The 72,089-nt window shown below is 37.7% G+C and overlaps 2 protein-coding genes and 1 non-coding gene across 3 annotated transcripts; 2 read left to right on the top strand and 1 right to left on the bottom strand.

Moving 5' to 3' along the window:
• Positions 1 to 24,524: 24,524 nt before the first annotated feature.
• LOC113703196 (transcription factor TCP5-like) lies at positions 24,525 to 26,969 on the top strand. The gene is made up of 2 exons (XM_027224485.2): positions 24,525 to 24,701; positions 25,290 to 26,969. Exon 2 carries the CDS (start codon positions 25,314 to 25,316, stop codon positions 26,466 to 26,468), a length of 1,155 nt encoding a protein of 384 aa, XP_027080286.1. The 5' UTR covers positions 24,525 to 24,701; positions 25,290 to 25,313; the 3' UTR covers positions 26,469 to 26,969.
• A 10,197-nt stretch (positions 26,970 to 37,166) lies between these two features.
• LOC140005535 (uncharacterized) lies at positions 37,167 to 44,780 on the bottom strand. Its single transcript, XM_072046543.1, has 9 exons — positions 44,607 to 44,780; positions 43,762 to 43,811; positions 43,219 to 43,639; positions 42,735 to 43,128; positions 38,599 to 38,795; positions 38,449 to 38,479; positions 38,205 to 38,356; positions 37,948 to 38,099; positions 37,167 to 37,305 (listed from the first exon to the last, which is right to left on the bottom strand). Exons 1-9 carry the CDS (start codon positions 44,778 to 44,780, stop codon positions 37,167 to 37,169), a joined length of 1,710 nt encoding a protein of 569 aa, XP_071902644.1.
• Positions 44,781 to 44,868: 88 nt separating this feature from the next.
• LOC113705150 (small nucleolar RNA R71) lies at positions 44,869 to 44,975 on the top strand. The gene has a single exon (XR_003451797.1). It is a non-coding gene; the product is annotated as a small nucleolar RNA R71 (small nucleolar RNA).
• Positions 44,976 to 72,089: the final 27,114 nt, after the last annotated feature.

Genomic DNA, 72,089 nt, shown 5'->3' with positions numbered 1-72,089 from the left:
ACTACTACTGAACATGGGTTAGTCCCACCAGTGAGCATTTTATTTTCTTTGCCACTAAACATGGGTCAGTCCCATGATTTAAAGTTTGTTCGGGTCAGTCCCATGATTTAAATTTTGTTCGGGTCAGTCCCATGATTTAAAGTTTGTTCGGGTCAGTCCCATGATTTAAAAGTTTTTTCGGGTCAGTCCCATGATTTAAATTTTGTTCGGGTCAGTCCCATGATTTAAAGTTTGTTCGGGTCAGTCCCAAGATTTAAAGTTTGTTCGGGTCACCCATGATTTAAATTTTGTTCGGGTCAGTCCCATGATTTAAAGTTTGTTCGGGTCAGTCCCATGATTTAAAACTTGTTCGGGTCAGTCCCATGTTTAATTCCTAGTTCGGGTCAGTCCCATGATTAATTTCTCGTTCGGGCCAGTCCCATGATTAATTTCTTGTTTGGGTCAGTCCCCTTTTAAATTTTTGTTCGGGTCAGTCCCATGATTTTAAATTTCTTGTTTGGGTCAGTCCCATGATTTAAAACTTGTTCGGGTCAGTCCCATGTTTAATTCCTAATTCGGGTCAGTCCCATGATTAATTTCTCGTTCGGGCCAGTCCCACGATTAATGTCAGTCCCCTTTTAAATTTCTTATTCGGGTCAGTCCTGTTTTAAATTTCTCGTCTGGGTCAGTCCCATTTTTGAAAATTTTGTTAAAGAGGTCAGTCCTCATTTCAAAAGCTTCAGTCGTTCGAGTCGTTCGCAGCCGAATGACACAGGTAAGTATTTGGTGTCTACTTCTTTGTCTCAAGTTTTTCCAAAACTCAGACAAAGAGGGGCAAACTGTAGACACCAAATTTTTTATTTTATTTTATTTTATTTTTATTTATTTATTGATAATTGTCATGATTTTATTTTTCATTTTGGCATTCTAGATATTAATTTATTTATCTTTATTTGTTTTTATTTGATACTTTTTCTCGTTAGGCATTTTTAGCATTAAAAATTTTAAAAAAAAAAAGAGAAAGAGGTGCCAGACCAAGCTCACGCTTGTGTCAGCTTCATGTGATCCGAGCTCTATCTCCATATTTCGTTTTTTAGCAGAAACATGAAGCGAAAATACAAGGAAAGGCAACACAATCCTATTTTCTTTTTCCCACCAATTTTTTTTTCGCCATTGGATCACTTTCTCCCTAACCGCTTGGCTTTAATCCCTACACTAAGATCATCATGGACAAAACTCATCTAAGGGTTCATAAACCATCAAGGAAAGATGATTTCAGCAGCACCATTGGATGTAGGTTTAGAAGTTTTGGTAGCTATAAAGAGGGGATATAAAAGGAAAGCTAAGGGGACGGTCGAAAGGGAGAGGCTAGTGACGGCGGGGAGAATCTGGGAGAGAGAGGGAGAGAGGAAAGAACCAGAAACCGAGGGAGAGAGCAACGAAAAGGGAGCCGGGGGTAGAGTTGGCGGCTGGGCTAGGTAGAAAGAGAACAGAGGAAAGAAACCAGAGCGGAGGGGTTTCCATTGGAGAGTTTGAGAAAGCTAAAAGAGAGAGAGAAAAACTGAAACTGAGGGAGGAGGAATTAGAAAGTGAGCTTCGGGTGGCAGTGGAGACGAGGAAAGAAGAAGAAAACAGAAAAAGAGGAAAAAATGAAAGAGGAAGAGGACTTCAAATAAGGTTCTCAACTGACCGAAGGGAAAACAACAAGAGGAAAAGGAAGTTGAAATTTCATCACCACTGTCCTCGCCGCGAACTCAAAGCCACTGACGCAACTTCAGCAATCCGGCCGCTCCATTTGAGTTATTTTCCTGGGTTATCTCACGCTTTGTCCGTGAGTAAGGTGATGTTCTCAGCCCTTTCTAGTTAAATAGTGTGAGATTTAGATCAGAATATTGGAAATCATTGCTACTGTATTTTTTTGTGCGCTGCTTGTTGAATGTTTGGTTCATAGTGGATTCGTTCACTGCTCTTTACATCAGTATATATCGATTTCATGGGTTGGGTTGTTTAGATTTTGTATGCTTTGAACTTGAATCTTGACAAAACCCAGCTAAGAAAACGCATGTCATCCGAATCTGATGCATAAAAATTTTAGGAAATGGAAAAAGATTCGGGCTTGTTTGTGCTGATGCTTCGTTAATGGCTGATCCTTTTTCTCTTGCTGTTTGTATGTTCGGATGTTGAACTTTGTTTTTTTTCCTTACTTAACATTGCGGTTTGATGTTGGATTGGGATGTTGGGCTGTGTTCGGATGAAGGATACATCTGATGAACACAGCAAGGGTAGAGAACCATGGCTGGAAACTTGCAGAGATTTGTCTGTTCTTTTTTGTCTGATTTTCTGATGCATAGATAAGGATGTTACGATGAAGAATGGAAAGATTTGTTAGCTGATCTTGTTATCTTGATTCCAGTCTTTGTTGGTTAGGTCGTTAACTTGCATCAGAAACCATTAAAGTGGCAATAAATCTCGGACAAACTTATGATTCTGCGGTCTCTTTCTCCATGACAATCAGTGGTTTCATGACTTTGTTTCCTAGTTAATCTGAATTTTGAAAGAGGTAGTTGAATGATTGATAGTGAGCCCATTTGTTTGGTCTAAGCCACAGATGTTTTGATGGGAGCCACGCAATTTGAAGCTGCAAATTTTGTAGCAGAACAAAGACTTTTTGTTTGCATTCCTTTTGCTGTATTCCTTTCTGCAGCTGCTCACAAAAAAAAAATCCATTTGGCTGGTTGATTTTAAGATTGGAAAGAAGAATTGGATAAGAGGTGTTGGTTTTGCATGTTTGGGGTTGGAGATACTAGAAACATTTCGAATTCTTGCTGAAATAAGCAACCTAGTTGCCGGACCATTTTTGCATGTTTTTCCAGAATTTTTTGCATGACACTTTTCTAAGTTTTCTGCTTGTTTGAATGATGATAATTATGACGTTTGTTGCTTAGTCCGAATTTGTGATTGTTGGTTTGGAAATATCTAATCAAAGTTGTGCTTAAGAAATCTCCGTTTGGAGACGTAAGTGCAGCAAGTTTTGTTGCAGCAGTTTCATTCGTAAGCCTGCACGAAAGTTTCTAAAGAGTTTGCATGGTTTCTTTCTATGCTTTTCGCTTGTTTGGATTATGGTAGTTATGTAGTTGTTACTTAGTCCAAAGCTTTGATGTTTAGTTGAAAAATACCTAACTCATGCTCGGTTGCCGAAGCTTCATAGCGTAGGAAAGTAATTGCAGAAACTTGTTTCATCCGTGGTTTGCATGAAACATGCATGGAAAAGGTTTCAGAAATCTCATTTAAACCCCTTAATTTGTGTTTAACGCTACTATGGCCCGAAAAATGGAAAAATCAATCATTTTGGCCCCTTAAACTTCTTTACTCTTTCAATTGGGTCCTTGTTTGTCTTCATTTGGTTAAATAGGAGTAGTTTACTTTCCTTGGAATGCCGCAATATGATTCAATTGCGTGTTCATTTCCACTTCATGTGATTATTTGTTGATTAAAATGATGCCTTGACATTTTCTTTGTTTTTGGAGGGTAAATAAGTCATTTCACCCCATTAGCGCTCCAACTCAAGGGAGGTACACCTTATCCTTTATTTTTGACTTTATTTGACCCTGCGTGCGTATATGTGTCTTATGTGTGCAATTGCATGACTTTAAGTGTTTATTTCATTTTCACTTTATTTATTTCTTTAGTTGCTTAGTTTTACTTTAATTTTAGTTCAATTTTATCATTTGGGAGGCACTCGAATGCCAAAATTGTAATAGTTAGGGATTTAATTATTTTATTCCTTCTTATTTCCCCTTTTAGATTGTAGTAGGCTTCCCCCTCCTAATGTAATAGTTAGGGTTTCTTTGGTTTTTTCGTTGTGTGATTTGCATGCGTATGTGCTATGTGTTTAATTGCTTTCTTAGGGTTTGGCATCTACATATGCATGCTTATGTGTTATGTGTTATGTGTTATGTGAATTACGTGCTCACATGCCTACTCGCTTTAATTATGCACATTTACTTATGTATGTATGATGGATGCAAATGCACGAAACCGTGGCTAGTCCAACGCTAGTCATGGTCTTTCCCTCGAGCTCTTGCAAGTCCAATGCTTGTGAGAGAGCGTTAGTGAAGGACTAGTCCAATGCTAGATCCAATACGACCGTCCCTTGCTAGTACATTCGCATGCCTTCATCTCATGTTCATGCATTTTTTTTCTTTTTAGTATTTTTACATTTTTGCATGACCCTTCTCCCTTTTCCCACATTTGAAGTATGATCATAGGGTTTTTGCATTTCATTCTAGTTACTAAGCTCATTTGCGTGCATAGGTTAGGGAGTCACCCCTTGAATATGGGATATGGACGAGTTTGGCTTTCTAGCCTTAGCACGTTCGTATTCCCTCTATTAAAGGGAAAATTGAGTCACGAACATTAGTCCCCCGTACCCGACATGATGCACTCGTTTAAGACATGTATATTTGTATAATTATTTTATTTCTTTTCTTAGAGTCTCATATTTTTGCATTATTTGTGACTTCTTCGAAAAGTCCACATTGGGCATCACAATTAATGTGATTGGCATCAATTGAGCTTTGAAGAGAAATTTCGACCCCCGATACCCTCTTAAGTCTAGGGTTTGCATTCATATAGTGCATCCAAATGTGATAAATCTTAAGGATAAAATAAGAAAATCTTTGACTAAATCACGCAACTAGCCTTGGTTAGGTCGAAAGGGTGCCTCGAATTTTTATCCTTGCCTTCCCTTTCTTCAAATGTGACTCCCGAACCTTTTTCTTTGATTTACGTAGACTAGGAGTCGTTTAAAAAGGGTTTTCTACTTTTTCCTTGGAAGAATTCATTTTTAGGTGACTTGGTACATCTTAACTCTATACCAAGTGGCGACTCCAATTTTGTTTTAAAAACCCTTTTTAAACTATTGTTTTGGGTCAAATCGTCGCATTTTCAAGTCCCATTTAGACCCATGTTTTTTCATTTTCTTTTTAAATCAAAAATTCATTTTCCAACCAAAATTGAATCAAAAGCCATTTTTCTAAACTCGTCTTTTATTCTTCTTATTCAAAAATGGGGCGCGACACCGGCAGTCTCGTAACTATTCTTTGGTACAATCCCAGGTATGGCATCCACGGATTCCATTGAAAATCTCTTTCTTCATGATGCGTCTACTATTGGGGAGATTGCCACTAACTAGTGCTTTGTGGAGGGTGGGAGTACAACTGGCCTCAAAATGTTTGTACTGCCAAGAGGGATCGATTGAGGCCTTGGAGCATGTTTTCTTGGAGAGTAAGATTGCAAAGGAAGTATGGGATTATTTTGGTAGTTTGTGTGGGCTGGCACAGCTAGGCTCCTCACTACGGACACGGATAACGGGATGGTGGATGTCTGCGCCACGCATAGAGAAAAGACGGATCCTTTTCTTAGTTCTTCCAAGCTATATTTGCTGGTATATTTGGAAGGCTCGGAATCAAGCGTATTATGAGGGGATTCGGATGCGAATAGTGAGGATTTGTCATGACATTTTGTTGGACGTGAAAGCGGTGGTAGAAGTCCAATTCAATCAGAGGGTTGCGGTGCAAACCTTTCCTCAGCTATACGAGTGGACAGCGCAAACGCCAACTTGCTATGGCTACCAGCTAGTGGGATGGAAGGCGAAGGAGGCGGGGATTTTAACATTAAATATGGATGGATGCTCCAAGGGCAACCCAGGAGTGAGTAGTGGTGGAGGAATTCTACGTGATTCTTCTGGATTGCCATTATTTGCTTTTTTTGCGTATTTTGGAGAAACTACTAGTTTGCGGGTAGAGGCATTGGCCCTATTAACGGGTCTCCGCCTGTGCAAGCAAAAAGGGTTCACCAATATCAGTATACAAGTGGATTCACTTTCCCTGGTTGGGATTATTCAACGATGGTTGTAGTGCCCATAGGTGATATGAAGGGAGATATAACAGATTTGGGGCTTGGCTGAGGATGCGGCGGGGTTTGAGCATTGTTATCGAGAAGCTAATAGGGTGGTAGACAGACTAGCAAATGTGGGAGCTTCTGCTCGCAACCGCACTATGAGCATCTATGATCAGTTCAGTGCAATTCCTAGGTTGGCGCGCGGGAAAATTCGCATAGATAGGCTAGGCATGCCTTTGATCAGGAGGAGGAAAGTAGGATAACTTTGCAGGCTGATGGAGTCTAGAATGTTGGAAAATTGTGTAACCATGTTGATTTCCTCTTGAGTTTATAAAACAATAATTCATTAAAAAAAAATAGCCAACATTTAAGCACTTCACCAAATTTTTATCTTCACCACAAAAGTCAAATGGGAGGATGTTAGGCATATTGTCTCCTCTCTTTTTTTAATTTTTTTCTGGTAGAAGAGGAATAGAATTTAAGAAGAGCAGAAAGGGAAAAAGGATTTGGACCCATATCTGTAAATGCTAGACTCTCAATCTTGATCATTAAACTAAGGATGCACGTGAATATTGTTGAGAAACTCATCGAAAAGAGGAATGGAGTCATGTAGTCTGTTAGTGTGAAGAAAACAGAAAATAGAGTCAATTAGAATAAATTATCTCGCCCTAAAAATAATGAACATATTCACAATGTATATCCACAAAATCTTCTCTAAAGTTTGGCATGTTAATTTACCAAAATGTCTGTCGCGCCCCACTTTTTGATATGATGTGTATGGTGTGTGTAGTGTGATGTGAGATGTGAGTGTGTAGTGTGTGTGTGAACGTGTGCAAAATGAAAATAAAGGCCATGGGACTTGATAATGCGACGGTTTGGCCATATAAAGTTCAAAAAGGGTTTTTTGTATCAAAAATGGAGTCGCCACTTGGTATAGGGTTAGGGTGTACCAAGTCACCCAAAAATGATTTTTGTTTTTGAATAAAAAAAGTAAATAAACCCTTTTAGAGAACTTTTGGGTCTACGTAACCAAAAGAGGGATCGGGGGTCACATTTGACGAAGGGGAAGGCAAGGATAAAAATCCAAGGCACCCCTTCGACCTAGCCAAGGCTAGTTGCGTGACTTAAACCAATTTTTCCTAATTTTTCTACCCAAGGCATGTATCGCGTATTGGATATGTCTATATGAATGCAAAACCCTAGACCTAGGGGTATTGGGGGAAATTTCTCTTCAAAGGTTGAGTGGTGCCAATCACATTAATTGTGAAGCCCAACAATGATCCTTTTGGAGAGGTCACACCTAAACCTAAATGACGTAAAAAATGAGTGGAATGCATGCCATGTGAAAGTGTGAGTTTGTGTGAAGTGAGAAAAATGATAAAAGTAATAAGATATAAGTGAAGGTGTGCAAATGTAGATGAAAGTACTCGTGTGCGAGTGAAGATAAAAATGTTCGTGTGCAAGTGAAGATAAAAGGGTTCGTGTGCAAGTGGAGATAAAAAAGTGTTCGTGTGCAAGTGGAGATAAAAAAGTGTTCGTGTGCAAGTGAAAGTGATAAAAAGGTGCATGTGTGCAAATGAGACAAAAGTGAGAGCGTAATGATAGAGTGGATTGAGAATGCATGAGCCTAGGGAATTCATGCATATTGGGTACGGGGAGACCTAAATCGTGACTTGATTTTTCCTTTGATAGAGGGAATATAAGCGTGCTAAGGCTTAGAAAAAGCCACACTCGTCTATATCCCATATTTAAGGGGACTCTCACGCAAATGTACCCTATGACTAGTATGAGATGCAAAAATCCTAAAATGAGGGGAAAAGGGGCTCGAGGAGCATGCCAGATGATAAAACTAAGGAAAAATGCATGATATGTAGTGAACAAGCAAATGATGTGCTAACGAGGGGAAATCCCTAAGGGTCTAGCGTTGGACTAGCCCATTCTATGAATTCCGACTAGCGTTGGACTAGCGGAAACGTACATTCATCCATTCCATTCATTCATGGTTATGAAAGCAAGTAGACATGCCAAAACGCTCATAAACACATAGCACATAACATTTAGCATGCTCGACTAGATGCAAGAGCCTAATAAAGCAATTAAACATGTAGCAACAAAAGCAAGCAACCAGGGGGAAGGGGAAGTGGACCAGATGCTCTCCGAGCCCTATCTATTACAAGCCAAGAGGTGTACACATACCCCATAAAAACTTAAATAAAAGCAACCAAGGGGAAGGGGAAATGGACCAAATGCTCTCCGAGCCCTATCTATTACAAGCCAAGAGGTGTACACATACCCCATAATGAATAACTTAAACAAAAGCGAAAAGTAAACGAACTAATTGGAAGAAATTTAGACAAGGCAAGGAAAGCGAAGTAGACATGCATATCCACATAGCACATAGGAGCACATAAGGTCAAATGAGGTGCAAATAAAAGGGTAGAGTGTACCTCCCTTGAAATTGGGGCCCAATGAAGTGAAATCACTTATTTATCCTCCAAAATAAAAGAAATGGTCAAGGTACCAATTTATTTAAGAAAAATTAAAAGAAATGTGCAAAGTAAAGCTCACTTGATCATAAAGTCCCCAAAGTCATGATTGAAGTGAAATTGAAACAAAGTATAGTAATTAATCAAAACAAACAAGCCATGAAGTTGCAAAAGTTAAAGCTACCAAGGACCAAATTGAGAAATTATTCAAATGGTTGGGCCATAGTGAAACAAAAGGGAACTTGGGGGGTTAAGGGGTAATTTTTAGAAAATACTTTCATGCAGAACATGCAATCTTACGAAGGAAAATCTGCTTCTGCAACTCAAAGCAAACATTTCTGCAGCCAAGAAACCATCGCAATTTGCATTTCATTTCATTACCTCAAGTAACAACGCTTCTATCTCAAACAACTAAACACATCACTAAGCATTCATCTCACTTTCCATCATAAGACACTTATGTTTAAACATCAGAAATTCGGACAGGAGATCATGCAAAGCATCAAAATAACATTCTGCAATTTTTCCAGCCAACAGCTTTTCATTCCTTTTCATGGTGAAAGTGAATTTTGATGAATATCCAAATTTTTAAAAGCAAAACGGGCAAACACGGAAAGTTCTAAATCATCCACTCAGCCAAGCATCACATTTTTGTTTTGCCGCAAAATCAGAGCTGGGAGTCTGAGTTGCTTAGCAGCAAAAGGAACGGCAAGAGACGCAAGCTCTTATGGGCTTGTTGGTTCAGACACTTGAAATGCAGCAAGGATGGAAAGCAAGAAACTTAGGATAGACATGCATAACTGAACCCCAGATTACAGACCTTAATCAAACTAAAACTTAAGCAACAAAAACCAGAGAACTTTGACATCTGAACCAGCAACGAGCACTTCCAAATCAGGAAAGGAACATGCCATTTCCTTCAATGATTTCGCCTACAATTTTCTGGTGTTTACTGCAAGTTTTCCTTTGTTAACATGTCAAAACTCCGGGGTTATGATTTTAAACAACAAGCATCATAGAAAAATCCAATCAGCAATCCAATAAATCTTCACAAAAACAAACCATGCCCAAAATATACAAAACAGGAAAAAGGAAAGCAATGGCAAGAGAAACATCAAAGAGCAAACATGATGGAACTATGGAACGAACCATCAAACCAGCGGCAAAGAGGGTGACGATTCATGTATCTACTTGGCAGAATCATGGTTTTCTAGACTACAAATTCTGGGTTTGCTTGTAACAATCAGCCATAAACTTCAAGCAAGACTCATAGATTCACCGGATGAAATCATATAGAAAGCCTAAATCCCTACCTCAGAACCCAGTCCAAACCCACGAAATATTTCACCAAACAGAAACGTAAAACAGTGGCATCAACCTGAGCACATTCATAGCAAAGATTCACTCCTCAGAAAGTGTAGAAACGATATACTTACAGAGATAAAAACCTGAGAAATCGATGGAAGTTGCACAGATCTATGGAGGGAAAGTCCTCTCTTCAACAATTTCCAGGAGTGACGTGTTTGTCACTTCGAGCGTCGATTCCACATGCCTGGAGTTGTTTCCGCCCAGCTGAAACCCTCTTGTCCCTTTTCTCGTTCCTTTTCTTGTTCGTTTGTCTCCTTCCTCACTTCCTAACCTAGCCGCTGCACCCCACTATCTCCTCTAGCGTTTTCTGTTTCCCTCAGCCATCACCTCCCTAGTTTCAAAAACCTTTGCTCTCTCTTCTTTCCTTACTCCGCCGCAACTCTTATCTGCTGCTTCCCCTTCAAGCTCACCGAACACTCAGCCCTCAATCTCTCCTTGCGTTCCCCTGTCCGCTGCCCCCTCTAGTGTTTTTCCCTTTTTTGTTCACCGAACCTCCCCCAGTTTTCCTCTTAGCCCGTCAACTCTCCCTAGCTCTCTATCCCCCTTTTCTTTTTCCTCTTTCTGGTCTTTTCTTCCCGTTTGCAGCCGTTAACCTCTCTCGTTTTGTTTTGCCTTTTAAACCTCTCTCCCCTTTGCGGCTGCTCTTACCTTTGCTATTTATATCCATCTATCAACCCTAAAACCCTCAAACATCTTTCCTATATTTGCAGCCAAGGGCTGCCCGAACATTTCTTTGCAAGCTGCGAGAAACGCAGCTTGCTGCCGCGTATCACTTTTTTTTTTTTTTTTTTAACACTTAAGATTTAAGTAATAAAATTAAGCAATAAACAAAAGATAATTAAGTAAAACAAAAAATATAAACAACAAGATGATTAAGTAAAAATATCAAACAAAAACAAACGAACGAAGTTGCAATTTTTCTTTTTCCCATTTTTCATTTTTATTTTTCCTTTTTTTCCTTTCAATAATGAAATTAAATCCTAAACAACTAAAACATATTTTTTTGGAACACTTTTCTTTTTCCTTTGAGAAATTCTAGCTACAATGGATAAAATAACTAAAACTAAAAGTAAATACAAATAAAAATAGAACAAATAAAAACGAATAGTAAATAAATAAATAAATAATAAAACACCAAAATTTTGGTGTCTACAATGTCTATGCACAATCTAGGAAATACAAACTAGGAGAAGTTTTACAAAAAAAAAAAAAGAAAAAAAGAAAATCACAATGGCTTGCTAATATGATGTAAAGCGCTAAAAAATCAATGTCAATTGTGAACTTTCCATACGAAGTGATTGAAAATGTGCAATAAGAAGGTCCCGAGCATTTTACATTGGGATAATTGCTGTTTTGATCCCCATTGTTTAGCCTATGCATCAAATTAGTTCCCAATATTTTAGTTAAAACAAATCTAGTCCCCAAACTTTGTGATTTTAGGCATATTTAGAACAACATACTAAAATGGAACAATGACTAATGGTCAACATTAAATTGCCATTAATCAAAACTTCACACTTTTGGTCTCTAATGTTTTGATTTTGAATTGTTATATTTCTCTAAATTTTAAATAATGATATTTTAAGGGTTTTAGCATGACAAATTAGAATGAAATAGTTATATTTCTCTAATAGTTATATTTTTCTTCTTTTTTATTTTTATTTTATTTATTCATGACAATAATATATCATATATTTCTTTTGTTTTGCATAGTTAGTCACAAATTTGATATAATATATGTATATTATTGTTTCTCACTATTAATAATTAATTGATAATGAGTTTTATTATTTTTATTTCTAATGATAATTAAAAACTTAATTAAATGTTAGGCATTCTACTTATAAAAACTAGTGAAGGCAAGTACAAATGTAAAGTCATTTTGTTATCTTTCTTGCCAATTAAAATCTAAGGTTCCAATATTATAGTTTTAAAGCATTTATTTTAATACCTATGTACTTTGATAATCATTTAATGTTTCATATAATGTGTATAAAATGCCAAATTCATTTCAAATTCAATTGATAACCTATTAAAAAGAAAAAAAAGAATAATATAATTTACAAATAGTATATATTTATTATATTTTAAAGGGACATTTAATTAATTTTTTAACTATCATTAGATATAAAAATAAAAAAATCATTATCAATTAATTATTAATAGTGAGAAATAATAATATACATATATTATACCAAATTGGAGATTAACTATGCAAAAGATAACAAACATATAATATATTATTAGCATGAATAAGTAAAATAAAAAATAAGCAAAAAAAGTTTAATTATAATTCTTATTATCCATTTAATACTATTTCATTTTAATTTGCAGCTCAATTCATGCTAAAACATTTAATGTCGCTATTTAAAATTTAGAGAAATATAATGGTTCAAATTCAAAATATTGGGGATCAAAAGTGTAAAGACAAAGTTGTTGACTAACAGCAATTCAATGTCGACCGTTAATCATTGTTCCATTTCCTTTAGTTGTTTTAAATCTACCAAAAATCACAAACTTTGGGGACTAGAATTATTTTGATTGAAACATTGGGGACTAAAATTGCATTTCTTCCTTTTCCATTTTTGCTAATTGCGTGTGCATATGCTTTTTTTTTTCAGAGGAAACTCCAAACCTTACAGGAGAAGGAGAAAATAGTTGCATAAACTTGGCATTGAACATTTGGGGTGGTTGTGAGACTTGTAGTTCTTTCCAAGTTGATGTTCTTTATCTTTATCTTCTTTCTTTCTTTTTTTTCCAAGTTGAGCATTTTCACATTTTCGTAATTGTGTGTGTGGGCGTTTGTTTCTCAAGAGGGGAAGGAGAAAATGGTTACATAAACTTGGCGCTGAAGATTTGGGGTGGTTGCGAGTCTTTGCAGTTCTTTCCAAATCGATGCTCTTAATCTTTCTGTTTTCTTTCTTTCTTTCCGGTTCTTTTCTTTTTTAATATCTATAAAAAGCGCAAAACTTGACTTCTTAGACTTAAAATTTTCTAGGCAGGCCTCTTACAATTTAATTGTAGAAATATCTTCTCCTCCAATAGACGAAGTAATAAAACTAATTTTACATTCTTGTCTCTCTCCCTGATTCCATCACTATTTTGGGCGACGATGGCCAGTGTATGGAGGACAGAATATTAGCATGCAACCTATGTGAGGCACAGTAAAGTTCTATCCTGTCCTTTCTCATGAACATTAGCCATCAATTGAAAATCCATTTGCTTCATTTATGTAGGAGATTATGTATAATTGTCACGGTACAGCAAAATGAAGGAGGGGTCCTCTACCGTGTCAGTTTATCTGAAGATAATTAATGCATTGAAAATCACAAGACTTCCCAGTTGTGGTCATTATTGGTGACCAGGCTGCCCTGCTCTCTGAGCATGCGATATATTTCAGCAAACAACATGACAATATTAATCATAAAGTTGAGAAAGAGGTTGTAGAGGTATTATGATGAGTGACTAATTGAGGAAGAAAGCTGCTAACAAGTTTGTAAAGCATCTTTATCAACGCGACTCAATTCTTTTGAGACATAACTGAACATGGCATGCATACTCGAGACAAAAAAAATAAAAAAAGGAGAAAATATTCAACCCTACGTTTCCAATATGAAATCAAGCTATGAAACGAAAGACTAATCGTATCGAGTTGTAGGTATCGTCAATTTACTTTGGCGATAATTTCAAAAACCTACCTTGAGGTTCACAACAATTTTACTAACCTCTCTTGAAATTTGTAAAATTACACTAACCTCCCCTGAAGTTAATGATTTGGTAACAAAATGAGTTCAAATAAAAAAAAGTACCATTAAAAAAGTAGTTTGAGGGGAGAGATAAACTTTTATTCAATAAATGCCCTTTATGCTTGCATACAAGTTGTATTGTAAAGGAAAGTAAAACATATTAATAAAAGTGAGAGAAAGTAAATGCAAATAGAGAAAAACAAAAAATAAGTAGCAATTGACTTTCTCTACAAAGTTGAATCAACAGCTAGTGCATTAGATTACAACAGCTATTTTTCAGCTCTTTGCCATTTTGCATATAAAGGCAACAAGAATCATTAAGATGGATCTCATTTTCACTTGAAAAAGCACAATTTGAGGGGAAATATAGTGATTTTGTGTGGATTTTGCAAGTTCAAAGTGAAGTAGGTGCAGAAACTATGGCCATGTCAATCTACAAGGGGAAATCATGAAATTGACTTACATCCTTTAGCAACAAAAACAAATATTGTAAGTGTAATAGCAAGGCAACTGTAAAGTTTTTTAGAGTGAAAAAAATCCAGACAAATTACTGTTTAGTGTGTCAATTTGGTGTATTAATTTCTAAGGCTAAACAAATATTCGATACATCAATTGGCACCATTTTGTAATTGCAGGTTACTGTTTATCATTAGAAAAAATTCTCAACGGTTATTTTCATTAATTAGTTACTAATAGTTAATTAGTGCCCTAATTGCTTAATTATCATATATTAATTTTCAATAAGACACAATATCTTAGGGCATATGAGTAATTTTTCCCTAGGTGATATAAGAATTGGACCCACAATACTGTTAGGTGATGTTAGTGTTATTTTATAAATCTTAGGGGAGGTGAATGAAATTGTTAGAAACCTTAGGGGGATTCTGAAATTATCCCTTTACTTTGGATACTTGCATGCCTTGAAAGATTACTTGTTTTCATGCATAATCTTTATGCGTGCATGCACATTTTGTTATACAAATTATACGATAGAGAGATCCAGAATGTAGATTTCACCATAGATCTTTAATTTCTTTTCATCTGTTTTGGCTTTGTTAATGATTTCTAGTTGTTCTCGATATACCATCCGTTTCAGTTTTCACAGTTTGTGAATGATTAATGGAGAGAGAGTTTCTATATGCGAAACTCAATCACATGATTTGAATTTGAGGAAAAGCAGGAAGTCAAAAGAATTCAGAACTGCATGTGTAGCTGCGGATCAAGCTGTAGATTCAGAAATGAACTTCATCTTTTAAATTGACAACGAGTTAATCTTGGGAACAATGTGTTTGTGGCAGTCAACTGGCAGGAGGTTTGTTTCTAGAAGATGGAAATGGATAATGCAGATGCCTTTCTTATTCTTTTTGGAGTATTATTCTTCCTTTTGAATAGTTAGTCGGCTTGCATAGATTGGAGGAAAACAAGCAAATTGATTTGCAAAGAAACCACCTCAAAAAATGAAGTCAAAACTACACTTGATGTTGACATTTATGCACTAATAGTCTAGGAATAATCCCACTGCACACTTTTCCCTGGCTCACCATTAACTCTAGTCAAGTCATCAATTTAACAACTGATCCCGCGCTTCAAAGTTTATAGTCTTTTATTCATGGTCAAACTTGATTTCCCTGGTCCTTATGATTCTATAGGCAAAATAAATAAATAAATAAATCATGATATTTTCCTATTGAACATAAGATCCACCGGAAATATGTTGATAATTTGACTAAATTGATAAAGGCAATAAGGTTGGAAAACGAACTTCTTCAAACCCTTTCATTCTTCCCTCGCACAAGATTCGTATCTCTATTGTCTGCCAAACAAGACTGAAAGTTGAAACTGGGAAGTCCCTTAGGCTTTTCAACAAGTTGTTCACTCTATACCTCATATGAAATTGCTGCAAATTTGCTAACTTATGAACCAAAAGATTCATGCATACAAAATTTTAGGCTAAAATCTGCTAAAAAGAAGATAAAGAAAAAAAAAAGGGAGAAGCAAAATGCATGTTGATGTTTCTCTAAGGTAGGCTTGTGTGCTAGAAAACGAGACACCTGCAACGATTAGGACATAACAATAACATAGAGTTTACTTTTCAGCTACCTTTTGCATTATTGGTGGTACGCATTTATCATTGGCTTCCGCACGTCTGCTTTCTTGCTTCCTTCCTTTCTTAATCGCCAAAGGGTGTAGCACTGACAAAGCCAGCACGTAGCATGTAAGAGTGAAATAACTGTCTGAACAGATAGTGACACTACAAACGAGAGAAGAATTTTGGATTCTTCTATACTTCTTCTTGATCAGATCTTTATTTTAGGATACCAAAAAGATCATTCCCTTGTGTGATTTTGGTTTTTGTTCTTCTTTTTACAATACTATCCAGTCTCCACCTGATGATAAATTTTTCATCATTTTCCGTTATGTATTTGTTATTGACTAATAAGCCTGTCCGTCCCTCACATTTACTCCAATCTCTCTCTCTTGCTCTGAGTCCTATATGCTTCTCATATCCCACTGATCGTTCGAATCAGAGATGATTGAGATGATGATAGCCTGAAAATAATTTTGGTGATGGTGATGGTGATAGTATATAGCTAGCAGGACTGTTTGGGGCCACTTCAATTTTGTCAAATATGTTGTTCAGTGTCATTAATAGTTCCCACATTGAATAACCCTCCCCAATCAAGACAGTAACCTCACCCAGTCCCCTTCCCCTCCCCTCCCTCCCCCTCCCTTTTACCCCAACAAAAAAAAAACCCAAAAATGAAATAGTTCTTGCCTCAACCCTCTCCTTACATGCATTCTCACATTTATCACTTGCATCTTAGATAGATCAATATATACATTCACAGTTAAATAAGAGATGATGTAGTGGTGCCAATAGCAGCTAGAAGAGTTATAAACACAACAAATGTTTGACTTGTTAATTAAGCTTTAGCATAAGAAGTTAGACAACCAAGTGTTTAAAGAATAAGGGGTTGATATACCTAATAATTAGAACAAGGGAAATAGAATTACAGACTTTGTAACTCTCATAATTTTTAGAAGAGGTCAGAAAAGTCAGATATTAGTGTTGATTTTTTTGGCATAAGTTTCTATCCCACATTGGTGGGATAGGCCTCGGGGGGGTGTTTGAGAGTTATAAATTAACACTCTCCCCTCCCAATTGGTAGACACCAAAAAGTTTGTATTCTTTCTTCTCCCAAATTAATAAGAGCAGGTTGCTTAGGCGGTGCTCGGAGATTAGGCACTTTTGGCCGAACTCCGTTATCAATTTCGGGTGTGTTCTTTTCTTATCTCTTTTATTACGCATTTATTTGGTAGTTGTAATTTTTTGAGTGGAAAATTAACCGGTTTCCCGGACAAGTGGTATCAGAGCCGAAGGTTCATCCTTTGGCTTGTGTGTAATTTGTTATATTGAATACTACCATTTGAGTCTGAAATGGTGTTAGACGATTCACCGATAAACGAGTCCATGTAAAAATTACATCTGGGGCATTGGCTTCCTCATCCACATGGTCGAGGATTCCAATGTCAAGTTTAAAGCTAGTAGTGGAGATATTTGATGGTACTGGCCATTTCGGCATGTGGCAAGGCGAGGTCATACATTCTCTTTTTCAATAGGGTCTTGACATTGCCATTGAAGGAAAAAAACTAGATGACATAGAAGAGAAGGAGTGGAGTACCATAAATCGGTTGGCATGCGGAACTATTCGATCGTGTTTGTCCAGAGAGCAAAAGTATGCTTTCAAGAATGAGACTTCTGCGCAGAAATTGTGGAAGGCATTGGAGGAGAAGTTTCTGAAGAAAAGTGGTCAGAATAAACTCTTTATGAAGAAAAGGTTGTTCCAATTCGATTACCGACCAGATACTACTATGAATGAACACATCACTATGTTTAATTAGTTAGCAGTAGACCTATTAAGTTTAGACGTGAAATTTGAAGATGAAGATTTGGCTTTGATGTTGTTGTTATCCCTTCCTGATGAATTTGAACATTTGGAGATTACGGTACTTCATGGGAAGGAGAATGTGTCTTTAGATGTTGTACGTCCTACTTTGTACAGTCACGAATTGAGAAAGCAGGATAAAATGAAAAACAAAGTAGCTACAGCAGATAAAGCGTTAGTGGCAAGAGGTCGTCAACAAAGCCAATCAAAGAGGAGAAGAGGAAGATCCAAATCGAAAAACAAAGTTGCCAAAGATGAGTGTGCTTTCTGTCATGAGAAAGGGCACTGGAAGAAAGACTGTCCAAAGTTGAAGAAGAAAGGGAAAGCTCCTCAAGACGTAAATGTTGCAGAGTGCAAAAGTGATGCGGAATCAGCTTTCTCTTTGGCTGTATCACCTTCAACATCCCATCCAGATGAGTGTATTTTGGATTCAGGTTGTACCTACCATATGTCTCCCATGCGGGAGTGGTTCTTTGAATTTGAAGAATTTGATGGTGGAGTTGTTTACATAGAAAATGACAATCCATGTAAAACAGTTGGGATAGGTTCAATCAAGCAGCGTAATCATGATGGATCTACCAGAATCGTGAAGGATGTTCGGTACGTGCTAAATTTGAAGAAGAATCTCATTTCTTTGGGAGCCTTGGAGTCAAAAGGCCTGATTGTGATGATGCGAGATGGAATTTTTAAAGCAATTTCGGGAGCACTTGTGATGTTGAAAGGTGTGAGGAAGAATAATCTGTATTACTATCAAGGTAGTACAGTTGTTGGAACAGCAGCAGTGACAACATCTTCCAGTAGTAAGAAGGATGCGGAGACAACAAAGTTGTGGCACATGCGGTTGGGACATGCTAGTGAAAAATCCTTGCAAAATCTTGCCAAGCAAAGATTGTTGAAAGGTACGAAAACTTGCAAATTAGAATTTTGTGAGCATTGTGTTCTGGGAAAACAGAGAAGAGTGAAATTTGGCACTGGCATCTATAATATCAAGGGCATTTTGGATTATGTGCATTCAGATGTGTGGGGACCTACCAAGACTCCATCCCTTGGAGGCAGGTACTATTTTGTCAGTTTTGTTGATAATTTTTCCAGAAGAGTTTGGGTGTTTACTATGAAGAACAAGGATGATATGCTAGGGATTTTCCTTAAATGGAAAGCTCAGGTTGAAAACCAGACAGGAAGAAAGATCAAGATTCTCCGAACAGACAATGGTGGAGAATGTAAGAGTGATCCCTTCCAGGAGATATGCCAAGAGTGTGGCATAGTTCGACACTTTACAGTTAGAAGAACACCGCAACAGAATGGGGTGTCAGAGCATATGAACAAGACATTAGTGGAGAAAGTTTGTTGCATGTTGTCTAATGCTGGGTTAGGCAGAAAGTTTTGGACTGAAGGTGTGACATACGCTCAACATCTAGTCAATTGTTTGCCATCATCTGCAATAGGTGGCAAGACTTCGTTAGAGGTATGGTCTGGAAAACCTGCAGCAGACTATGATTCTTTGCATATCTTTGGTTCTACTGCATATTATCATGTAAATTAATCAAAGTTGGATCCACGTGCAAAGAAGTCTCTCTTTATGGGCTTTAATACATGATTTAAGGGATACCGTTTGTGGTGTCTAGAAGCAAAGAAGACCATTATCAGTAAGGATGTTACCTTTGATGAATCTGCCACGTTGAATAAGGTAGCACAAGATGGGACTAGTGGTACTCCGCAACAGGTGGAGTGTACGCCGAATCAGGTGGAGTTTGAGCAGATAATGGTGAGCCCAGCAAACAGTACCATTAGTGACTCTCTGATGGCAGAAGAGGAGTCAAATGAGGAAGAGTTTCAACCCGAGAACCTCAACAGCAGCAAGAGTCAATTGCCGTCAATAGGCCAAGACAAGAAATTCAAAAACCTGCTCGTTTTGCTGACATGGTGGCCTATGCACTTCCAGTTGTTAATGTTCCATCCACTTTTCCTGAAGCAGTTTGAAGTACAAAAAATGGTAGATGGAAAGATACTATGGAAGATGAGATGCAATCACTTCAGAAGAACAAGACGTGGAAGTTGACACAATTACCGAAGGGCAAGAAGGCAATTGGATGCAAATAGCTATTTGCAAAGAAAGAAGGATTTCCTGACAAGAATGATGTTCGCTACAAGACAAGATTTGTGGCTAAAATAAGGCTACACTCAGAAGGAGGGAGTTGATTATAATGAGGTATTTTCTCCAGTTGTTAAATATTCTTCTATTAGAATCCTGTTGGCCTTGGTGGCACAGTTGAATTTGGAGTTAGCTCAACTTGATGTGAAGACCGTGTTCCTTCACAGTGACTTGAAGGAAGAAATCTATATGTTTCAACCAGATGGATTCAAAGTTGCTGGTAAAGAGAATTGGGTTTGTAAACTAAGCAAATCGTTGTACGAATTGAAGCAATCACCGAGGCAATGGTACAAATGATTTGACCAGTTCATGATGGGTCAGAAGTACATAAGAAGCACATGCAATCAATGTGTGTATTTGCACAAGCTATGAGATGAGTCCTACATCTACTTAGTCTTGTATGTTGATGATATGTTGATAGTGTCAAAGAGCCAAGTTGAAATTGACAAATTGATGGCTCAGTTGAGTAAAGAGTTTGAGATGAAGGATTTGGGAGAAGCCAAGAAGATTCTCGGCATGGAGATAAGTAGGGATAGAATGAGAGGCAAGCTTTGTCTCACACAGAAGTAGTATTTGGAGAAGGTACTACAACGGTTTGGTATGAATGGAGATTCAAAACCTGTAAGCACTCCGTTTGCTCCTCATTTGAAACTTAGCAGCCTATTATCTCCAAAGACGGATGAAGAGTGAGCATACATGGCGAAAGTCCCGTATGCTAATGCAGTTGGTAGTTTGATGTATGCAATGATGTGTACGAGACCAACATTTCACAAGCAGTTAGTGTGGTAAGCAGGTCCATGCATGATCCGGGCAAGTGTCATTGGCAAGTTGTGAAATGGATTCTACGGTATATCCAAGATACTGTAGATGTTGGATTAGTATTTGAGCAGGATGAATCACTTGGTCAATGTGTAGTTGGATATTGTGATTTTGACTATGTAGGTGACTTGGATAAGCGACGTTCTACAACTGGCTACTTGTTCATGTTTGCCAAGGCGCCAGTTAGTTGGAAATCTACTTTGTAGTCAACAGTGACTTTATTTACAACAGAGGCAGAGTATATGACGATTACCGAAACTGTGAAGAAGGCAATTTGGCTTCAAGGGTTGCTTGAAAACTTGGGAGTTGGTCAAAAACACATTAACGTGTTTTGTGACAGTCAGAGTGCTATTCACTTAGCGAAGAACCAGGTCTTGCACGCAAGGACCAAGCATATTGATGTTCGCTATCATTTCGTGTGGGAAATTCTCGAAGAAGAGGAGATTTTTCTCCAAAAGATTCGGACAGTGGAGAATCCTGCAGATATGCTGACCAAAGTGGTTACAAGATCTAAGTTTGAACATTGTTTAGACTTGGTTAACATCCTGCACATTTGAGTTGGCGCCTGAGGGCGCAAATTTGAAAGTACCGCAAGGACCGTTTGTTATTTTGTTTGAGTGAGAAGGTTTGTATTTGTGGTGGGACTAGAAATTATGCCAAAGTGGAGATTTGTTGACTTTTTTGGCATAAGTTTTTGTCTCACATCAGTGGGATAGGTCTTGGGGGGAGTGTTTGAGAGATAAATTAACACTCTCGCCTCCCAATTGGTAGACACCAAAAAGTTTGTATTCTTTCTTCTCCCAAATTAATAAGAGCAGGTTGCTTAGGCAGTGCTTGGAGATTAGGCACTTTTGGCCGAACTTCGTTGTCAATTTCGGGTGTGTTCTTTTTTTTCTCTTTTATTACGTATTTATTTGGTAGTTGTAATTTTTTGAATGGGAAATTAATCGGTTTCCCCGACAATTAGAATGTGAGTTTTACTTCTTCACTAGTTAGTAGAAGGTGTCTGATCTTCCATCAACAATTAACAATTAGGACAAGAGATAGAGAATTGCAGACTATATGACTTCCATATTTTTCAACAGAAAATCCTAGTAAAGGCAAAAAAGTAGGATAGAAGAGTATGAGATTTTCTTATTTACTAGTCAGTACAAGATGTGTGATCTTCCATCAGCAACTAACATAGCAAAATTATCCTACTATTTTGTCAACCCTTGAGAAAGCCCACAGTCTATCTGAATTATTCAAACTCTCAATCTCCATCTGAACAAGGGATATGTGTAAGGTTTTTTCTTTTTCCTTTTTGTTTTCTCAACTTTCTTGAGGCTAACCAGCAGCATAATTTGCTACTTCATCTCTACCTCAAATCCTGAAAAAATTGCGGATATATGTTTATGTATATCCGAAAAAGAACAAAAGGACATTGGAGAATTGAAGAAAATAAACGTAATATCTTCTCTACGGGATTACAAACCTCAAGAAAGTGATAAAAAAGAAGTCTAGTGGGAGTAACATGTTGTAATTCCAGTTTTTTCTGATCGAGAACTGGACTTTCTATCTGATTGGATTTCGAACTTCGAACCAGAACCACTTCAATTGGCAGTTTAAAAGGAAAAAAAAAGTAAAAAAAAAAAAGAAAAGAAATCTAACTGCTTGTACCTAATTGGTATTTGCAAAACATCACATAATCTCGTTGGGGTATTTAAATCTTAATCTTGGAAATCGATATCTACAAATTCTATAACCCAATATAGCCTTGTTGTACTAGCTATTGGGATTTTTGTTTATCCGAAGCTAGTTTCCTAGAAATGCAGAGATTCTATCCGACTAGGTTTCTGATTTTCTCTTAGATAGTTTAAATAGTGGGGAAAACATTTAAAATACATAGTAGTAACGATACTCAGAATCTTTCCACTAAGAAATGAGAACCCCGATTGGATAAATGACTTCTATGTTTTTCTTATTACTTGTGTGAGAGTGAAAAGAAGTTTAAGTAAATGTTGCATGAGAATCTCTCAGCACTGTAAGAAATTTACATATAAATGGAATAAGCAGAGACTACATTTGTATCTGCAGAAAACAGAAGTCATGTCTCGGATATGGGGTCCCTTTACTGCTGCTGTGTCTATTTACTGTGGTACCCCACTAAAATGGTGATAGTTTGAATCTTCTCGTGATGTCCAGCAGAGACGTATGTGAAACCCAGAGGGTAGGGTTTCCAAGAACTAAAAAACAAGAAAAAGAAATTTCAACTTCTTTCCTGTGTATGTCAAATAATCCTTGGTTGTCATCTTATTCAATTAGCGAAAAGGGACTATCAAAATCTGCGTGGTAAGAGTGTCAAGGATTGTACATACTTAGGCCTTGTATATTCATGGATTAGCCTTTTGGAATAATGGAGTTGGACTTGTGAAGTACAATATATAGCGATTTAATTCCTATAAGATACTTTCTGCCGCCCACAATTGCTGTTAATTAGTGGTTAATCTTCAACTCTCTAGTTCTTTGGCAGTTAAGTCAAAGTAAGGGCCCTCCCTAGCCATCCCTCGCATGACGAAAATAAGATACAAAAACAAAAAACTTATTTACCTACTTATTTACCTTTTGGCTATCTGAACACTCATTTCATGTTTGTTTACTTGAATAGGACTATTCAAAAGAACCACGGACACTATACAGAAGATGATTTTGCATGGCACTGCTACTAAGCTACAATGGTTCTAAGTTCTGAGATATGATGTCTAAACGAAAGCAATTAAAGCTTCAAGCTCCTAAAGTTAGATTAAATATTGTTCTCATTTGTTCTGACTTAGACCAGCTGATCTTAAAGTGATTCATTGAATTTTTAGTAGAAACTTTATTACTCCCTCCTTCCCATAAAATTTGTTGTTTTTCGGAGAACTTGCAATTTATATAAAATGATATTAGTAAGAAGGAGAATTTTTACTTCCCTTTTATATCTTTAGTGATGGGACATCTTATATTTGAAGTATTGGTAGTTGTGGGAAATAAGTGGTAGGCCACATAAAAAGTAAAGACAAAATTTTATTGAAGAAAATGGGTTGACTTTTCTAAGATGACAATTAATTTGAAACAAAAAAATGTAACAAACATGACAAATTTGTGCGAGACGGAGGGAAACTATCTTTTGTAGCAAAATAGCAAACCCTTTAATTAAGAAAAGTTACTGGAATTTACTGCGATTATACACTTCTGATGATGGATTTCATGATGCTATTGAGGGGGAAAAATGAATGTTTAAGCTAGTAACTAAGATAAGATGGCTAGAGCAACAAAAAGAAGGGAAAAAAAATTGCTAACTGCTACATGCAATCTCAGTTCATACTGTACGTGGTCCTGTTTGTACTAAGTGTAAGCTTTTAAAGAACCTAAATAAACTGGTCCATCCTCTATGAGGTAGATGATACCAATAATCTTGTCCAGCTAATGAAGCTCTAACTCAAACTCCATCATAACCTTAGCAGCCTTTTGCTGGAATTTGTACCATTTATGAAGCTAAATTTTATCATTTCACATGGTAGGCTGAAATTGACATTCTATTTCAAAAAAGGCCTTAACATCAGAACTACTTGTAACAAATAAAAAGACATTATCCGAAGGAAGGGCTCACATTTTTTCCTCTCTCTTCATGGAGCTAGCTAGGGCATGCACTCTTCAGTTCATGCCAAAAGATCAGGCTCATAAAGCAGCCAGTGGTGAGCAATAAAGCATTAAATCTCCTTCCTGAGGCATAGATAGGATGGTCCCATTTGAAGGACACAGTCTACCTTATGCTTAGATACCATTTAAACTACGACAATCAAGAAACCAAATGTGAACTTCACAGATGACTAGATCAAGTGTCCATCTTGTCACTGGTATTCCAATATGTACTCTTTTATTCTTCTAATATGGAATTTTAAGAAAACGAATTATGAACATATAAATTGATTATTCCCAAAAGACGTAACTACGTGTCACTACTGATAGATGCCACATGGTTGCAATTGTGCCATACCTTTTCCTTTACCTTTACTGTGCAACATGGCATGGTAAGATTCTGGCACTCTTCTTTCCCTAAATAATAACAAATCTGTGATTGAGCTCATTCCCCGCACATAAATTAGGTTTTTTTGTACCTCGAACTGCTTCTACAGCTTATATTGATGGCAAAGTGATTTCCGGAGTTTTCAGTGCCCCCTACAGCTTATTTTGATGCAACAGTAAACTCCGGAGTTTTCAAGGTCATCGGGGTCCTTCTTTACAACCAATCAAGAGTCAAGTCGATCAGCTGCAACACCAGGTGAGTTCGTCTAATGATACCTCTTTTGTTGCAGATCTGAAAGAGCCGTAGAAGCACTTTCATATTTTTTTCAGCATGATTTGTTCCCAAAAAATGGAAAGCTAAAAAGACGAAGATGATATTTTCATGTACCGTCTTCAAAATGGTTCAGGGTTTGCAGTATGCTTGAGAAATTTTTCAAAATTCTAACCCTAGCTAGAATTAGCTTAATTTTCATTGAACTTTGATATGCAAACTTAATCTATCACAAACAAAACCTTCAAGAAGAAGCTGAGCTGAAAAGATCTTTAATTGATATGTTAGCCTTTTTTGAATTACAGGTGTACTGACTTATTTTTCAGTATGTAAATGGCTAAAAACTTATGGTAAAATAAGTACCACTGTGCCAAAGATTATAGAGAACCAATTATCAGTTTTTTGAGCTAAGATATTCAGTTACCTTATCTTGGAAAACTTTATTAAAAATATTGGATTACCCAGAGAAACCTAGAGAAATTTAATTTCCTGCTTATGAAACTCAGAATTACAAAACCATTTTATCTTCAATAGATGAAGCCATCCATTCTCAGTTTGATTGATTTGTTGCAGGAGAATTATGAAGGAACTTACTAGATGATCATGAATTCAAAGGACAAAGCTTTTCAAACAAAGCAAGAAGGAGATGTCAATGATAGCAAGTTCTCCAAAAGCGCATCTACTTCAAGACCATGGGCAGGCTTTAGAAATCCAAGAATAGTACGTGTTTCGCGTTCTTTTGGGGGAAAAGATAGGCATAGCAAAGTGTGCACCGTAAGGGGACTGAGAGATAGGAGGATTAGACTTTCAGTGCCCACTGCAATTCAGTTGTACGATCTTCAGGATAGACTTGGGCTCAGCCAACCTAGCAAGGTCGTAGATTGGTTGATTGATGCCACTAAAAGTGAGATTGACAAACTTCCACCACTGCAAATACAAGCAGGAAGCTTCAGTCAATTCCATCAGGCAATTGCACTTTCTCAGCACTCATCGGCAACTTCATCAAATCTGCCCCACTTCTTCTGTGCAAATCCATCGTATATGAAAGATGTAGGAGCTCCAAGTTTCCTCTCTAACAAGCAGGGGCTAAAGATTAATGACCATATTCATGGAAATAGTCAAACTATTTTGGATAGATCAAGATGTTGGAATCCAGATGTTGCAGTGAATCGCAAGGAAGCTGAAAAAGAAGCTGCTGTAGGAAAAGACAAGTGGATTGCATCAAATGAGCAGGAGGGTATGGAGGATTATGCTGCTCAGCTCACAGCTCAAAACTTCTTCCCGGTAGCCAATCAATCTTCTTTTCCAAGCTTGTTACCCAATCCGTTGCCATACAATCCTTATTACCAGTGGGAGGCTTCAAACTTGTCTCTATCTCAATTAGGAGGCCACTCCAATATTCCAATGCAACCTGAAGACTCTCAAAGTCATAATGCCTTATCTCTGGGATCTTCAATGGCTCTCCCGTCTGGTTCTCAGCTGTATTTCTGTCCTTCTGCAGCAACAATTCCTACGATTCTTCCTTCATTGCCTCCATTTATGACTGCTTCTGTAGAGAGTGATCCCAGACAAAGCAATCACTTCCAATTCTTGAGCTCAAGTACACAGCAGGTTCAAGCAAATTCTCTGATGCCTACTCTTCATCTGATCAGTTCACCCTTGAAATCCCTTACGCTGAATAGTAATCCCAAGATTCTACATTTACAAGAGAACAGCGAAAACCATCCAAACAAAGGAGACAGTGGTTCTTGAATGAATTGGAGGGCATTTGAACTTATACCATCGAAATATTTAAACCAAAGTTCCATAGTTCAAAGTTTTATAAGCTGAATTATTACTTAAAACTGCATTAAGTTGTCTTGGTGGTCTAAATGGTGTACATTTTTGAAAGTTGACATCAGGCTTTACGACCAAGAGAATTTACATTATATTAGAGCTTTTTGTGGACAATGCCAAGATTTCAAGGAAAGACAGATAAGGCATCGATGGCATGGATTACATGGTAAGTATATAGTTTGGCGAGTAACAATATGCACAGCACAACTTTATACATATATGTCTTGTAAGTTTATGCCATTTATCTGCAATAGAATCATTTTAGAGTTTTTTTTTAAGACATAGTGCTTGTGGTATTTTCATTCTGTTTTTATTGTTTTTCTTTTTATTGAATTTCTTTTTTATCTGTATTCTTTGGCTTTTGGGAAGGTGTCACAATGTTTTTTTCTTTTTATTGAATTTCTTTTACTTGCCTCACTTAAAGTGACAGCACTTGTCATGTTTTATCCGCAGCTTCTTTTACAATAAGATTATCAATTTCTTCTTGATTTTGTAATATATGCTATCACTTATTAGTTGTTACCTTTCTATAATTAAAAAGATTGTCTCAAAAATAGATGATAGTATAATAGGTGCTCCAAAACAAATGGTAGGTGAATGTCTTAATTTGCATTTGTGTCATTAATCAATTAAGTATTTACACTTTTTAAAGAACACTTATCAAAATGTAAATTTTTAGAGTTAAAGAACACTTATCAAAATGTAAATTTTGACTTACTAATCCAAAAAGATTAGGGAAAAAATTAGCCTTGTTAGGCTTGATTATCTAACAAGAAGCACAATGAACCTCAGAGAAAAGAAGAGAAATGAATAAAATGACTCCCACAAATAGATTTCGAGTTAGCTTGAGATGAGAGAGTATTAACTATTTGTATTACAGTCAATTAAGTTTCAAAATCTTGGCATATAGAGTGACTAACACTTCATACAGCTAAAATTTGATGTATTGCATCAGCATTCAAAGTTAATTAGATTTTCACCAAGAAATTTGTCAATGTTGAGATAAACAATTTTTCTTTCTTTTCTCCTCCTGGTAAATGGAATCAGTTAAAAAAAAAAGAAAAAGAACTTAGCTGTATAGCTTGCTTAAGACCCTAACAATATAAATCTGCCATTGCCGTCTTAGGGGAATAATTAACATGAAAATTGCCAAATAATCAAGATGCCATCTTGATCATCACATCCCCAAACTCTAATATATTCGTCTTAATTTCTTTAGATTAGGAACGGGGAATAGTAGACATGAAATAGCCAACACTAGTTGTATAATATTGCATGGATTATCATTTCAAAGCGCCAAAATAAGGTCCATTGGTTTGCACTTTTTGGAATTTGTTTAGGGAATAAAACCCATTATTATTAACTTATTGTCAACCGAGAAAAATAAAAAAAGAGAGAAACTAATTATTCTATTCTTTATATTGTTAGGTGGGAATGGTTATATTAAATACTACCAAGAAAAACGCAGGATTACTGTGGTAGAATGAGTGATTGTGAATTGAAAGTACATGTCCTTTTTGGGTAAGTATTGAAAGTACATGCCCCCTATATTGTAGGAGCACAGCTAGAAAGGTATTGCATGTGCGAAAGGGTTTACAAATGACAAAAATTTTGAGTCAACTGATAAAATCATGCATCCTTTCTTTACTTTGGTCCCCTTAAATCCCATGAAGTTTTCAAATAATTTTCTGTTCAAGTGGCGCAATAGAATCTTCCAACATTTGCAAAACGAGAAAATAAAAAAAAAAACATTTTCTAGGTTTAACCTTTCTCTCTTTTTTCGTTCAATCAGCACCCATAGTACAGAAAGAAATGTTCCAGTTAAGATCACTATGATGAAAGCAATCATCATGATTATTATATTGTATAGGATGCTAAATTGATAAGATCAGAAGTGTCTAAAGTTCAAACTGGAATTGAAGCTGCCCCATGAAGGCAGTGCATATGTGCTTCTCAGTACTTCGCCTTGATTCAGAGTATTGGGGCCTTAAGAAAATCAGCTCGCAATCATACTTTCTGATAATTTTTTTTTTTTTGACATAGAAATTCTTTTTATTTATTCATGGAAAATATAACCAAATATTCCTCTTACATAATCCTCATTTTTCTAATTGAAGGTATCCCTATTCTGTCCAAACGGATTGCCCCACGAGCCAACCTTGGGAATTTACTGAAAGTATCGTAAACCTCAATTTGTTTATCTGGATGAGATATACCCACATTGGATAAAGTATCAGCAACTGTGTTAGCCTCCCGATAGCAGTGCGTGAATCTAGGTGGATCATCTAATACTTTCTGATAATTGAATTGAATATGGAAATTATCAATTAAAAGAACGATAGTGTGTAAAATAAATTTACCTTAGCGCAAATTGAGATACCAGGAATCAGAAATCGTCAATCTAATGTAAATTTGTTCCTTTCGCCTGCACTATTCGTTGATTATTAGTTATAATATTGTTGAATTACAATCCGTACACTCGCTACTATGGATTCTTATTAATTATATAAAAAAAAATTACCGTAGCAAGCCATATCCAGCAAAGATTCCAATTTTGATTTTTCTTAGTCACTCTAGGCTCGCAACTATTCAACTCTTAGAGATTAAGGTAGTTTTGCAACCTACATAATGTTCCAAAACTGCTTCCAAGTTTTTTCAAAACAATGTTATTTCCAGCCTGCATATCTTCATTAACCATTAAAGTTTGTTAACGATAAAATTATTTGTCTTTTTCACTTTTTTTCCCATCAAGAACTCAAACACTATAGTTGTTTTTAATTTGTACGCATTCTAGTCGATTGCAAGTCTATTATCACATTCGTGAAATTTAATGTTTTATCATTTGTTATTTACTTATTTATTTATGGATAAACTGACGAAATTCATTAATTGGAAACAATATCCGCATCAAGAGAAGATATAACAAAAAGATGGAGAATCTGTCCGAATACAAGTACCCAGGATTGCACAAGAAGTTTTAGTAAATTGTCTAATCCTGGATCCTTAGAAATTTAGATCCATTTTTGGCTACCATTTTAATGTGGTTTTAAATCCTGTAGCTACTTGGATTATTTCCCGTTTCGTATGTACATCTTCATGCTCGTTTTCCATCTGTTTGCTTATTTATCTCAAGTACATCCATAATGGTAACCTAACATTTGATCATACGCCCGCAGGTCCTCACTCATCTTCTCTTTGGTACAGTGACCTTTCAGCCCTCTAGCTAGGTCAGAATGAGTACTTGGCGTAAATATGATGATAAGGGGTTTTATTTTTTCAATTGTCAAATTAAACTTCAAAGGTTTAATGAATTAAAGTACTTTCACAGGCCCCGTTTGGAGTTGTAATGACTTATAAAGAAACACTTTTATCACATTTGCTTTAATAAAACTACTTTTAATTTACAAAAAACTGGACTACTTAAGTTATAGGGAATTAATTACCAAATATCCTAGAAAAACTTTTAGTGCTTAAAAACGTTTTTTTATAAGTGCACCGGCAATCCCAAACGGAGCTTTAATCTCAATGAAGATATCTTGAAAGGAAACAAACAGATGTAAAACTATCTCAAGTCCTATTTCGATTAGCAGGGTAGACACTCTTTGAGGAAGAAATTTGATCTCAAATGCATGATGGATGGCCATGGAGTTTAAGAAAAAATTTTCAACGCAGCAACTGTGAAGGTGAAATTCGATAGACCATGATGCAAAATCAGACGAAAATTACTACTTATAGATTATAATTTAGCCTATGGTTACTAAATAGTGAAACAGACAATTGTATGTGTGGGTTGAATTCTGCTATAAGTCTACTCTGCTTATTAAAGGACAACCGGTGAAACTTCGTTGTTTTTATAAAGTACTAATTCTTCCTACATTTTCAGTGTAAAAGTTTTTTTTTTACACTAAGAAATTTGAATGCATAGTGACGGGATTTTTATATCAATACAAGTTTAAATCAGATCTTATACCCGTTAAACTGCAAGTATACATGCCAAAATTGTAATGTAGGGTATGTATCGGGTCGATCCCACAAGAAGCAAATTAACCAATTACTAGGTCCTTGTTTTCTCTATTATTTAGACTTATGAATGAATTTGACCAGAGAAAGTATATTGCTATTGTCTACAAATCTGATCTATAAATCTAGTTTAACAAATGCTAAATGCAAATGGAGAATTTTCACTCAAGGATAAATCTAGGGATGTAGATTCCACTTATGGCATAAATAATGCAAATGAACAGATTTACTTCTTGTTATTATTCTTGTTTAGCCAGGGATTAATTTCCAATTTTACCAAGACTCATTTTCATGATGAAATGGCCTAGAGTAGTTCAGTTTTACCTATTTTCATGGTGAAATTATAGTTCTACTCTGTCTCTTTTCCTGAAATGCTAAGTAATCCACTTAAGTGTATCTCTATTTTTATGAACATACAACTTAAGCTCTACTCATGTGTTTCCATTGTTACTACCAATTCTCATTAAACAATAACAAGTATAAACATGCTATTGGTGATCAATCAACAACAAGTAATCACAACTGCACAAATAGACAAGTTAATACAAAATATAACAAGTGTAAATCACGTTCAATTGATATCATTTAGCTATAAGTTTCATCTACTCCCTAGATTAAGAAGTTTAGCTACCCATGAATGATTTATCAATCAAACTCACAAGTTTATTAATGCAAAACATCATAAAGTACAAGTACAAGAAAGAAAAAGGAAAGCTTAGCCAATTGATGGTGAAGCCCTTAATTTTCTGCTATGTTCTTGTACAAGATGATTACAAGTAAAAACTCCAAATGCTTCCCCAAGAACTCCTAACTAGAGAGAAACTTGTTGCCAGAAGAAAAACTAGCTACGTATGGTGATGTCTTGCTTCTCCCCTGTGTTTCTGCATAAAAAGTGATAGAAAGACACTTTTTTTCTCCTTCATGATTTCAACCACTCAGATTTTGTAAAGGAAATCAAAAGAGATGTTGTTTTGACTTGTCAATAACTTATTTTGTCTTCCCTTTTGTTGCAGAAGCATGTGCCACCGAATTCTCTCTCCCAAGATAGCTGGAAAGTTGTGCGAAAGGTGAGAAAAACGGTTGTGCCTCGTGCAGAAGAGAGAGGCAGATCTGAGGGGTGCAGAAAGATCCTAGCTCGGATCAAGGCTGATTCGAGGCATTTCTCTTAATGATTCGAGCTCGGATCGTCTGGCCTCGGATGCACTACTCCAGAAGTACAGACGAGGGCTCGGATCGCCCTTTGTTCACACGGATCCGAGCTCGGATCCGTGCTGGTCAATTTCCAGTTTTTTCACTTCTTTCCTTTTTTCTTCATTTTTGCTCCTAGTTTCTTTTGTACTTTATCCTCTGGACGATCCTTACACTTCCTTCATCTCGTGCATGAATTCCATATATCAATGTCCTTCACAATTTCATAAAATTAATGCGTTAATCACTCATTTGTCAAGTTTTGAACACTTAAACAATATTTAAACAATTATCACCAAAAAGAGTTCAAATATGGCTTTAATTTTCTCAAAACGTACCAAAAGTTTATGCCAAACTTGTACAAAATATGTGTTAAATATTCACTTATCAAATTCCCCCACACTTGAATCATTGCTTGTCCTCAAGCAATTCACACAAAACTTTACTACAGTGATTCAAGAGATAAAACAATATACGTACTTTTGTCAAATTTAGTTCCTTAAAAACTTAGAAACCAATCATTATGCCATTTCTTAAGTTACACTAAATACTCATAATATCAATTTAAAGAAGGATAATTATGCCTTAATTTTAACAAATTCAACTCAATCTCTCATTCTAACCTAATTTCATCAATAAGTAATTCACATAGTCAATTTATGGCCTTTCTCATCATATATCCATCAAAATTTTCATAACTAAAAGGGATTTAGTTATACTTCATTTTACTTAAATAGTGACAATGCCTTTTTACACGAAAATCGACACTTTTAGGTGAAGATTCCCAGTTATTCAACATTTCACTTATTCAAATTGCTAAGCATACTCTTAATTCCAATACCTTTTTACGCGAATGTCGACATTTGTAAATGCCAACCTCCGGTTACTCAGTATGTGAATCATTGGAGTAGAATAATATATATATATTTATTATTATTATTATTTATATATATAGATATATATATTTTTAATTTTTTTTATATTTAACAATCTTCCCTCCAAGTATAATTGCAGGATGAATCTGGCCTTGTTTTGATTATATCAATCACTTACTTATAAAATTAAGTAAAAATGAAAAATATCATTAAACATGCAAAATTCTAACATAATTTTCCTTATTTAACTTAATATACTTTCTAAAATGTAAAAATCCTAATTGCATAATAACTAATTCCAAGCCAAATGAGGACTAAACCTTCCCAAAATACATATAACATTTTATCCAATGGAAGAATTAGACACTTTTAACATTGAACATTTTGGCTATTATTTGAAAAATATTGTAATGAAATATTGAAAAATATTTTGGAAAAATTTTGATAGAGTTTTCCCATATAAATGGACAAAACTCCCTGCCAACAACCTCATTTTCAAGAAAATTAACCCCATGACAATATTTTCAAATATTATTCAAACATTTCTAAGCCATAAACAATTAAAATCATGTACTTCAAAATACAATCACCCCATAAGATAAAGTAATCCCTCTCCCACACTTAAAATTAACAATGTCCTCATTGTAAAGGAATGTAAAAGAAACTAGTACTCCCCTCAAAAGAAGTGGTGATGCAATTTGAAGCTACTAATCCTCACGAACATCCAAATTCTGTTCAAAAATGAAACAAAGGGTACGAAGAAACATAAGTAGCACAAGATAATCCAATATGAAAACTACAAAGTTTAAACCGAACACAATAAAAGAAAAATAAAGCAACAAAAGATGTAATCAGCTAAGAATCTTCATGGTTGCTCGGAAGGAGGGTCTATTGCCTCCTTAGCTCCATGAGGACCATGTGAAGTACCAATATGCCCCTCCTCATGCTGAGGCATCGGAGTAGGTGACCGACGGATGCTGAAATGATCCTCAATCGCCCGAAGACGGCGATCATGTTTGTCTAATCACTCCGTTTGGTTGATTCGCTCGATCACCCTCGTCTCCATGCAACAAATGGCATTAAGGACTTCTTGCCACTTGGAGCGCGGCGGGGGAGGTGGTCGCGGAATGGGAGGAGGAAGAGTCTGCTGCGCCTCTGTCTCTTGAACTACCGGTTCCTGCTGAGTATGAGGTGGAGGCTGAGCAGAGGTTGATGCTTCTCCAACATTCCGCACCAAAGAACCTCCAAAGTCAGTAGGGATGCCCAAGGACTTGAGTATTGAGGCATTGACCGGTTCCAAGAGGAACCTTGAGCTTCTCAAAAAGAAGGGAGAGAATGCGAGGGAACCCAAAACAGGTTTTGCCGGCTCTTATGCGAGCTGTGGTTCGCATGTAACTGATGATGATGCGGGGCAGAGGTATTCCAGTCAGCTGCCGACCCACACTGTTCATCATCTTATCCATGAAGTAGAGGTCACTATTGCGGAGCTCCCGTTTTTCACTTCTTTTCGATACCACATTGAAAGCAAAAAGATAGAAAATAAGATGGTACCGAGGCTCAAAGGAATCCGCATATACTATGAACTTCTTAGAACTTCCTCGCTCTCGGTATTGACCCTTAAGACGTGACATAGCTTCTCCCACTTGCCATGGATCACGTGCCTTGAATTCCTTGGTCAATTTCACATCTTCTCCGTCGTCCTTGAGTTTGACGAATTTGGCGATTGTATCCCGATTGAGAGCCACTCTTTTGCCTCGAACCCAAGAGACAATGAGGTTGCCACTGTGGCTTTGTTTTCTTTCCACGTTGGAGTAGAACTCCCGGACCAGATTAGGATAATAATGCTTCGGAAATCCGAATATGTTCTCCCATCCAAGTCGGTTGAATGCCGTGGAGATTTTGTAATGATCGTCCACCTCTGGTGCCAGATGTTTCTCAATTATGACCTCCTTGTCCAATCAGGCTTCATACCACTGTTGGTTTTTGAGCGAGGTGAAACGAGTGGTGTCATAATCTGGAGCTGGCTCCTCATGGCTCGTAGATGCTCTCTTACGCCGTGAGCGTGGAGGCGACTCAGGTGAAGGAGATTCCTCCACTGGTGACTCCTCGGGTGACGGAGTGCGTTCCTCGCTTGAAGAAGGGGAAGGAGTACGGATAACAGTTCTTCTTGTACGAGCCATAGTAGCTATACACAAAAATAAGATGAATATTCATTAGAAACAGTATAAACTTGCTCACACATGTTAAATAGGAATTTAAGAAAATTTCGGCAGAGTTTCCCCTTATAAAAGGAAGAAACTCCTTGCCAACAATCAACAATTTTAAGTAAATAATGTTCCTAACACTTCTCAAATCCAATTCCCACATTTAGAAAGAATATTACCAATAAGGATATCATGACATGCATAATAAGTCCAAACACTTGAGAATTATAGCCATTTGCAAGAATGAACATCTCAAAGAAATTTGAAGTATTAAAGACAATGTGCTATAATTCTTGCAAACACTTGAGAACATCTCAAACACTTGGGAACAACTCAAATCCAATTCTTGTAAAGCAACATTTTCATATGCATTGCCAAAACATCCTTAATTTACACTAATGATCGCATATCATTTCCAATTGGTACAACAGTGATTTATACTCCTTAGAACAAGTTCATATACTCAATGAAAGCAAAAATTCACAAGTCTAAATCACCAAATGCTCAAGCCCAAAAATTGAGAAAAATTCTCCACAATATCACCAAATCCACAATTCTCTCAATATTAAGCATAAAAATAGTTGTAACAACTTATGTTAGCACAATGTAGCACAAATTCAACAAGAAATTTCTACAAAGGTACATTTCCCAAAATATATAAATAACCATGAAAATAGGAAATTGAGAAATGGAAAATATCAAAGAAAGTCAAGAATTGTTACCTCAAGTGTGTAAAGTGATGCTAGAAGGTGGCAAGGATGCCAAATGTAATGAGAAACAATCCTAAATTCGACCCCAAATGAGCGAATTTCAGTTCGGTCATTGTCAAAGTTTTGACAATCAAAGACCCCCAAATTATTGTTTTTGATGCGAAATTGCTGAGGGTTTATGACCATAAGAGGTTTGGGGAGGTTTTTATGGTGAAATATTAGAGGATTATTGGATGAAATGGAAGATTGGTAGAGAGCGGCTAGGGTTTCGGGGAGAGAGAATAGAAGAATTCGAAAAATGCAGAACCGAAGCCTCGATTTTGCACTTATCGCGAACCGATCCGAGGTCGGATCCTCTCTGGCAGCCCCTCGGATCCGACAGAGCTCGGATCCGCCACTCCAGAAGTTCAGCCGAGCCCTCGGATCTAGCCTAGTTTTGTTAAATCCGAGCTCAGATCTCCTTTTTCGCCTTTGATCCTCAACTGATCCGAGGTCGGATCCTTCTGGGTTGAGTCGGATCCGAGCTCGGATCTGTCTTTTTCTGCACTAATTGCAGAAACTGCAATTTTTCAAATTTTTCTCCCTTTTCCGGCCAATTCCAAATTACGCTTTGGACAAACTTTTTTTATCAATTCCAACCTCCCACGTACATGTAATATACCATAAACACAATATCCAACCTCTCAAAACGCATCAAACATATCTACATTGCAAATCAAGGGGTGAGGTTCTTTGATCATTTTTGCACTTTTACACCAAAATGACACTTTTCAAATGAGTCCATGAGCATTTATAAACATGTTATCACCAAAACTCACTTGAATATACTTGAAATGCACACTGTATATATGAATGGTAATTCTAAACACTTAAAGCACAATTTGGTAAGAAAACCTCCCTTTTTACACTTGTTCTTCAATTGTACCTCCATAATGGATGATGAAACTCCGGTACGTCTTACAAACAAGTGAAATATATCTAATTAGTCAATTAAATCACACCAAAATGTAAGAAATACATAAAAACACACAACTACAATATTATTATTGGGTTGCCTCTCAACAAGCGCTTTGTTTAGAGTCGTTAAGCTCGACTCTCCTATAGCTTCTTTAACTCTCCATTGCGTTTCCTAAGGAGTAAATTACTCCTTTAGGAACCTTTTCTCCGGCCAAATAGGGCTTCAATTTTTGACCATTTATTTTGAATGGGGCACCATTTTCTCCTTTTATTTCCACTGCTCCATAAGAAAACATGCGAACCACTTCGAATGGCCCAGACCATCGAGACTTAAGCTTTCCAGGGAATAATTTAAGCCTTGAGTTAAACAATAACACCTTTTGCCCTTCTTCAAAATGCTTAGGGAGAATGTGTTTATCATGCCAAAATTTCACTTTTTCTTTGTAAATTTTGGCATTCTCATACGAGGTTAACCGCGATTCCTCCAATTCGCTTAGCTCGAGCATTCTCTTTTCACCTGCAGATTTAAAATCAAAATTAATAGCTTTAATGGCCCCAATAAGCTTTATGTTCTATTTCTACAGGTAAATGACACGCTTTCCCATAAACAAGCTTATATGGAGACATTCCCAACGGCGTTTTAAATGCCGTTCTATACACTCACAAAGCATCTTCAAGCTTGTTTGTCCAATCCTTTCTCGATCGGTTGACAGTTTTCTCCAAAATGATTTTAATTTCCCGGTTGGCCAACTCTGCTTGACCATTAGCTTGAGGATGATAGGGAAGTGACTTTTTATGCCTGCATCCATATTTAAACAACAAGGTGTCAATAATTTTATTACAAAAATGCTTACCTTCTTCGCTTATTATTGCCTTTGGGACTCCAAACCTACAAAATATGTTCCGTTTAAGGAATTTAAGCACAACTTTAGCATCACTAGTTTGTGAAGGAATGGCTTCCACCCATTTAGAGATATAATCAACTGCTAAAAGAATGTACTTATTATTATATGAGCTAGGAAATGGTCCCGTAAAATCAATGTCCCAAACGTCAAATAGCTCAACTTCCAAATATGTAGTTAAAGGCATTTCATTTTTTCTCGAGATATTACCGGTTCTTTGGCATTGATCACAACTTTTAACCCAATTTCTAGCATCTCGGTACATAGTAGGCCAATAAATTCCAGATTACCATATCTTTGCTACGGTTTTAGTTGTACTAAAATGACCTCCCGATTCAAGGGTATGACAATGCTTTAAAATACTATATACCTCTTCTTCCGGAACACATCTTCTAATTATACCATTTGCACAATGTTTGTAAAAGAACGGTTCTTCCCAAAAATAATGTTTAGCATCATTTAAGAACTTTTTCCTTTGATGAGAATTCAAATCACTTGGTATCACTCCACTAATTACAAAGTTAACTAGATCAGCATACCATGGTGACTTATAAATTGCCATTAAAAACTCATATGGAAATTCTTCTTTAATGGATGAATGGTCTTCTTGAGGTATATTTTTCAGTCTAGAAAGATGATCAGCGACTAAGTTCTCGGATCCTTTTTTATCTTTGATCTCCAAATCAAATTCCTGCAATAATAAAATTCGTCGAATTAGTCGAGGTTTTGCATCTTTCTTATTTAAAAGATATTTGAGTGTTGCATGGTCGGTATAAATGATAACTCTAGATCCTACTAAGTACGATCTAAACTTATCCAATGCAAATATCACTATTAGCAACTCCTTCTCTATTGTTGCATAGTTAACTTGGGTTTCATTTAACATTTTACTTGCATAATAAATGACATGAAGTCGCTTATCATGTTTTTGCCCAAGAATAGCTCCAACTGCAAAATCACTTGCATCACACATCAATTCGAATGGTAAGCTCCAGTCCGGTGATACTATTATGGGTGCGGAGATAAGTTCTTTCTTCAACCTATTAAAAGCAGATATGTTCCTTCTTCAACCTATTAAAAGAAAATAAACATTCATCATTAAAGTGAAAAGGAACATCTTTTGCAAGTAATTCACATAAAGGTTTAGCAACCTTGGAGAAATCCTTAATAAACCGCCGATAAAATCTCACGTGTCCAAGAAAGCTGTGAATGCCTTTCACATTGATAGGTGGAGGCATTCTCTCAATAACCTCTATCTTGGCTTGATCTACATCAATACCTTCTGAAGAAATTTTGTGGCCTAGCACAATACCCTCACAAACCATAAAGTGACATTTTTCCCAATTGAGTACAAGATTTGTTTCTTCACATCTCTGTAAAATTAGATCTACATTGTTAAGACAATGATCATAAGTAGATCCAAATACAGAAAAATCATCCATGAAGATTTCCATAATTTTCTCATTAAAATCAGAGAAAATTGCCATCATGCATCGTTGGAAGGTAGCCGGTGCATTGCACAGTCCAAAAGGCATTCTTAGAAATGCAAAAGTACCGTAAGGACAAGTGAATGTGGTTTTCTCTTGATCTTCCGGTGCAATGACTATTTGATTGTATCCTAAAAAACCATCCAAGAAACAATAAAATTCATATCCGGCCATTCTTTCTACCATTTGATCAAGAAAAGGAAGAGAGAAGTGATCCTTTCTAGTAGTTGTGACGACCCCACCTCCACCTAAGGCGTACCAAAGGGTTCGGCGGACCGCCTGCCCAGCTCTCGCCAGGACTCACTCACTATCTCAATCGAGTCATGTACACACATCCATGAACCATAAATAACATTCACAATTCAAGCTTATAATTTACATTGATAGAAATCGAGGTACAAAGCCTCAATACACCAAACTAGTTCAAAATGTATACAATCCAAGTACAACATGTTCCATTCGAGGAATAGCGCGAGTACAAGTCAAAAGTCAAAACAATTTCAAGAGCAACTAGACTACGCTAGTCTGTTCACGACTCACGCCTCACTCGTATTCCTGTAAGGAAAACAAATAGCGTGGAATGAGCTAAAAGCCCAGTGAGGTTTCAAATAACAAATTGCCCATTTTAAAAGTATGAATATCCATGTAGCAAGTTAACGGCATCAAAACTCATAAGAGTGGACAATAATATTTCAAGTAGCAAATTTCCAAATGAGCACGTATAAAGTGCTTTTCGATTTTCAAAAGGAACAGCAATCCAATAAGCAATAATCACTTTCAAGTATAAGGATACGGAAGGCTCTCAGGAGCCAAATTTCCATTGCATCTCCAGAGCTTGATCAAGTAACAGTTGACACTCCGTCAACTTTTAAGTAGGTAACCAATCCAGTAGAACACCACTTACACGACTCTCCGTCCACCGTTCACCCCCTACTGGGCCCAAAATCCTCAATAAACACGTGTGGTAATACTCGAGTATACCGTTTAGCCGAGGAGATATCACTCCACTCGACAAAACAAGAGACCCAGGGTTCGTTACCCAATCGACCAAGCTCTTGCCGGCTCGACTCAAGTAACTTGCCGCAGGGTTTCTGGAATTCCAGGAAGTGCGCGCACCATAAACAAGTATATCAAGTCAATTGCAACAATAAACAAGTATATCACGTAAGGGCAAGTGCGATAAAGTACACTCTTGCCCTAACAATTCACGTATATAACATGTACTCATATTGGTCACGTATCAAGTTCAAGTATCTAGTGCAATTCGGTATTTGAAAGCACTCACCAAAAGATATAGTGCCTTTACTGGTCACTTTCAGGTTATACTCCGGTTCGGAGTCCAAATCTGCGATAAAACTCAGTTTGAGAACTTTGAAACATGACTAAGATTCACAACTTAGACGTTTCGTTCAATAAAAATCAAGAGATTGAAATTCACTCGGATAGTAGTCGTGAAACACTTGCTCGCTTTTTAAACGATAAAACTTTGTAACATTTATACTTGAAATTGTCTTGCGAGTTGAAGTACAAGGAAAACATACTTCGAGCAATCATTATTTCATTTCTCAAGGGTACAAGTTCGGCCAAGTCCTTACTTACATACCTCGAAACAAGAAGACTCAAGTACCCTAGATGGTTCAAGTACTATTCATATCAATTCGACCCAAGTCGCAAGTGTATTTATATAGTCTTCGAGCGTAAATTTGGGCAGCATGCCCTTTGTGTTTACCTAATTTTCCAGCCATTTAGGCTTCATTATTTTTCCTCAACCAAAACCCAACATCACATGTATCAGCAATTCATGTCAAGAGCCGTTCCATAGGCTCACAATATCATAAAAACAAGATTCACAACAACCACAAGTATAGAAATTCAACTTAGCACAAGACAGATTTGATGTACGAATGCGGAAATAACATATCCAAGGCTACGCTTATCAGATTGAGGCGCAACCTATGCCGTTTCGAAGCTAAGACTCAGGGCTACAATGTTCATGAATATCACTAAGTCCAGTTTCTAATGCAACTTAGTCAAATCCTCAAATTACAGAACCGAAATCCAATTCGTCGGCTATTTATCCACACTGCACTGGAATGGACATAACTCAGTGTACACAAGTCCGAATCAGGTTTTCTTTGAGGCATTTTAAAGCTACTTCAGAACACTATAACTTTTATGTTTTGGCCCAGAGCTAAATCAGAATGGATCCTGGTCAAAAATCGTGATAACTGGACTGAACTGAAGAAACGGACTGCTGGGAAATTCTTAAAACAGTAGGGGTATTTTGGACTTTTCACGTTCTGCGTTGCTCCGATTGAGCTGAAATTTTGTAGGTAACTATAAAATACCATTCGCTACAACTTTCATGTTTTATGCCAAGCCAAATTCGGCCTCTAACATGGTGCAACAAAAACGGGCAGAATAGGATGAAAATTTCCAGAAATCTGAAATCTTTTGGTTTCAATTGAACTTTCTTCAATTCCTTGTTCCAATCACTACCAAAGCCCCTTGTATAATCTTATATACAACATATACTAACTATACAACAAGTTTAGGCAGAAATTAATCAAACTCTAACTTACATATTTCATCCAACAATCATCACAACAACTTGCATCACTTGTAATCAAACCCAAAACATGGACTATTTAACATCTTAAACAAGAATAAAAGGATCAAAGCCATAGATCAGATTTTATACCTCAAAAAGAAGGCTTGCAAGAGTGATCCTCCACTATTTCTTGAAATTTTTGGTTCTCTTAGCTTCCCAAGCTTCCAAACTTACGATCAATCGGTTTAGAATTTTTGTTTCTCACTTGGATGGTGTAAATCAAGAAGAAAATGGTTGTTTCTTGCTCTCCCTTTTCTCTCTCTCTTGCTCGGCTGTGAAGGTGCAGAAATGAGGAAGAAAGGCTGCTAATATGGTGTTAATAAGACAAGAGGATTAGGACTAATTGTGACCACAAGTTGGCCTAACACTTGGCTCAATTTCAACCACTCAAATTTTCTCTTTCCTTGTTTTTTCTTTGCCTTAAATTTCGGCCAATAGGAGAGCTAAGAGGGGGAAGATATTTTTCTCCATTAGTGATAAACTTGTATGGCAAGAAAGTGGTAGTCAAGTGGTGCGTTCAATCGGTAGTGCGCGGGACCCGCCGGTTCGCGCCGTTTTTCTTAAAAACACACGTACTAGGATTTTTACTTCCTATTTACTAACCTTATATCATTGCTACTACTCACAAATTATTTTTCACTTAAAAGTCACTTTTAATCACCAAATTGATCCTTGGTCAGTACCGAAAATTCATCCGGCGAAAAATCGCGAAAACCCTAATTTTGCTCAAATCTTGAAACCGAAGTGTAAAACCCTATTTCCAGGTTCATCTGCACTTATTGTTGAACAATTGGGTAGTAGGGCCTTAATAAATAATAATTTTCAAATAAAAGGAAATTTTTAAGAAAACGTGAGGAATTTACAATTTCAATAATTAACATTAGAATCTCTAGTAAAATATGAAAGATTTAAGAAACCGTTTAGTCACAAGTAAACTAGGGTTTTTGATTAAACATTAGGGTTTCTAGTCGTTTAAAACAAAATAAGGTTTTAAATCAAACCCGAAGAAATATACTTTAATATTTTCTTCACAAACAACCTCCTAATATTCGGGATGTTACAGTAGTTGCATTCAGTTTTCTATAATCAATACAGACTCGCCACCCAACCACAACTCTAGATGGAATTATTTCATTATTGTTACCACGTACTATGGTTATCCCCCTTTTCTTTGGCACTACATGAATAGGAGAAATCCAAACACTATCAGAAATTGGAAAAATTATACCTGCATCCAACCATTTAAGGATTTCTACTCTTACCACTTCTTTCATATTTGGATTTAACCTTCTTTGAGTTTCAACCACCGGTTTAGAATTTTCTTCTAACAAAATCCGGTACATACAAATAGTTGGACTAATTCCCTTGATATCAGAAATCGTCCATCCTATAGCCTTTAAATGCATCCTCAAAACACGTAAGAGCTTGTCTAGTTGTTCCTCATCTAATGCTGCATTGACAATTACTAGCAATGTCTCTTTTTCTTCAAGAAATGCATATTTGAGGTGTTTAGGCAGTGGTTTAAGCTCAAGCCATGGTGCTTGCTCACATGATGATGGAGGTAGCCCTTTGCTCAGTCCTAACTCCTCATATGCATTTCTCCTTTTATAAGGAACCTGTGCCTACAAAAATTCAGTCATTTCTTCAACTTGTTCCTCTTGTAAACCTATACCATTAAAATAAAGTTCAAGAGAATCATCATCAAGATTAACTTGACTCATCTCTAATGCCAATTCATCACATATGTCAATAGAATAAACATAATCGGTAAAAGAGGGATACTTCTCCACTTTATTCAAATCAAACTCCACTTTCTCTTCACCAATTTGAAACTTGAACTTACCACGTTTAACATCTATTTTTGGACCTGCGGTGGTCAGAAATAGTCTACCAAGTATAATAGGTACATTGACATTCTCCTCCATATCTAAAACAACAAAATCAACAGGAATAATGAATTTCTGTACTTTAATGAGCACATTCTCCAATATGCCCATTGGATGTCTAATAGACCTGTCAGCCAATTGCAAGGAAATGTTAGTACGCTTTAACTCTTTCAACCCCAATTGCCTAGCCACAGTTAAAGGGATCAATGACACACTTGCACCAAGGTCACAAAGTGCTTTAGAGATTCTACATTACCAATAGTACAAGGAACTGTGAAACTCCCTGGATCCTTCAACTTTGGTGCCAATTTGTTTTATATGATGGCACTACATTCTTCCGTTAATGCAATTGTCTCGCTATCTATTAACCTCTTTTTCTTAGTCATTATCTCTTTGAGAAACTTTGCGTATGAAGGAATCTGCAAAATAGCATCAACAAAAGGAATGTTAATATGTAATTGTTTGAAAATGTTGACAAACTTTGCAAATTCTTTGTCATTTCTCGAAAGCTTCAATCTTTGTGAAAATGGCAACAGTGGAATTGGTGTTGTATCTTCAATTTGTAACTCATTTTCTTCCACCTTTTCTTTCCCTTTAATTTTCTTATTATCCTCTCCTAACTCACTCAACTATTTGTTCTCTCTTCTTTCACATTCTCTCTCACATTCAACTGCAGGCGGCTCAGCTACTTCCTTACCACTACAGAGTGTTATAGCCTTCACATGCTCCCTTGGGTTCACCTCAATCTTGCTAGGTAAATTCCCTTGGTTGCGATTGTTAACCGCATTTGCTATTTGCCCTAATTGGACCTCAACATTCCTGTACATAGTGGTGAGTTGGTCCATCCTTCCTTCAATTCTTTCAAACCGTTGAGTAGTGGCACCGGCTAACTTTTCAATTTTATTATTTGATACATTTCCCAGCTTTTCAATTGCCAATTCCCAAGTTGGTTTGGATTCCAGAAGTGGTTGCTTCGGTTGAAAACCCGGTGGATTAACTGGTCTTTGTTGGTTCCCTTGATCCTTCTATCCAAAATTCGGGTGATTACGCCATCCTGGATCATAGGTATTGGAGTATGGATTGTTTTGGGGTAGACGGTTACAATTATTAAGATATTGAACCTGTTCGCTGCTAGAACACATAGAATCATCATGATCTCCGCCGCAAGTAGTACAACATGCAACAACTACTCCTTAATTAGAGCTAGAACCAACGTGCCTATTAAGCATCTTAACCACATTATCCCTTTTTCCACTTAACATATTCAAGGTATCTATTTCGAGCATACCTGCTGTTCTCTTTGTATTACCTCGTTCGTTTGCCCATTGGTAGTTGTTAGCAGCCATTTCTTCAATCAATTGTTGAGCTTCCTCAGCTGTCTTTCCCATCAATGCTCCTCCCGCTGCCGCATCTACATGCGTCTTTGTTGGATAGGTGAGACAATTGTAAAATGTTTGGACTACTAGCCAATCTGATAAACCATGATGAGGACATCTTCATTGCAGTTCCCGATAGCGCTCCTAAGCTTCATACAATGTCTCTCCTTCCTGTTGAGAGAAACTAGTTATATCCATTCTGAGTTTAGCAGTTTTTTCAGGTGGAAAGAATTTATTTAGAAACGCCTTAACTAATTCAGCCCAAGTAGTTAAAGTGTTTGGAGGATGAGATTGTACCCAAACCTTGGCTTTGTCCCTTAGCGAGAATGGAAACAATCGAAGTTTAATTGCATCATCAAGAAATGTTGACAAGTGAGAATTTGGATCTTCGGTAGCATTACCTCCATATTGAGATTGTTGTACCATTTGAATCAGTGATGATTTAATCTCAAAATTATTAGCATTTACCGTTGGCCTTGCAATGCTAGTTTGAGAACCTTGTGTTCCCGGTAAAATGTGACAGCCCCACCTAACCCTAGGGCGTACCCAAGGGTTTGGCAGACCGCCTGCCCAACTCTCGCCAGGACTCAGTCAAATAACATGGAGATTTACAAATAGACCCTTAAAAGAAAATGAAATTATTACAACCAAAGAGTCGAACTTGCCAAAAATCAAACCAAATAAGTCGGCTAGACACCTATGCAGTACTCACACCAGCAACTAACAAACCTAGAAGAAAATGAGGCCTTCCTCAATTCAACCTCTCATGTTCTCATCCTTGTAAGGAAAACAAATGGCGTGGAATGAGCTAAAATCCCAGTGAGGTTCCAAGTAATTAAGTAGGTAAAATACGAGACAACATCGCATATTCAGACATCAAGAAACAAGTCAACTTCGATGAGATTATAATCCAGTATATAATTGAGCAAATAGCCAGATAAAACATGCAAAAAGGTGCAGTAAGGAACACATTCATGTCAAAGGATATAGGTTACTCTCAGGAGCAAGTTCCACAGTAGCTTGATCAAGGTCCGTTGACTCTCCGTCAACCACGAAAGTATAACGTCCGTAGATCCCCACTTTACACCAGTTTCCATCCACCATCAACCCCTACCGGGCCCGAACGTTCAAGAAGTACCCAAGGTTCGTTGATCTTCTCGACCAAGCCCTTGCCGGCTCGATTTGAAACACTAGCCCCGGGGTTGGACTTATAGTCCCAGAAATACAGTAATTCAGGATATGGCTCATAGCCCCCAAGTATTCAGTAATCAAGATTGGAGTCATTGGCAATTATCCAATGCTCACACAGTAAAGCTTGGAGACGTTAGTTGTCACTTAACGCTCCGTATTAAGAATTAAACAGTGGTGGTAATATTCGAATAGACCAATTAGTCGAGGAGATAACACTCCACTCGACAAAACAGGATAGAGGTACTGAGACGGGATGAGAGGTACCTCCCACTCGGATGGAGTGTGGCACATACGGCCGCTCAGCACTTGCAAGTCAAATACAAGCACAAACATAAGTACAGGTTAATCAAGTTCAAGTGAGTACAAGATCATTCAAGAAAGGGAAGCCAAGTGTGATAATGACACACTCGCCTAGCCAGAATCAAGTCACAAGTAATGTCCAGTAATTCATATTCTCCAGTATTCTAGTACTGTCCAGTAATTCATACTCTCAAGTAATGTCCAGTAATTCATATTCTCAAGTAATGTCCAGTAATTCATATTTTCAAGTATTTCAAATATTTCAAGTCAATATACAAATCAAGTTACTTGTTCATGTGTGAAGGAGATATCAAGTGTTTAGTCAAGTCGGGTCAATTGAGTATACATAAGAGCACGCTCGCCTAAATTGGTTCAAGTCACAATTAAGTTCAACATATCATGATTTAAGCAATTCAAGTATTTCAAGTCCAAACAGTTGAAAATCGGATGGTTACGAAACTTGATCAAATAAGAAGAACTGGAGAAAATTAGAAATCTCTTTAGCAAATCTGGTCACATATCAATTATAACAAAACGGTCAGTACATATTTTAACAAAATATCAAAGTTTAGTCGAGTGAGGTCAAGTGCAATAAAGTACACACTTATCTATGAGACAAGAAATCAAGTACCTAGCATTGTCTAACAATAATGAGCATGTAACACATAAGTCGGTGGGATAACCACCCGAGTGACCAACAAGCCAAGTGCAAGCAAAGCATTTCATCTCATATTAATATCACGAAGTGAACTACAAAGGATCGAGTATGATAAAGTACATCCTCGTCCCAAAGGTTATCAATTCCAAAGCAGTTACTTTAACCAAGTAAGCATGTTATTCAAGCCAGAAGACATTCCACGAAAATATTTTCATGTACTTGGAACACTCACCTGTCATGCAATGTAGAGTTCAAACATCAAGTTCCTTGGTTACGTTCACCACTGTTTCCCAATCCTAGGGCAACGAGTGAAATCATTAACAAACTAGGTTCATTTCTAACCCAAAAGTAAGCTCATTAGGTGATCAAGTGAGTGGTTAAATCTATTCAATTCACCATGCAAGTTAGGCCCAAAATGCAGTAAAATTTCATGAGAAAACAAGTTTGACAAGTGCAAGAAAGTTGGGCAAAAGAAAAGTTTCATCCAAGCTCAAGTTGTTCTTCACAGGTAAAACAGTCGCACCCGCGTAGTTTTGGGAAAACAGCTATATCTCACTGTAGGATGGTCAGAATCAGGTGCCGTCAGTGGTGTTGGAAACTAGACTCGAAGGGCTTTCCAACGGTATCAAATTCATACTCTAGTTCGTCTCCTATCAGTAGTAGTAGCTCAGACAATTCGGCTGATTTTCCAACTCTGGATCAGCCCTAACCTCAAGCAAAAATACTTTAGTTCTTGGTGCTATCTTCATTCGTTTTGGTTCAAATTCACCCAAATCAGTCCTCTAATGTTCCTATACAGGGATTTAGGTCACCTAGTGCCATTGGAGTTCAAAATGAAATACATCAACATGATTAAGAATGACCATAGCAGTCTAGTCATCAAGAGAAACCAAAACAGTCCACTAGTGGTCCAACCAACCACTTTACTTGCTTAAATTTCATTCCAACTCACACATGAACTTAACCAATGTCTAGCCAAGTTTCTTAGGCACTATTAAGGTGCAAATAAACCACAAAAATCAAGGAGAAACCTCTCCTTCCAAAACTGGCCAGCCAAGAAGAAAGAAAACAGTCCACAAGTTCCTTCATGTCACCAACCTTCATCCTTTCATGATTTTCACTTAAACAACATATGAAGTGTTAAAGCTAACTCAAAAGGGGTCTAAAACATGTTAATACCTCATAAACAACCATGAACAAAGTTTAAACGTATACTAACTAACCCAACTACTACTTGTTTAATTCAAGAAGATTAATCACAAATCTCATCCAAATAACTTGTAGCTTGCTATTAAAACTTATAGTACATGATATAACACCATAAAACCAAGATTTAAAGATTATTTACCTGTTTGTAAGAAGCTTGAACCACCAAAACAATCCACCAAAATGAAAGCTTCAAAGTTGAAACAAAGTCTAGGGTTGGAGGAGATTCACTCTACTAACTCAAACTCTTTTTTCTTTTGGTTTTAGCTCTTGATCAAACTAGGGTTAGAAAGCAAGAAAAATGGAGTTTTCTCTCTTCCTTGAGAAGTTTCAAGAATTCAGCCAACCTAAGAAATAATAGAGCCAAGAATGGTTTAAATTTCCTCTAACCTTTGGTCAAACAAGATGCATGGCTAGGGTTTGGCCACTTGGCCCAATTCTTGTCCATTTCTTCCTTAATCTTTGACTAATGGTGTTTCAACCCTTCCAAATGTTCCAATAACTATTTAACACCTCTAACCTATCATATAAAGTCCCAACCACAAATAAAAGACACTTGTTAAAAATGTAAGTGGTGAAATAATTAAAACCAACTCAAGAAAATATTTCCATTCAAGTAAAAGAAAATGAAATGCAATGCAAGGGAATTGTTATAATACATGTAGAATGCAATGCAAGGGCATAATATAAGTGGTTTAAATCTTAGGGCAAGACATGTAGTTTAGGAGAATTGCATTTTAAAATGAGGGTTCTCAGACTCTCTCCCCCTTAAAAGAATTTCGTCCTCGAAATTCTCACCTTGATCACTGAATAGCTCAGGATATTTTGCACAAATGTCCTCTTGAACTCTCTCGAGTCCTATGGTCACATACTATAGTAAAAGACTAGCAATACAAAGCCAAAATATAAGAAGAAATTGAGGTTCCAAAACTTTATTTAGAATATGCATCAATTTACAAATTTTATACCCGTATAACTTATCAAAATATGATATTTGCTTGTTCCAATCGAGAAGTAATCCTCATGTACTTACAAATCAACGTTGCCTAAAGTCATTTAAAGCACAAGAGTATCACTTATAGTCAAACGTTTGGAGAAATTAGAAAAGACGTTCAAAATACAAAGTTGGAAATTGTCCGACCTAAAATGATTTGAAGAAACTCATTTCCTTTCATTTAAACCTCAATTCCACTCATAAGCCAACCTCAAAATAGTTTACCTACTCCAATCCTAAAGTTGGAAATGAAAGGAGGAACAGTATTAGGAAAACAGAAATTTTCCAGTTTTGTACGATACCATTTGAAAAATCATATCTCAAGCTTCTTAAGTCCAAAATTTATAATCATTATACCGTCAGAAAATAGATTCAAAGGGTTACAACTTCCTAAAAGATACCATTGTAAGATTCTATCCACAAGTCAGTCAAATTCTAGCCTAAAGTTGCTGCTTCACCTTGTAAAAGACAGAACAGGTATGCAATTTTAGTCAACTTTGAAAAATCACAGATATTCATGAAAATTGAGAACAATGTTAAAATTTTCACGATTGATAGTACTTGAATCTAGTTTCAAACTCAACAAACGGAACTCAATTCTGACTTTTCTACATCAAGATATAACAGATTTCCTAAAACTGCCCAAGGTTCCTTGCGGACAAATTTTCAGCGGCACTTCCTTTGTGTTTACTAATTTTTTTTCTACCAATTCAAGGCTTCATTCTTCCCACAAAACAGTTTCAACTCAAGCATATACATACCAAGCCAACAACTCACTAAATCAAGCATATAACCGTCACCTATTCAAGTTAGAAAATGAAACCCTAAGCTGAAATTCCTAATCACAAGCTGGAATTTTCTTTAGGCAAGTCAAACTAGCATATAAAAGCTAGATATTTCACATAGCAAAGCTACCAAACCATGGCCAACACTTAAGCATCATGTGTGGGCAGAAAATTACCATAAAAACTGAAAATTTTACATCACAACTTCAAATCACAAGATTTTCTCGTGAAACTGTGACAGCCCCACCTCACCCTAAGGCGAACCAAAGGGTTTGGCGGACCGCCTGCCCAACTCTCGCCAGGACTACGAAGTCGATTATGTACAGTCTAAAATGTTCCGGAAGGTATTAACGTGCTCAAACGGAACAAAACCATGGAATGAAAACGGAATATCAGAGCCGCACATGAATAGTGCCAATCACATATATACATGTAAGGTTCCCAACTTACAACCCAAAAGATAGTGTTAAAACAAAATACATTTAGGCTTTTCCACCCATCAAGGAGCTATACAAAAGTATATTAAACGAGCTCAACTCGGCTTCAAAATCACAGTTCCAAAAAGGTGTTCACATCCCTGTAAAGAAAACAAAGGCAACAGAAAGGGGTGAGCTTACGCTCAATGAGGTACCAAACATACAGGGTAAAATCATGGCCTTTCACGTTTAAACAATCAGATACATATACCAGATATAAAGGAAAGCATTTAGACACAGTGACTCAAAGGGAAGGATACAGGTGGCTCTCAGGAGCCAGATTTCCATCTGCAGTACTTGATCCGAATCCGTTGACTCTCCGTCAACGTAAATAGAACCAACATATCCGTAGACCCCACTTTATACCAAATTTTCGTCCACCAAACATACCCCTACCGGGCCCGAACGCCGAACAGAACAGAAGTGGTAATACTCGAGTATACCGGAATTAAGGGTTTCAATACCCAAAGATTCCTGAAACAGACTACCGTGGTTTGTTATCTAATCGACCAGGCCCTTGCCGGCCCGACTTGAGTAACTAGCCACAGGTGTTGAGCTTAGAGGTCACAGAAAGGTCGTTGGATACCAGCCTCCAAACGACGTCCGAACAGATTCAGATACAGTTAACAGATTAACAGTAAATAGGCATATGGACAGACAAGAGAACGAGTGTGATAAAGTACACCCTCGTCTCAAACAGAATAAACAGATAGTGCAGTCATTTAAATCACAGATTGCAGGGCAGAAATCAAGTTAAGCAGCAAATGAGGGGAGTGGTACACTCACCGGTTCAAGTACAGATACTTCAAAAGTTTTCACTTCAGATTGGCTTTAATCGCCAAGAAACCCTAAAATCATCAAAGTAAACCAATTGAAGGTTTCACATCAAAAATCGAGTAAACGGAATGCACAAGTGAGGCTCTACTACATGTCGTACGCCTTTCCATGTTAAGTACTAGTACAAAAGAATAAAATATGACTTTTGAGCAAAAGGATAACAGTTGGTCCTGGGGTTACAAACAACTCCTAAAACCCTTCATTTGTACAAAGATCAACTCAATTGAAGGAATCGCGTAGCGCTAAAATTTTGGGCAGCATGCCCTCTGTATTTACCTATTTTCCCAGCCACTTATGGCTTCATTATTTTTCTCAATCAATCCCAAAGTCATACGCAATATAAATTCATCACAACAGCCGTTCAATAGGCTCAAAGTCATTCAAGTACAAAATTTAGCTAGGAAAATGACCGGAAATGGAAGTTAAGCCCTAAAACCCAAAAATAGTTTTGACGTCGTTTAGCATATTGGACACAACCGGCACTACGATTATTGGATGGAGGTGAAATATACACCGTTTCGAAGCTAACAGAAAGGGTTACAATATTTAAGAAGGCCACGCAGTCTATTTTGTAGTGAAACTAAGTCAAAATTGCAATGTACCAAACCAGAACCGCATAACCAGGTTAGCAAACCGCATTCTGGTTAAACAACCATAATTCAGGCTACCAAAGTCCAATTCAAGTGATTCCATGGCCATCCGAAAGCTAAGATACCAGGATATATTTCTTAAGAAGATATCGACAACCAAATCAGTAGTATTCCTGGTCAAAACAACTAATTACGGAAGCTGATTAGCATGTTCGGGTAGAAACAGGGCAACAGGGGTATTTCGGTCTTTTCACAGGCTACGTTGCTCCGATTGGGTTGAAATTTTGTAGCCAACTATAACACATCATTCTATACAACTTTAATGTTTTAACCTAAGTCTAATTCGGCCTCTAACTAAGTCCAACAGTGCCGGGCTGAATAGTGAGAAATTGGAACCCTAACCTGGAAATTTCGGTTCAAAGCGGAAATTTTCCGCAAATATCTACAATTTACACACTAAGGCTTCATTCTAAACCATTCCCAACCATCATCCATGGCCACACAATATTAATCATATGAAAACAGAAAAATCACAAATAAATATAAAACTTCACCAATTTCTACCAAAAATCATGAAACAACACCTAATATCATCACTTCATCTCACATAAGTCACTAATTAAGCATTATTGAGAAGAAAGAGAGGTCCCTTAGCTACTCACCTTAACAACCCAAGAAAGGGAGCAATTTAGCACCTTAATCTTCCAACCAACTTCACAAATCACCTCACAACTACTAAGAGAAGGATTTTTATGGAGAACTTTCAAGATTAAACGGTTGGTTTGTTGGATTGAGCAAGTTTGGAGCAAGAAATTTGAGAGCTTTTTCCATTCTTTTCTCTTGAATATATTCGGCCATAAGGATGAAGAAAATCATGAATTGTTGGTCAATTTTGGTTAATTGGTAAAGGTAAGTAAAATAGTCAAAGTCAAGAATAAACCACAAGGTGACACTTGTCACCCTTATTTAATGCATGGCTATCCTTTTGTCCCTCTCACACTAATCCATTTAGTAACCTCTAGTTATCTCTTAACACCTGCTAAAGTAAACCCGGTATCCAAAACTTAACCTAATTGGCCGAATTTTTCCGAACTTTCCGCACTAGCGGGTCCCACGTTCGGTATACACTCTTAATTTCTCAAAAACTAACCGATACTAGAAAAATCATCCAAAAACTATATTTACTCATAAAAATTGTTTTTAAAATTTTTTGAATAAAGAAAATGTGGAAAAACGTGCAATTAAAAGAAAATAAAACCTAGAAATTAAGAAAATTACGGGTCCTCACAGAAACTACCAAAAATTAAAACCCTAAACCACCAATATTTAATAGCACTTATTAAAATAGCAGGTACCAAGTCCACTGTTCCCAACGGGAATACAGCTTACTACATAAAAATTTCACTACGCATAGTCCAATGATTACAACTATTTCAGGCAAAACCTCACTAATGGCTAACTTTGACTAGGAATGTCTTAAGATACTATTCGACTAGGTAAATGCACTAATTCAAACTTATTCCGTACCTCTTCTGGAATCCTTTTGTATTTTTTTTCAATTCTATGTTCTGGTGTCGTAGTTCAATTTTCTCCAAGTATTCTTATTCCCATCGTCCTTCTCAATGCTCAGCTAATCTCTTTTGGAACACTATTTCCTTTCGAATAATCTCTATTTTCTTATGCAGATCAGTCACATTTGTCATCTCGCCGATTCACTTAACTCGATGATAGCTTGCTAGGCAAATCAAAGGAGCAGAATAAGTAACTAATTACAATTGAAAACTCTAGTCATATAACTTTTAAGTTCATTCACTTCCAATCCAACCACGAGGAATTAAACTTAGCTATTCTCAAATGAGATAGACAAGGAAATAGAATACAGGTAGGGCAATCTCTCAAAATATTATGCCACTTATTCTTATTCTGGGAGTTTAACATAAGGAGTATTCTTATCACTTATGTACATAATGAAATCCTAAAATGTACTTCGTATCTCAAAAGTTCCACACCCTATCTCAAGCTTTTGCATACTGGTATAGGAGCCAACTCTTTTTCTCAAATCCCATACATAATTCCAAAACTCTCGATCTCAACACAGTAATAATTAAGCCAAGTCCATACTTTGGCATTAGTGGATAGGTGTCAAGAAAGTATAGGTAAGGGTAGTTCATTGAGGACCAAGCTACAGGTATCAGATATTACAAGAGAGGTAGAAATACCTATATAGTTATAGTTAAACCGCCTCAAAATCCAATAAACACTTATCAAGTTCTCACAGTTATAGGAGAAGGAAACAGGTCTTCAGTGCAAATTTCTCGACGTACACAACAATCTGGTGACCGTCTTTAGAAACTCTAGTCAGACTATTACTAGATTAGTCCATGATAACCTTCCGGGATCTATTCCCTCGATCAATCCAATTACTAGGTCAAATGTTAGAATCTTCCGCGCCTTGGCCTTTGCCATCAAAACCTACCTCAAGAGCAAGCAAGATACAGACCCTTATTCTAGTGCTCCCCACTTTGGTACTCAGATACAAGAATCCAAAATAAGTTAATTCACAACTCGAGCCGGCCGGTCCCAAGAGTAAATCACCCATATTAGAGATTCCTACCTGACGTACATATCTATCTTCCCCAAGTATCATGAAAAAGAATTTATGCTTATAACAGTCATGATTCATAGCTTGTACCCAACAAGAGCATCTAGTCCTTTCCACTTATTCACCTAATCAGGACCATAACACTACTCGGCCCCAAGCTCACCTCGCGCAGAGACCACGCGAAATGGCTCTGATACCACCTGTGACAGCCCCACCTAACCCTAGGGCGTACCCAAGGGTTTGGCAGACCGCCTGACCAGCTCTCGCCAGGACTCAGTCAAATAACATGAAGATTTACAAATAGACCCTCAAAAGAAAACGAAATTATTACAACCAAAGAGTCGAACTTGCCAAAAATCAAACCAAATAAGTTGGCTAGACACCTATGCAGTACTCTCTGTGACGACCCCACCTCCCCCTAAGGCGTACCAAAGGGTTCGGCGGACCGCCTGCCCAGCTCTCGCCAGGGCTCACTCACTATCTCAATCGAGTCATGTACACACATCCATGAACCATAAATAACATTCACAATTCAAGCTTATAATTTACATTGATAGAAATCGAGGTATAAAGCCTCAATACACCAAACTAGTTCAAAACGTATACAATCCAAGTACAACATGTTCCATTCGAGGAATAGCTCGAGTACAAGACCAAAAGTCAAAAGTCAAAACAAAAGGCTACGCTAGTCTTTTACAAGTCTCACGCGTCACTCGTACCCCCTGTAAGGAAAACAAATAGTGTGGTATGAGCTAAAAGCCCAGTGAGGTTCCAAATAGCAAATTGACCATTATTTATAAGTACAAGTTTTCGATATAGCAAAGTAACGAGCATGAAGAGTTCATAAAAGTGAGAAATCTCAAAATGAGCGAGTGTAAAAGTTTTCAGAAGACACTATAATCCAATAAACAATAATCATTCCAATGCATAAGGATACGGATGGCTCTCAGGAGCCAACTTCCCATTTCATCATCAGGAGCTTGATCACGTAATAGTTGACACTCCGTCAACTTTCAAGTAAAGAAACCAATCCAGTAGAACACCACTTACACTACTTTCCGTCCACCATTCACACCCCCTACTGGGCCCAAAATCCTCAATAAACACGGGTGGTAATACTCGAGTATACCGATTAGTCGAGGAGATATCACTCCACTTGACAAAGCAAGAGACCCAGGGCTCATTACCCAATCGACCAAGCCCCTGCCGGCCCGACTAGAGTAACTCGCCACAGGGTGTCTGGAATTCCAGGAAGTGCGCACATCATAACAAGTATATCAAGTCAATTCCAATCAATAAACAGGTATATCACGTAAGGGCAAGTGCGATAAAGTACACTCTTGCCCTAACAATTCACGCATGTGACATGTAATCATATTGGCACGTGTCAAGTACAAGTATCAAGTTCAATTCAGTATTTGAAAGCACTCACCAAAAGATATAGTGCTTTTACTGGTCACTTTCAGGTTATACTCCGAGTTCGGAGTCCAAATCTGCGATAAAACTCAATTTGAGAACTTTGAAACATGACTAGAGTTCGAAACTTAGACGTTTCGTTCAATAAGAATCAAGAAATTGAAATTCACTCGGACAGTAGTCATGAAACACTTGCTCGCTTTTTAAACGATAAAGCTTTGTAACATTTATGCTTGAAATTGTCATGTGAGTCGAGAGTACAAGGAAAACGTACTTCGAGCAATCATTATTTCATTTCCCAAGGGTACAAGTTTAGTCAAGTCCTAACGTTTAACACTCAAGAAACATAATAGCCAAAGTCCTCGCTAGTTCAAGTGTTAAGTACTTAACCTTTACTCAAGTCGCTAATATAGTATTCTAGGCCTCGAGTAAAAATTCGGGCAGCATGCCCTTTGTGTTTACCTAAATTTCCAGCCATTTAGGCTTCATTGTTTTTCTCAAACACAACCCAACATTATACATCTCAGCAATTCATGTCAAGAGCCGTTCCATAGGCTCACAATATCATAATAACAAGAATCGTATGAAGTACAAGTGCAGAAATTCAATTTAGTTCAAGACAGATTTGACGTACAAATGCGGAAATAACATATCCGAGGCTACGCTTATCGGATTAAAACGAAACCTGTGCCATTTCGAAGCTAAGACTCAGAGCTACAACATTCATGAAGGTCACTTAGTCCATTTCCTAATGTAACTTAGTCAAATTCTCGAATTACTACACCAGAAACCAATTCGTCGGCTGATTAGCCGCAGAACACTGTAATGGACATAACTCAGTGTACACAAGTCCGAATCAGGTATTCTTAGAGGCATTTTAAAGCTACTTCAGAACCCTACAACTTTCATGTTTTGGCCCAGAGCTAAATCAGAATGGATCCTGGCCAAAAATCGTGATAAACTGGACTTAACTGGTGAAACGGACTGCTGGGAAATACTTAGAACAGTAAGGGTATTTTGGACTTTTCACGCCCTACGTTGCTCCGATTGAGCTGAAATTTTGTAGGCACCTATAAAATGCCATTCTATACAACCTTTCTTCTTTGAGCTAAGGCCAAATCGGCCTCTAACACACAGATACAAATTCGGACAGAAAGGAAGCAAGAATTTCCAGATTTTGGAATTTTGAGTTTCTAGTGCAACTTTCCTTAATTTCTTGGTCTAATCACTACCACAACACCTTATAACACCTCAATTGCAACATATAAGCATCATACAACAATTTGGGCAGAATTTCCACAAGCCCTAGTTCATCAAATAAATTGGGGAAAAACCTCTAAAACATGCTAATCATCCATGATTCCACCACTATAATCAAACTACTAAACTTAATTTAACAAAATTGAAAGCAAAACTTAGAGAGACGGGCCAAAATATTAGTCATTTGTTGGATTACGGTTGCCACTTGATCTCCCCCTACAGCTTGGGGTTCAGGTTGTGGCTCAATCGTTGCCTCTCTCTCCTCTCTCGGTTCTTGCACTGGCTCCTGTGCTTGTCTACCCCCATGGCCCCGACTAGGACCGCGTCCTCGATTAGTTCCCCTAACTTGACTTCTTCTACCCTCTATGTTTTGGATTTAACCAACTATGGACATATAAACAAAGTAAGGTATGGCTCGTATCGCACGTTGCAAAAGGATAAATAGAGGTAATAAAACGCATAATAAACAAGTACTTTATATACATAGCAAACAAGTTACATATACATGCCAACCTAGGCAAGTCAAAGGCTATACTAGCCAAGGAACATAGAACAAAAGAAACCCTATTTACATCCACCGTGACACGTCAAAGTCAAAAACAAAAGAAAACGTGTCGTCCAACTATGTTCCTAACTACCCCACAAAAATCTCCTCAATCCCCGATCCTAACAAGTCGTCTGGCTAGACGCCGACCCAATAGACTCTGAGGATGCACTCGGCTCCTCCTCCGAGTCCTCCTCAGGATCCTCCTCCGGATCCTCCTCAGGAGCACCAGGAATGTCAGGAGCTACAGGCACTTGACCCTCCTCAGCCAAGTCCTGTATCACATCATCCACCAGTGCCTCGCACTCAGTCAGGATATGGCCGGTCCGATCTCGAATGTCCTCAACCACTCGCATGAGGCGTCCAGTAGTCGCCTGAGCCTGCTCGCGGAAAGCATCAGTCCGCTGCTGCTCTTCCAAAACCGAGGCCTCTAGCTCTCGAATCCGGGCTCCCTGGTCTCGGAGAGTAGCCTGGAGATGCTCTATCTCCGAATAGCACCTACGATTGGCGCTACCCAATCGTCTCCGCTCGTCATCCACTGCAAGCACTACCCGATCAGGGTAGGAGTAGGTCTTCCAGCAGTCGCAGCGTCGGATCTTGCGTGCTGGGGACCACCGCTGCACTGGCCCACCGGGGCTCTCCTGATACGTGATCACGCGACAGACGGCCCCTCCAGATATGGCTCGTCAATAGGAGCGTCAGTAGGTATGTCAGTAGGTACGGGCTGAGACGGCCCAGCACTCCCAGATGCATCAGTACCCACCATCACCTAGGTTTACAAACAACTTTGCAAAGTAAGTACAGGAGACGTAGAAAACAAGGCTAAAGACTAAGCTCAAGAATAAAACCCTAGCCTATCGTGTCAAGCACTCAATCTATCCAGATCAATTCACAACCTAGGCTCTGATACCTGTGACGACCCCACCTTTCCCTAAGGCGTACCAATGGGTTCGGCGGACCGCCTGCCCAGCTCTTTCCAGGACTCACTCACTCGTATCACGTGCATACATCCGTGGGCCATAAATAACATCGCAATTCAAGCTTATAATTTACATTGATGCACAATCAAGATACAAAGCCTCAATATACCCAAACTAGTTCAAAGTGTATACAATCTAGATACAAAACATTCTGTTCGAGTAATAGCGCGAGTACAAGTCAAAAGTCAAAACAACTAGACTACGCTAGTCTTTACACGTCTCACGACTCGCTCGTACCCCTGTAAGGAAAACAAAACTAACGGAGTGAGCCAAAGCTCAGTGAAGTTCCAAATATCAAACTGGCCATCAAACAAAGTAATAACAGTGTAATAGTGAAATAGCGAGCAAACAAGTCCAATCAAAGAAATAATATTTCAGGTAATCAAGAATATATGGATCATATTCACATGTAAGGATACAGTGGCTCATGTCTCGGCTCCATCTGTGACGCCCCGAAAAGTATAAGTGTGAGAACCCATACTTTTCCCATTTTCTAGGGTTTTATTTATTTAATGGCTTGTTTTCTGTGTTTTCTTTAGTAGGGAAATTTTCTAGATATTTTTAAGGAGCAGATATAGTTTTTGGATGATTTTTCTAGTATCAAATAGGTTTTGAGAAATTAAGAGTGTATACCGGACGTGGGCCCCACTAGTGCGAAAAGTTCGGAAAAATTCGGCCAATAAGGTTAAGTTTCGGATACTGGGTGAAATTTATCGGGTGTTAAGAGATAAGTGGAGGATGAGATGTGATTGATGTGAGAGGAAACAAAAGGATAGAAATGCATTTAATGGAGTGACAAGTGTCACACTTCCATTGGTTGGAGCCTATGACAACTATTCACCTTTTTGACTTTTTTTTTTCCATTTGATTAAATATCTCAAAATTGACTAAAAATTCACTCTTTCTTTCTCCATGTTGGCCGGCCATCTTGAGCTTAAGAGGGAAGAAAACTCTTCAAACTTTTAGCTACCATCTAGTGCAAATCATCCAAACCAATTGCTGAAATTTGTTTCTACTCCATAAAATCCTTCCATTTGGTGCTAGTAAGTAACTCTTCAAGGAAGCTAAGGTGTCCTACAACTCTCCCTCTCTTGTGTTCTAGGTAAGTGGTGTTTGAACTTCCTCCTACACTTAATGATGCTTAATTTGTGCCTAGTGGTGGCTAAAGTGCTGAAATTTGTGGTTTATTTCTTGGTTTGAGATGAATTGGTGAAGTTTTCAATTTATTGAGGAATTTTCTGGTTTAATGTGATCATGATGTTGTGGTTATCTATGATGGTTGGTAATGAAGGGTAATGACTCTAGTAGGTGTAAATGATTGGTAATTACAACCAATTTTGGATTTGGAAGGAAATGTGAAAAGTTAGGGTTTCATAACCCCCTTTCTGTCCGGTTTTGTATCTTATGGTTAGAGGCCTAATTGGCCTTGGTTCAAAACATGAAAGTTGTAGGTATTGATGTTTTAAGGGTTCCTGTAAAATTTCAGGTCAATTGGAGTAGTGTAGAATGAGATAAGATGAAATTACTATTGCTGTTCTGGGTTCATCAGGATGTTAGAACTGTGTCTGAAATGGGTTGTTTTGACTGGAATTGTTTTGGATTTGGGTGTTGAGGTCTTCTGATGAAATGTAGCTTTATGTCCTAGCTACCATATTCCTTTGGAATTTCTGCATTTGGACCTGTTTAGACTGAGTTGTACTGATTACAGCATAGTGTAATTTGTAAACCTGCAATTACGGTTCTGGTTTGTTATTTGGCATATTTGACTTAGTTGTGCTGGGATTTGGACTGAGTGACCTTCTACATTGTTGTAGCCCTGGTTCTTAGCTTCGAAACGGTGGGTCTTGGACCTCCATCCGATACTCGTAGTACCTTTGGTACCATTACCGCAAAATGACGTCAAAACCTGTTTTTCTGGTTTTGAGCTTAACTTTCATTTCCGGACTTTTCCCTAGCTTGACTTGTGCTAGTACTACTTGGAGCTTGCTGAATGGCTATTGGATGAACTTTTTGTTGTGTGTGTACCTTTGGGTTGGAATGAGGAAATAATGAAGCCTTGATGGCTGGAAAAGTTAGCAAATTCAGGGGAAGTGCTGTCCGAACTTTGAAGGGATTTGTTTGCATTGAGTTTGTGATCTAAGACTCGGATTTGAGCAAGGCAATGATATATGATGGATGGTTTCTGAGCCATGGAGGTGAGTGACCCTAAACTATTTCCAAAGTACTTGTGAAATGTTTCTTACATTATTTACTTTTGAACTGTTTCCAAAGCTACTTTTGAACTGTTTTCTTGCATATCATGCGTGCTTATATGAAAGTGTTCCTTGTTTGATATATTTCCTTGACTTCATGACTTGTATTATTGATTGATAACGTGTTACGTGCTTTGAATGATTTCCAAAACGAGCTTTCTAGGCGAGTGTGTATTTTATCGCACTCGACCTAAATAAATGTGAAATTTTCATGATAAATGATTAAATGCTACTTGCGCATGAATGTAAGCCTTTTGGGCTGAACTGGCCATTGCCCCTTGTTACCGGTCGTCTCGAGCCAGAAACGGACTCGGTCGGGCGATTAGGGACCTGGGTGAACGTTTGGTATACTCGAGTATTACCTTTGTAGGTTGGTGGAGGTTGGTGGAAAATGATGCAATTTCAAATGAGAAAAAAAAAAGGAAATGACAGGAGAACGAACGTATCTTTTCATGAATGTTACTATCGCTTTCCATTGTACATGTTTCTTGAATTATTGATACTCCATATTTAATATTTTGTAAACGTTGTAATTGTTTCCAGACTTATCATTTGATTTACGACATCATTGAAATGAACCATTGTTAAACAGATTTGATTACTGATTTTCTGGTTAGTCGCTGAGCTTCTAGCTCACCCCAAAAATATTTTATTCCCCTCCACAGGGCTCAAGGCGAAGGAAGGGCTTGTAGTACTTGTGTGCGTGATTGGATGGCCTTTACGTTGTACAGTTTGGATTTGGAATCATTTTATGTATAGTTGGGAATTGTTTCCGCTTCGCTTTTGACATGTAATTATTGGAGAATGTGATATAATATTTGAGATTTATCTTGTAATCTGTTTGAGGAATGTAGTAAACGACTGAGTCCCGGCGAGAGCTGGGCAGGCGGCCCGCCGAACCCTCTGGTTCGCCTTAGGGGGAGGTGGGGCTGTCACACCATCCCAGCTTGATCGATTGGTAGTTCACACTCCGTCAACTTTCAAGTGATAACTAGTCCAGAAAGAAAACCCCACTTCACGCCAGTCTCCGTCCACCGATCAATCCCCTTATCCGGGCCCGCACGCCACACGAAACACGGGTGGTAATACTCGAGTATACCGATTAGCCGAGGAGATAACACTCCACTCGACATTACTAGTTACTCAGGGTTCGTTATCTAATCGACCAGGCCCTTGCCGGCTCGACTCGATTAACTAGCCACAGGGTTTCTGGAATTCCAGACAAGATACAATTCATATGCATGTAGAGCAAGTCAAATGAAATCGATAAACAAGAACAATTCTCGTTAGGGCAAGTGCGATAAAATACACCCTTGCCCAATCAAATCACTTATATATCATGTAATCACATTGGTCAAAGATAAATCACAAATATCAAGTTCAATCAGATATTTGGAAGCACTCACCAAAAGTAGTGCCTCTAATGTTCGCGTCTGGGTGGTACTCCGGGTTTGGAGTCCAAATCTGCGATAAAACTTGATTTAAGAACTTTGAAAATCAACTAAGGTTCGAAACTTAGACGTTTCGTTCAATAAGAGTCAAGAAATTGAAATTCACTTGGAGAATAGTCGTGAAACGGTTGCTCACTTTTCAAACTGAAAAATTTTGTAAGATGTATAATTGGAAATAACTTTTGAGTCGAAAGTGCAAGGAAAACGGATTTATAGTGATTATTACCGCTTTTCCTAAGGGTACAAGTTCGGCTAGGTTCTAACACATAACCCTCGATAACCAAAGTAGCAAAAGTCTTAGATGGTTCAAGTGATATTCATTTATCAACTTTACCTAAGTCGTAAGTGTATTTCTCTAGTCCTCGAGCGTAAATTTGGGCAGCATGCCCTTTGTATTTTCCTATTTCCAGCCATTTATGGCTTCATTATTTTCGTCATTCAAACCCAAAGGTACACACACAACAATCTAATTTCAATAGACGTTCAATAGGCTCAAGACAATACAAGGACAAAATGAAGCTAACAACAAGTGCGGAAATAAAGTTTAACAAGAGACAGATTTGACAGAGTTTTGCGTAACGGACACAACCGAAGCTAGGCTTATCGGATTGGTGTGTAACTTATACCGTTTTGAAGCTAAGATGAGGGCCTACAACTTTCATGAAGATCACTTAGTCAAATTTCCAGTGTAACCCAGTCAAATTCCCAATTCACAGAACCAACTTCCAACTAACCGGCTAGTTAACCGTACTACATTTAAATGGCCATATCTCAGGCTACCAAAGTCCGTTTAAGGCGTTCTTGGAAGCGTTAAAAAACTAAGACAGAGTAATAAAACTTTCATGTTTTGGAAAATGGCTAAATCATCACGGATCATAGTGAATAGACACGGTCAACTGGATGAACTGTCTAAAACGGATCACTGGATGCATCCTAGGGCAGTGAGGGTATTTTGGTCTTTTCACAGGATACGTTGCTCTGATTGAGGTGAAATTTTGTAGGAAACTATAAAAAATCATTATATACAACTTTTATGTTTTATGTTGAGCCTAATTTGGCCTCCAACATTATGAACTGGAACCGGACAGAACTGAACTACAATTTTCCAGAAATCTGAAATTTTACGGTTTCAAAGGAAACTTTCTTCATTTCTTGCTTCAATCACTACCACAACCTCTTATATAAGCTTAGATAAAACATATACTATCCATACAGAAAGTATAGGCGGCAAATCCTTCAAACCCTAACTCATGTAACTCAAGAAAACATACACTATATCCATCCAAATCATTATAATAGCTATCATCCACCACAAATTTAAGGTGTTATGCCAAGTTAAGCAAGATTAAGAGTAAGAAATGGGGAAATCGGCATTATTACCTTGCTAAAGTGACTACCAAGAGCAGCCCTAGCTTTTCCTTCCAAAATTTCACCAACACCCCACTAGCTAAACACTCATGGAAGGTTTTAATCGGTTTAGTTTCTTGTTTCCTCACTTGGATGGCTCAAACTCAAGATGAAATGGTGATGCTCTCCCTTGGTTTTTCTCTCCCTCTCTCTCGGCCAAAGCAGCTGAAAAATGATGAAGAAATGAAGCTCCATGGTGATAAGAAGGCAAGACTATTTGGTCTTGGTCAAGGCCCTCAATGGCCAACAAGTGTCACCACCAATTTTCACTCATTTTTTTGTTTCTTTTCCTTGCCAATTTGGTCAAAATTTTCGGCCAAAGCCAGCTGGAAATGAGGGGATATTTTGCTCAAATATTAATGAGCTTATATGGTAAGAAAGTGGTGACCAAGTGGTGTGTTCAATCGGTAGTGCACGGTACACGTCGGTTCGCACCATTTTTCCTTAAATCACACGTACTAGGGTTTTTACTTCCTATTCACTAACTTTTTATCATTGCTCCTAATCACATATTATTTCTCACCCAAAAGTCACTCTTAAGCACCAAATTTGATCCTCGTTCCGTACCGGATAATTACACTACGGATACACGTAAAAACCCTAACTTGCTCCAACTTGAAAACGAAAAGTGAAACCCTACTTTCTAAGTTCATTTGCACTTATTGTGGAATGATTGGGTAGGGGCTATAATAAATGAATAATTTCCAAATAAAAGGGCATTTTTGAGAAAATATAAGGAATCTGCAAGTTCTCACACCAACCCCGGGGCTAGTTGGTCAAATCGAGCCGGCAAGGGATTGGTCGAGAATATCAACGAACCTTAGGTACTTCTTGGACGTTCGGGCCCGGTAGGGGGTGATGGTGGACGGAAACTGGTGTAAAGTGGGGATCTACGGAGGTTATACTTTCGTGGTTGACGGAGAGTCAACGGACCTTGATCAAGTTACTGTGGAACTTGCACCTAAGAGTAACCTATATCCTTTGACATGAATGTGTTCCTTACTACACCATTTTGCATGTTTTATCTGGCTATTTGCTCAATTATATACTGGATTATAATCTCATCGAAGTTGACTTGTTTCTTGATGTTTGAATATGCTATGTTGTCTCGTATTTTACCTACTTAATTACTTGGAACCTCACTGGGCTTTTAGCTCATTCCACGCCATTTGTTTTCCTTACAGGGATGAGAACATGAGAGGTTGAATTGAGGAAGGCCTCGTTTTCTTCTAAATTTGTTAGTTGCTGGTGTGAGTGTAACATCCCGAATATTAGGAGGTTGTTTGTGAAGAAAATATTAAAGTGTATTTCTTTGGGGTTTGATTTAAAACCTTATTTTGTTTTAAAAGACTAGAAACCCTAATATTTTAGTCAAAAACCCTAGTTTACTTGTGACTAACCGGTTTTCCTAAATCTCTCCTATTTTAATTGAAACCCTAATTTTAATTACTGGAATTGGAAAATTTCTCACGTTTTCTTAAAAATTTCCTTTTATTTGGAAATTATTATTTATTAAAGCCCTACTATCCAATTATTCCATAATAAGTGCAAATGAACCTAGAAAGTAGGGTTTCACTCTTCGTTTTCAAGATTGGGGCAAATTAGGGTTTTCGTGATTTTTCGCCGGATGAATTTTCGGTACTGACCAAGGATCAATTCGGTGATTAAAAGTAACTTTTAAGTGAGAAATAATATGTGATTAGGAGCAATGAGATAAGGTTAGTGAATAGGAAATAAAAACCCTAGTACGTGTGTTTTTAAGAAAAACGGCGCGAACCGGCGGGTCCCGCGCATTACCGATTGAACGCACTGCTTGACCACCATTTTTCTTACCCTACAAGCTCATTGACAATTGAGCAAAATATCTTCTTATATTACAGCTAAGGGGACCGAAATTAGTGGCTAGAAAGCAAGGGAAAGAAAGAGAAACATTAGTGGCCAAGATTGGGCCAAGTGTTGGGCAACTTGTGGACACCATTAGTTCTAATCCTTTTGGCTTTATCATAAGGCAACTAAGCTCCATTTCTCTTCATATTTCTGCCAAGGAGCCGAGAGAGAGAGAGGGGAAGAACAAGAGAGAAATTTCTTCATTTCATCTTCAAATCCAACAACTTAGTGAGAAAATAAACAAAGTAAACCGATTAAACTTGTTCTTGAGTGACTAGGTGGTGATTTGTGGTAAGTTTTTGGAAGAAGGAAGCTTGGGCTACTCTTTGTGACCTCCATTCAAGGTAAGAGAGCTTGTCTCTCTAAGTTTTGCTTTCAATTTTGTTAAATTAAGTTTAGTAGTTTGATTATAGTGGTGGAATCATGGATGATTAGCATGTTTTAGAGGTTTTTCCCCAATTTATTTGATGAACTAGGGCTTGTGGAAATTCTGCCCAAATTGTTGTATGATGCTTATATTTTGCAATTGAGGTGTTATAAGGTGTTGTGGTAGTGATTAGACCAAGAAATTAAGGAAAGTTGCACTAGAAACTCAAAATTCCAAAATCTGGAAATTCTTGCTTCCTTTCTGTCCGAATTTGTATCTGTGTGTTAGAGGCCGATTTGGCCTTAGCTCAAAGAAGAAAAGTTGTATATAATGGAATTTTATAGGTGCCTACAAAATTTCAGCTCAATCAGAGCAACGTAGGGCGTGAAAAGTCCAAAATACCCTTACTGTTCTAAGTATTTCCCAGCAGTCCGTTTCACCAGTTAAGTCCAGTTTATCACGATTTTTGACCAGGATCCATTCTGATTTAGCTCTGGGCCAAAACATGAAAGTTGTAGGGTTCTGAAGTAGCTTTAAAATGCCTCTAAGAATACCTGATTCGGACTTGTGTACACTGAGTTATGTCCATTACAGTGTTCTGCGGCTAATCAGCCGACGAATTGGTTTCTGGTGTAGTAATTCGAGAATTTGACTAAGTTACATTAGGAAATGGACTAAGTGACCTTCATGAATGTTGTAGCTCTGAGTCTTAGCTTCGAAATGGCACAGGTTTCGTTTTAATCCGATAAGCGTAGCCTCGGATATGTTATTTCCGCATTTGTACGTCAAATCTGTCTTGAACTAAATTGAATTTCTGCACTTGTACTTCATACGATTCTTGTTATTATGATATTGTGAGCCTATGGAACGGCTCTTGACATGAATTGCTGAGATGTATAATGTTGGGTTGTGTTTGAGAAAAACAATGAAGCCTAAATGGCTGGAAATTTAGGTAAACACAAAGGGCATGCTGCCCGAATTTTTACTCGAGGCCTAGAATACTATATTAGCGACTCGGCGCTCCCACAGCACAGACATCTCCCTCCTCTTTTCCAACAATTCTCTTCAAAATGATTAGATTTTCTACAATAGCCACAATATGGGAGAGGAATTGGGGTCTGATCTCCTTGTGAGATATCCCTCAGTGGTCCTTTTCCCCTTGAGTTTCCTCCCGGCGTATCCTCCTTAAGTGTCTCCAGAATTGTCACACCCCTCGCTCCACGACCCTTCTTCGCCAAGGGCCTACCTTGCTCACCCTGTTCTGGCAATTTACCCCTTTTCTTGCCCCTTTTCTTGGCATGGAAGATCGTCCCCTGTGGCCTTACAATTCCTGCCCTTTGAGCTTCCTCTGGAGCCCCCATAGCAGCAGTACTTTGTGCCATTGCTAGAGCCTCTTCGGAACTCCCTTCGTATTCCCTTTTTAGCTCTAAGTTCTGGTGCAAGAGCTCAATCTTTTCGGAATACTCGTGCCTCCATCGCCCTTCCCAGTATTCGGCTAGTCTTCTTTGAACCTCTATTTCGTCACGAAGTACCACGATCTCCTGATACATATTAACCCAATGTGCCATTTCACGGAGTCGCTGGAACTCAATTAATAGCCTGCCAGGCAAATCAATGGGTCATAATAAATTCTTAAGTAGGTGTGGTACTCTCGGTCCTGGTCTTTGTTCAACGGTTGTTTCCCTTTCTGCTCTTAATTCTTGACCTCGCTCAGTTCCACGGCCACCACCATGACCTCGACTACATCTTCCTTTCATATATTATTTTATTTTATTATATATATATATATTTTCTCTCTTTTCTTTTTTCCCTTTCCCCAAGGTAACTCAACGCATAAATACAGTAAAGTGACAAAAGTAATCAAATTCTAGCACACCAATTACACCAATGACATATGCACATATAACACACCATGTATCACGAAAACGGTTAAGCAAATACACCAATACATGCCAAATTAGACAGATAATCCTATGCACAATACTCGAACCACTGTTATGTCATAGCTGTATCAAAGCAAATCAAGAGTAAAGGCGATATAGTCCCAGACCCAATTAAAATAACCCCGTCCAATCCCTCACGTCACTTACCATGCAAACTAGATATCCAATAACCTCATGGACTCATTCCAGCCAAACAAAGCCTATTCATGTTCCCAAAATGCAAATCTCACATACTTAACACCGTTTCAACTCTGGAGTACTCAGGCACAAGAATCCGAAATAAGACAATTCACCTCTCGAGCTGGCCAGTCCCAAGAGTAAATCATCTACAATCGAAATTCATACCAGACGTACCTATCTATGGTCCTCAATTACCACGGAAAAGTTTTAAGGCCTATAACATTCACAATTCAGAGCTTAGGCTCGAACGAGCACTTAATCCTTCATACCTATCCACCACTTAGTCCAGGCTCACTCCGCGCAGAGACCACGCGAAGCAGGCTCTGATACCACCTGTGACAGCCCCACCTTACCCTAGGGCGAACCAAAGGGTTCGGCGGACCGCCTGCCCAGCTCTCGCCAGGACTAACGATTCGGTATAGAACGAGCTAATACATCCCGAAACTTACCAACGCGGGTAAACAAGATAAATAAATAAAAAAAATAAAATCGAAGTCGGCTATGAATAGTAACCGACCCGTCAGAACCCAACCAAAAACCAAGCAAACATTCCCATCTTGAAACTTAGCATTTACAAGCCAAAGTGGCATACAAAAGTATTCAAAAGTGGATACATGTCTGGTTTGCCAAATCAAAAGGAAAACAGTTCCCAAAAGTACATTTAGGATTTTAATACATGAGCTATACAAAAGATATGTTCAACTAGTTCAATTTGGCAGCCATTTATCAAATCCAGTCCAAAAGTATTTATTTTCCTGTAAGGAAAACAAAAAAAAAAGAACAGAAAGGGGTGAGCTTGCGCTCAATGAGGTACCAAACATATAGCAGAAAATCATGGCATTTCACATTTAACAAATCAGATACACATGCCAGATGTAAAGTAAAGTAACTAATGATTCACATAGGAAGGATACAGGTGGCTCTCAGGAGCCAAATTTCCAGCGCAGTACTTGATCCAAACCGGTTGACTCTCCGTCAACGTATATAGAACCAACGCGTCCGTAGACCCACTTCGCACCGAATTCCGTCCACCAAACACCCCTTTACCGGGCCCGCTCACCTCAAACGAACAAAAATGGTAATACTCGAGTATACCCGGATTCAAGGGTCTCAATACCCAAAATCCCCGAACAGACTACCGTGGTTCGTTATCTAATCGTCCAGGCCCTTGCCGGCCCGACTCGAATAACTTAGCCACAGGACTGAGCTCATAGGTCATAGAAATCCGAACAGATGCAGACACAGATAACAGATTCAAATTTTGCATAGTAAATTGGCATATGAACAGACAAGAGAACGAGTGTGATAAAGTACACCCTCGTCTCAAACAAATAAACAGATTGCAGAGCAGAAATCAAGTTAAACAGCAATGGAGGGGAGTGGTACACTCACCGGCTCAACTTCAAAAGTTTTTACTTCAGATTGGCCTTAATCGCCAAGAAACCCTAAAATAACCAAAATAAACCAATTGAAGGTTTCACATCCGTAATCGAGTAAACACAATGCACATGAGGCTCGACTACCAGTCGTATGCCTCGCCAAATAATTACTAATGCAAGGGTACACAACATGATTTTTGGGAACAAAAAGATAGCATAAAGACCTAGGTTCAATAACCCAAAAGCCCTTTTATTTCTACCAAAAGGCAAATCCAACTTAAAAGAACCAAACGGCCTAGAAAATCGGGCAGCACTTCCCCTAAATTTCTTACTTTTCTAGCCATTAAGGCTTCATTATTTCCTCGAATCAGTCCCAACGTCTCACACAAAATTCACCTCATTTCCAAAAGCCATTCACTAGGCCCAAAGTAAAAGTTAACTAGGAAATGACCGGAATAAAAGTAAGCCTTAAAACATACAAACAAGTACAATGAGACTCGATAACGTGTCATAAAGCCAAGCCAAACATAACCCCAATAGGGTTTCATATGCATATATAGACATATAAGCAAACCAGAAAATCAGGAAATGGAACTCATTTGTCCCAACACCAAAAACAGTTTTGGCCTCCTAATGCGGTAATGGCACACAATGTGCTACGCTTATCGGATGAGGGTGTAAGACCCACCATCTCGAAGCTAAAAGACAGGGCTACAACATCACAGAAGGTCACTCATCCCAAATCTTAGCACAACTAGGTCAAAAATGCAGAAAACCAACCCAGAACCGTAATTACAGGTTCCCAAATCACACAATGCTGTAATTCGTCCAACTCAGTCTACACAGGTCCAAATGCATTGATTCCAAAGGCATATGATAGCTAAGACATCAAGCTACATTTCATCAGAAGACACCAACATCCAAATCCAAAGAAATTCCAGTCAAAACAGACGATTACAATCACAGTTCGAACATTCTGATCACCCAGAACAGCAACAGAAAAAACGACATATCTCACTCTACACTAATCCAAATGACCTGAAATTTTGCAGGCACTTCAAACTCATCAATAACTACAACTTTCATGTTTTGAGCTATGGCCAATTCGGCCTCTATCTATGACCTAAAATTTCGGACAGAATGTTCATCACAAAACCCTCACTTTTCAATTTTTGGTCCAAAACAGAAATTGGTTGCAATTAATCACTTTTCCCACCTCCTAGAGTCATTAAACATCATTTCCAATCATCATACATGAGCACACAATCATGCTCATATTAAAACAGAAAATTCCTCAAAAATAATAAAACTTCACCAATTCAACCAAAATCAAGATTTAATCCATAAATTTGCATCTTATACAATCACTAAGCATGATTTAAGCATCAATTAAAGAAGGAGGGTGGTTCTTCACAACTTACCTTTAAAACAAGAGAGAGAGAGCTATTGACCACCTTATCTTTCCAAACAACTCCACAAATCCACCTTATCTTAGCTATTGAAGAGGTTTTATGGAGTAATTTCAAGGTTGGATGGTTAGTTTTGATGATTTGGAGCAAGATTGAAGTGTTTTCTTCCTTGTACTTGGAATAAGAAAGAGAGAAAGAAAGCTTGAGAGGGCCGGCTCTTCTTGAAGATTTTTGGAAGATATTTGGGTCATGTTTGGTTATTTAAGTCAATGGTAAGAAAGTCTTAAGGTAGCCCAATCACATGGTGACACTTGTCACCTAATTTAATGCAAGTCTATCACTTTGTTTCCTCTCACATCAATCCAAATTTGCAACCTCTAAATATCTCATAACACCCGAGAAAATAATTCCAGTATCCAAAACTTAATTCAGTTGGCCGAATTTTTTCGAACTTTTCACACTAGTGGGTCCCACGTCCGGTATTCACTCTTAATTTCTCAAAATCTATTTGATACTAGAAAAATCATTTGAAAATTATATTTACTCATAAAATTTATCTAGAAATTTTTCCGGATACAGAAAGTGCAGTAAACAAGCCATGAAAAATGCGAAAACCTAGAAAATGCAAATTACGGGTTCTCACAAGCTTCAAAATAAGAAGAATTTTGGGTCAATTTTGGTTTAAATGGTAAAGGCATGAATAGTGGTCAAAAGGTCAAAAAGGTAAGAATAAATCCTCAAGTGACACATGTCCTCTTCATTAATTGCTTGCCTAACTTTTTGTCTCTCTTACACAAATATCTTAACACATTGTAAAATAATATCACTTAATACAAAATTCCAACAAGTTGTCAAAAATATAATGCATTTACCGCACTTGTGGGTCCCACGTCCAAAATACGCTTTTAATTTCTCAAAAACTAACTGATACTAGAAAAATCATTTTAAAACTATTTTAGCTCATAAACTTTATCTGGGGAATTTTTCTAATCAAGAAAATGTAGAAAATGCGGGCATTTAAAAAATAAACCCTAGAAAAGTAGAAAATTTCCGGGTTCTCACACTTATACTTTTCTGGGCGTCACAATCTCCCCTCCTTAAAAGAATGTCGTCCTCAACATTCCCTCTTGTACTAATCAAGTCAAGACATCCCGCAAGAATCACTAATACTTCAAACCAAACCCACAGTCCGGCATCCTAAACTTCA

The sequence above is a fragment of the Coffea arabica genome, chromosome 4e (genome assembly GCF_036785885.1).
Source record: "Coffea arabica cultivar ET-39 chromosome 4e, Coffea Arabica ET-39 HiFi, whole genome shotgun sequence".
Lineage (NCBI taxonomy): Eukaryota > Viridiplantae > Streptophyta > Magnoliopsida > Gentianales > Rubiaceae > Coffea > Coffea arabica.
The sequence above is the reverse complement of the archived record's forward strand: the minus strand, read 5'-3'. Positions and strand labels throughout refer to the sequence as shown.

What these genes read in the sequence shown, in the direction of transcription:
- LOC113703196 (XM_027224485.2), top strand. Translation starts at nt 25,314, where the DNA reads ATGATCATGAATTCAAAGGACAAAGCTTTTCAAACAAAGCAAGAAGGA.
- LOC140005535 (XM_072046543.1), bottom strand. Translation starts at nt 44,780, where the DNA reads ATGGGAAAGACAGCTGAGGAAGCTCAACAATTGATTGAAGAAATGGCT. An exon ending in TTAAGATGCTTAATAGGCAC is followed by an intron (nt 43,812 to 44,606) that starts GTTGGTTCTAGC and finishes GCTATTTTGCAG; the next exon opens with ATTCCTTCATACGCAAAGTT. An exon ending in GCAATTTATAAGTCACCATG is followed by an intron (nt 37,306 to 37,947) that starts GTATGCTGATCT and finishes ATATGGATGCAG; the next exon opens with GCATAAAAAGTCACTTCCCT.